We start from the raw sequence: 71,464 nt of genomic DNA, 5'->3' as shown, positions 1-71,464 counted from the left end.
TTCTTTGTTAAGTTTCACGGTTCTGCTGTTTGCTAAGAAAAATGGGTTCCAAGGCTTTTCTTTTGCTAGCTCTTTTGTTGGCCATTGTTCTTCTCATCTCTTCGGAGGTGGCAGCGAGGGACCTGGCCGAGACTGCTTCCTCTGACCAGAAAACGGGTGCGATATGATGGGATCTACATTGTGCTGCCTTAAGATTTATTTTGATTTGTGATTTCAAAACGTATGATTTTTAAAATAGCGATTCGAAAATACGAATTTATAAAACGCATTTATAAACGTTTGGTAAAATCACAGTCTAGCTTTTAAATTTGTATGTTTTTAAAAAATGCAACCCCTTCCCTTCTTTTTCCACATTTTTAAATCGCAATTTTTTATAAACGAACTTTGAAACGATAATTTTTTTGTGATTTGAATTAAAATTGTAGTTTTGGTTTACTAAATCGCAAATGTCAAAAGTAGGAGTGTACATGCTCACGGATATTAAATGCCTGCATCCGCTATCGATCCGCACCTATCCGCTACATGCTATCCGTTATCTGCACATGCGGATGTGAATAACGAAAACCATTATCCGCAAGTGCGGATGCGGATAGCAGTTTTAGGGTATGTGGATGTGAATAATAACTGCATCCGTATACCCTTTATATCTAATATTTTTTTATTTTTTCTATATATATTCCACTTATGAATGTGTAATATTTAGACAGTTTATGCTTTTTAGGTTATGAATTTGTAATTTCTTTTTTTTTTTTTTTATGTTGGATTTGTAATTTATGTTTTTTTATGTATGCCGGCTTAATTGTTATGCTCGTTGAATCATAGATAAAAAAAAATATATAAGGGTATTTCTTGTAAGCACTGATTACCACGAATACTTTTAGGTCATATCCATCATCCCATTTTTTTCTCGGTTTTACATATTTTTTGTATTGTATTATATTTTTAAAACAAGCCCAAAAGACTAAAAGTCAGTCAAAATTATTTTTAAGAGCGTTTAAAATAGGCCAATTATCTATTTGTGGATGCAGATGCGGATATCTAAAAGTGATATCCACATTTTTGCAAGTGCGGGTATCGCAAATAACTGCACAGATATCCACATGTATATCCCTAGCTAGTCAAAATGTTCGGTACGTGCTACATTTCACGCATGCAGTTTTTGTTTTGAATGAATTTAATTTTGCTGTGTCACAATGATCAGTGGTGTCATTGTTCCTGAGCTTAAAATAACTGCGTTTGCTTACACATAGAATAGGTATATTTTTTTAGGACTTCGGAAACATGTTTTTCATTACGTGTGTAAATAATTGTCATGCAATATTATTGTCACGATAAATTACATCATATTAACATGTTTTATTACTTGCACGTGCAGTGGAGGCCACCAAAGAGGCCAATGGAGTAGATGATGCCAAATACGGTGGATATGGAGGAAACCCTGGTGGGGGATACCCAGGTGGCGGATATGGGGGGAACCCTGGCCAGGGAGGTTACAATGGCGGTCGAGGTGGATATGGAGGAAACCCTGGAGGTGGCTATGGGGGGAACCCAGGTCATGGCGGCAATGGCCATGGAGGTTACAATGGGGGCCGAGGTGGATATGGCGGCAGCCGAGGGCGCTGCTACTATGGATGTTGTAGGGTGGGTTACAATGGAAGGGGCTGCAGTAGATGCTGCTCTTATGCTGGTGAAGCTGTTGATGCAGAGACCGAAGCCAAGCCTCAAAACTAAAGCAACATAATTATCTAAATTATATATCGTGCTCAATTCCGTTGTAATGTTATAAATAAAGCTAAAATGAGATGTAGAAATAAAATCACGAGTCGATGTCTATGACATCCTCAATCCCTCATGCTTTATTGTAATGCACATGTTTTGTACCAATTAATGAATAATTTTTCAGGTCTGTACCAGTTCAGAATGTTGCATGTCACATAACATATTCATTCTTATTATTTGAGTATTGCGTTTTAGTAGACCGGCCTATACGACTTAATAATATGACAGTGAAAATTAATCATTAATGAATTAATACTTGTAAAAAAAATTAAAAATCATTGGTTAATTTTCATTGCAATTTCATCTCAATTGAGATTGAAAATTAGTTAAAGTATATCCAGGCAAGATTTGTGAGGTTATGAAACTAGACTACAGTTACGGTAATTAAATAATACAAAACAATTACATTCAATCTAACCGTGCAAAATTTGATATCATCAACCAACAAACAAAAGCAAAGCAAAAAACAAAGAAACCAAAGATCAATTAAAAATCTCCAAATTTACTCTACAGTTGGCAGTACCTCAACCCATGCTGAGCTCAACCTATACACGTCTTTTTGCAGTCCCTATGTCTGTCAGATTAGAAAGTTGAAAATGCATGCTGAGACAAAATCTTCGACGACCAGCAAAGCTCTGGGTCGCTCATAATTCAACTTTAATGGCTAGTTGCCACTACCTCATCTCTCCAAATGTCTGTCGATTGGAGCTATTGAGAAGTTCAAACAGCCAACTAAGCTTTATCCTCAACAGTCACCAACAACAGATGGGGTGGCTGCGCGGCTGCTCTGCCATAATAGATATGGTGGGCATGAGTTGGCCGCGTGGTCATCTCCTCTTATATATAACAAATAGAAGTGGCTAGACGACTACCATTTTCACAATAAACAAAGTGGCCAACCCTTCCTATAGTATGGAGTGCACGGCCGCACAGCCACCCCCTCTCACAGTTGGACAATATTTAGAATGCCAACTCAAATCAACATGATCATCACAAAAGAAACAGAATCATCTCATAATCAAAAGAACACGCATGGAAAATTCAATCTTGTCATACAAGCAGCCAAGTCATTGAAGTCAATAATAAATAACTCTCTTTACTTATGTATTGCGATTTGTGTTAGAATATATATTAAGAATGGATGCTAAATGTATTAAGAATGTATTCTAAATATATTCAGAATATAATATTATTGATTTATATTTCCTAGTCCAGATTGATTTATGTTTCCTTGTATAAGTCGATTTAGGTTTACTTATATTGGTCAACTTATTTAACTATAAATGGAAACCTATGTATTGTAAACAATCAAGTTATTGAGTATAATGTAGCCATTTGAGCTTTACCATGTGGACGTAAGTCATAGACCGAATCACGTAAATTCTCTATTTCTTTTCTCTCTCTTGCTTCTGCTATTATTCCGCTTTTATTCTATTTTTGATTTTACACAAGTTTTAACATGGTATCAAAGCCATCTTTCCTTGGCCTAAACAATCTAGTCATGCTTCCATGCTCTGTCAAGAGTTTTTTGCATTTGAAACTCCACCCCTCCAAATTCGTCCAAAAAAAAAAAAAGGTGGTGCTGAGTTCAAAGTCATCGCTGCTTTCTACGAGTCCTAGCCGCCGTTGCTTTTGCTTAACTAGTTCAATCACAATTGAGTGTGTCACAGTATAGATGTTCTTGGTCTTTTGTGTTTCATTTAGGGATGTGCATAAAGTTTCCATTAGAGAATATATATTTTTGTGAAGGCCATGCCTCACATTCAAGTTAAGTTGGGTAAGGAGTTATCCAGACTATATGTACTTTATAAAAAAATAAAAATAAAAAAAAAAATAGAAGAAGAAGAAGAATCTCTGGATCACATCATGTGCGCCAAGCGCAATTCGGATTCAGTACGCCAACTTGACAACAGCCCAAGTGGGGTCACTCATTTTTTTTTTCTACTTTGACTTCACGTGTGTCCAATTCGAGTAAGTCGACTCGATAACCGCCCAAGTGGGCTCATCTTTTTTTCTTTTTTTCTTTTTCTTCACCCGCAGTCATCCCCTAATTGGTTCTTTGCCCACAACACCTACTGATAACTGCTCAATTGGGCTGATCTTTTTTTTTTTCTTCTTGGCCCCTAATCGGTTCTTGGCCTACAACGCCTACTGAAAACTACCCAAGCAGGCTCATCAAATTTTTTTTTTTCAAAAAAAAAAAATTAAAGAAAGAAAGAGAAGAAGAAAAAGTGGATCATTCATTTTTTTTAGGCTCAAGTCAACATTCGTCAATTTTCACCACCGACTGTCAAAATTAGAAGAAGAAGAAGAAGAAAAGTGGATCATTCATTTTTTTCAAGCCCATGTCAGCATTCATCAGTTTTCACCACTGACTGTCACCTGCTGCCCGCCAACCTATTGTCTCCTTCAACAGCGTCCGTCAGTCTTCACCCCAACATCCGTTTTCTATTTTCAAACTCAAGCTTCCAAAATTTTCTATCTTGAGTTTGAGAGGGGATGTTAGAATATATTATAAATATATTCACAATATAATATTATTTATTTATATTTTCTAGTCTAGATCGATTTGTATTTTCTTGTATAAGTCGATTTAGGTTTGCTTGTATAGGTCGACTTATTCAACTATAAATAGAGACATATACATTGTAAACAATCAAGTTATTGAACACAATGTAGCCTTTAGGCTTTACGTTGTTGACGTAGGTCATAGACCGAACCACGTAACTTTTTTATTTCTTTTCTCTCTTACTTCCGCTTTTATTTTATTTTAAATTTATACACAAATCTCAACAATATAAATTCCTAAAATCATGGAAACATATATATATATATATATATATGTCTCTTACATCTTGTATACATAGACATCTCATGCATGTATATGCTATTTATATAGTTAAAATCACTTCTTCTTTTCTTTTCTTTTTTCACTCATGGCAAAGAGGTCGACTCCTCCAACAGCATAAGGTTTTTCTTTTTCTTTTTCTTATAAAGTTCTAACTGATGTATCTATTTTTTAAGTTAAACAAATTATGAATTGACGTGTCAAATATATTATGCGTCTAGTGTGACATGTACTTGCCTAATATAAGCTAGCTGACTAGATTGTCTATACAACTGTCTTTTTTTTCTTTTCTTTTTTTTATTTTGAACAGTCTTTCTTTTTATTAAGTGGACATGAATCATTGGGGAAAAAAAAAGTTGTCGAACGTATGCCTGTGACGTCTTTGTTCTTTAATTAGTCAAAATAATGGGATTGCGTCCTTCTGCATGAATATCCACGTGTTCGAAACCATGTAGCCAGATCGCCACGTAGTCAAAACCCTGACAGCATTTAGATGAGTGTAAAAAAGTGATCAACATGAGTACCCCAATTTCATCGCTTGGCGACATAATTTCAGACTACTTGGGATCGACATGAATACCCCAATTTCTTCACTTGGCGACATAATTTCGGCCTAACAAGTCTTGCTCATTTGGGCTTTCATTACCGCCCCCTTCTTTGACGCCTGAATTGGACTCATGATTTGAATGCCTCTTCTTCTTTTTTTCTTTCTTTTTTCTTTTTTTTTTTTGTGATTTTTTATCAAGTATTCTAATTCATTTATAACCAAACAGTAATTTGGGCTAACTCATGACTGGATAATTACCGAACATAGAGGTCCAGTCAGGATCTGCAGATTAATCCATGACCCCATCACCAACCCAACGTCACTTTAAGAATTGAGCATTGAAACGAGAGTTATGCTTGAATGGTTGGCCCCAAAAGAAAGGTACGTAGCACCCAATAAGTCTCGAAATTGAGACCTCAAGAGATAATATCCCTAAAAGTTTCAAGCCTTAACCACTAGGCCACTCTCTTAGGGTTGAATGCCTCTTTTTTCACATTACTTAATCCTAAATTGTTTTTTCTTTTTTTCTTTTTCTAATCGGATGCATGTTATGTTTGATAAATAAGTTGCTAATTAAACAACACCAAAAGGTTAGGTTGAGGACAACAGTTGGAGACGTATAAAGTTTGTCCAATTGAGAAATTGAAAAAATAAAAGGATAATTTCATAAAAAGGTATCGAGTTATACACTATTTTGAAATGTTTTACTTAAGGATATTCTGTTAGGATTTGCTGTTAAATCCTAACGGAATACCAGAAATATCCTTTTTTTTTTAAGAAAAAAAAAAAGTGCGAAGATTTAGGTGTTGGTCAAAATTTAACGGAATTTACAAAAATAATTATGCTCGAATTTTTGAAAATTTTTTTTTAAAAAAAAAAAGATATTTTGTATATTTTGGCAGGATTTAACAGCAAATCCTAACGGGGTACCTTTAAGTGAGACATCTGGAAACGTGGATACCCAGTTTGAGACGTTTTCTAGTTCAGTATCCTTATCTTAAAATGACGTATAATTCAATACCCTTTTATGAAGTTATTCCACAAATAAATAAATAAAAAATGAAAACATGAACTAATTCATTGCATGGATTTGGACAGAGTGCAAATAGCCAACTCTAGTAATTGTATACAATACGATAAGTTAATATGAAAGAGCAAGTGAGTCCCACATCTGTTAATTAGGGATCAAGATCTTCTTAAATTATTTATCTGAATTTTAGAGAATTTAAGCAGGTAATTGTAAGAGATCACTTATGAGACCCACTTAACCAAATAAAAATTGGTTTGCTCAACCACTTATCCGGTCAGTGTGTCTCATAAGTGGTCTCTCACAATCATCTGCTCAAATTTTCCTAAATTCGGGCAAATTATTTGAGAGCATCCTAATCTGTTAATTAGACACCAATGAAGTAAAAAAGTAGGTGAACCTCACACCTTGCTATCAGTGCCAATTAAGAACCTCGACAATTTCAAAAATAAATAAATAAATAAATTCTCAAATTACATGAATTCATGCCCTTTTTTATATCGAACAACATGAAAAATGCTACATACTAAAGATATGACATTTTATTGAAGCAACCAACAAAAAAAATAAAAATCATTTCAAAAAGGTTTTTTCTTCACTTTTAAAGAGACGCTTCTTCTTTATTAAACCAAAATATAATTTTTTGTTCAAAACCTTTATACGACAAAAAGTGTAAGAATCTGATAAAAATATATTCAATTCTCATTATTAACATGTCACATTTTTTAATATGTAACATTTATCATGTTGTTCGATATATAAAACGACATAAATTTAAGTAATTTAAAAATATGCGATTTTAAAAAAATTATATGAAATCCTCGACAAACTAATTGCACCCGATTCCGTTCCCATTGCATATCATAATTAATGTTAATTAGTACGTGCCGAACTCTCAACTTGACTTGCAAGTTGCCACCACTTCATCCCTAAATGGGTACAGATGTCCTCTCTGGTCAATCTACACGTATATCGAAGCTCTAGATCCCTTGGATAAACAAAAAGCTCTAGATATATCGTAATAAACGACACCACAGTTGTGTACGTAGTGTTATCCATCTTTTAGTGCCCCTCCAGGGCTATATAAGTGACCATGCATGGAGAGCTTTCCTATTCACCCAGAAAAATGAATTCCAGAATTTTGATTTTCTTAGGACTTCTCTTTGCAGTCGTTCTTCTTGTCTCTTCAGCTCTAGTAGAAGCAGAGACATCCAACGATGAGAACAAACGTACGTTAGAATAACACTCCCATTACTGTTTAAAGTTTTCTCCTCTTTTTTTTTTTTTTCTATTTACTTTCCTCATAACGAAGCTATTTCTTTCCATGAGACACTTCGTTCTTTACGAATTTCACATTTATTTATAATTTGTTCCCCTTTTTACTGTGATATTACAAATGGATTTCTTGTTTACAATTTTTTTTCCTTCTTAATTACTATGAGAAGGTTGCAAGTGGATTTTTTTTTTTTAAATTAAATTTTTTCTGCATGTGTGATCTCAAAAAAGTACCCTTTAATTCGATTTTCAAAATCAAAAGATAATACTCTTATATTTTAAAAAATGTACAGTATTCTTGTTAATGATAATTTAGTTGTTTCATATGTTTTTTCTGTCGAGGCTTAAAATTAATTTGGAAATTAAGAAGAAGCAAATTCACACACAAACTTAAAATATGTCCGAGATGAGTTATAAAGCTAGCTAATTTATGAGGCATACGTACATGTGATCCTGACGTCTAGGGGGGGATAAATTGTAGTGTTTTTCTTTACTTTTTACTATGATATACGGTTGCAAATGGATTTAAGGTTTACATGTTTAATTACATTATGGTTGAACCCTTTTTTTTTTTCAACTTGTGTACATGTAATCTAAATTACAATCACGTCATTCCTGTACAATTACTTGATACTACATGCAGAAGAACCGAGCCAAGTACTAGATGCGATAAAGGATGGTGTAAGTGGAGGCAGTAAAGGTGGAGGTAGCGGTAGCGGTGGAGGCAAGGGGGGAGGCGGCAAAGGCGGTGGTTATGAAGAAGACAGTGTTGGAGTAAATCACCACGGTGGCGGTGGTGGTGGAGGTCACCACGGTGGCGGTGGAAAAGGTGGTGGCAAGGGGGGAGGCGGCAAAGGCGGTGGTTATGAAGAAGAAAGTGTTGGAGTAAATCACCATGGTGGCGGTGGTGGTGGAGGTCACCACGGTGGCGGTGGCAAAGGTGGAGGTGGAGGTGGAGGTTATGAAGAAGACAGTGTTGGAGTAAATCACCACGGTGGCGGTGGCGGTTATGGTGGTGGTGGAGGTCACCACGGTGGCGGTGGTGGTGGAGGCCGAGGTGGCAGTGGTTATGGCGGTGGTTATGGAGGTGGAGGCGGGTACTGCAAGTATCGAAGATGCTGTGGTGGTTATGGCGGTTATGGAGGTTGCCAAAAGTGGTGCTGCTATGCAAGTGAGCCTCATGATCAGAAGGAAACTGAAGTCAAGCTCTAGAACTAAAGCTCAGAAATATGTACCTAGGCACCTAGCTAGGGCTTGAGAAAACACATATGTTAACTAAAGCTCAGGAATAATATGTAATATATAATGAATAAATTGCAGGCAGGCATGCAGGCAGCCGGCAGGGGTCCTATATTCCAATATATATGTGCATGCCTTAGCTATGGAGATCATCCAAATTAAGTTGAACCTCTAGGGACACTAGTCCTTGTAGCTTTTGTATCATGTACTTGCGGCCATATGCCATGATTGTATATGAATGAGATAATAACTTTTGTGCCTTAAGCAAGTTTCTCCATTCTCTTATGATCAGTTTACAAAGCACAACATAAACTACTAGTACTATAGTATCATATATTTTATTCTACTCGGCTTTCTCGAACTTCAAAGCTAAGTCGTCACAAAAATTTGGGTATTAATTACTCTAATGATCAGGTTTTTTTTTTCAAAGATAATGATCAGTTTTTAAGGAGTACTTGAATTGGAATTCGCTTTTTTCTTTTCTTGTATAATGCATGTGTTTCGAATTTATGAAAATTTAGAAATGTACATAATTTTGAAAATTTAGAAATGTACATAATTTTGAAAGATTAGTTGTAAGACTTAGCTATCTGATCAAATAAGTGATTAGATAACTCAATTTTTATTTGATTAGGTGTAAGGACGGAACCAAAAACTCTAATGGGCAAGAGCCAAGGGTAAAAAAAATTTGTTGGTATGGATAATAGGCTAAATTTTTTATTTTTTTTTTCTTTATTGGAATTGAGGGAGGCCACGGCCTATACCTTAAATTTGTCCTTGAGGACATGTTATCAAGGCAACAAAAAAAAAATCAATCCAAAATGAATTTTCTTCACTTTTGAAGAGAAATTTTTTCTTTACTAAACTAAAAGACAATTTTTTTGCTTAAAGCTTTTTATACAACCTAAAGTGTAAGAACCTGATAAAAATATACTCAAATTGTTAACATGTCACATTTTTAATATATAAAATTTCAACAACTAACTGTAAGCACGAGTTTTCTTCAAAACCTAATAATTTTTTCAGACCCTTCGAGTGTCCCTCATTTTTCATTCAGCATCAACTACTACAGTACTCAAATTAGTCTGGGTTCAGCAACCAGAACCAGTAACAAAGATACTATACCCAGCGCTGCTTCCTCTGCCTCCTCAAATACCACTTCAGCTGCATGCCTTCAACTCCACATCTTCCTTAAAACCAGAGCTTCAGAACAAAAACCCATCTCTACAAACCTTCATGCAAGCTGAATAACCCTCCTCTTGTTGCCTCCTCATATACCCAGGTTCAAAATGTCACAATTTCAACAATTTACAGAGGCCTTTTCTTTTCTTTGTTCTGTTTTTTACCCCTTTATTTGCTTCCTGTACTTTGGAAGTGCAAAGTATGGTTTATGGTTTATAGAATTTTTTGTTCTTTAACCTTAATATTTTTTTTCTCCAAGAAATTTAGTGGGGGCCATGCCCCTGCTGGCTCCCCCCCTTCCTCCGTCTATGATTAGGTGGCCGGGTCTTAAAAGTAGTCTCTTACAAACACTTGTTCGATCAAATCTCACCAAATCATATAAATAAAGAATCAAATAAAAAACGAAGAAAAATATCGCTTATGAATGAGAAATGAACTAAGGGGGCCAAAAACACTAGTTTTTTTTTCTAAGTCTTTTGTTCGTATCTCTCATCAAAAAGTATTATTTGCTAATGTCTACCTCGTAGATGTCTCATAGGGCGACTGAGAATAAGTCCCAGATCAGGAATTGGTAGATATATATCTCCTATCAGACAGATCAACGGCACTGAACATGGGATACACAGGCAGATGGGTCGATTTGACCAGACAAACCCGATGAACGAAATTGATTTAAAGCTAAAAAAAAAAAAAAAAAATTAGTAAGTTAAATATATAATTAAGTTTGTCATATTAAAATTAAGTTTAGCATCTCATTCATAGTTTGTCCAACCTACACCTGGATAGAGACTGGGCCTAGCTTTAGTAGCCTCAATTAATTTGCTATGGTTGGGCTCCCTCCATAGGAGGGAGGGATGTCTCGTCTTTTTTCTTGACCCAAAAGGTTGGTTTTTGTTGTTACTTTTATACGGTGGTTTTTGTCTTTTTGTTAGGTGATTTGATGGGAGGCAAACGTAGTTTTGAATGTTTTTTTGTTATGACTTATGAGTTATTGTTTCTTATTATATGTTTATTTTAAAAAGAGGAAAGGAAAGAGAAAAGAGCCTCTAACCACTCTCTCTAGGGTGGTCTAGCCGGCGAATTAATGCCCTAGACAAGGACAAGATTCCCTCCAACCACTCTCTCTCTATGTTTTCAATTCAAAAGGTTGGGGGGATTCCAAATTTGCACCTACCCATACAAAATTCAAAGGAGGGGACGACAAATTTTACCCCATTAACAGGTCAAATAACGTACGTTGTTTCCATTGTTTAGGATTCATGTCGAAGCGGCAGCTTCTCGGCTCAGCCTTGTCATGTTCCATTGTTGTCGTGCATGCACTGAGATCAGTGTCACACACATGCACACGTACACAACAGAATGACATCTTTGTGTTGAATATATATTACTCTTTCGAGAAGAAAAAAGAAAAATAAAAAGGTACGTCTCTATCCATATAGACTATATAGTATACATAGGTTTTGAGATGTGCGGGAGTCAACATTAATGGCATCATGATTATGTAATGCTCAACTTAGGTGTGTTAGTTGAAAATGTGTTAGGTGGTTCATAATTTAGGGGTGTATATGCGGTGGATATTAATCGTCTTCACTCGTTATCCGTAATTATTTGTTATCTGCTAACAAAAACCATTATCTGTATGCGCGGATATATATAGATAGTGGTTTTAAGGTATACGGATAATGAGTTTATGGTATGCAGATGAGGTTCTTAACCGCATCCACATATATACTCTTTTTTTTTGTATATTTTATATGTATTATATTTAATAAATCCACTATTTCGTTTTTAATACAAAAAAAAAAAAAAAAAAAAAAAAAAAAAAAAAATGACGTCATTTTGAATTGGACATAGTTTATATTTACATTGGTTGGGTTGGGTGTGTTGCTTTATCGTGTAACACTTGGATAAAAAGTCAAAAGTAATGTGAAATTAATATATTTTCAAAAGATTATAGCTTAAAAAAAACAAATTAAAACAAGCCCAATAACACTAAAAGCCGAACTATATTATTTTCAAAATCCTTTTAAAAATGCCATAATAGAGACTCAAATAAGCTCAAAAGACTAAAAAATAGGCCAAAAATGCTCATTACCTAATATGTAAATAGTAGATAATAACCGTAAAACCGTGCACGCGGATGCGGTTAGCTAGTAAAAATATGTTGTGAATGTAAATATCTAAAAGTAATATCCGCATTTTGTAGATACGGATGCAGCTGCAGATTTTACAAATAACCGCATCCGCATATACATGCTTTGTTGATATATACAAGTGAGTTGTGTCTGGTATCATTCTCTTGCATATCTCTTTTACAAATTTATCATTGAACATGTGAAAAACATTATATATATATATAGGGATAAAATTTTGATTTTAAAAGAATCATATGGGCATTAAAAAAAATTGAGGCTTGGGAGCTTCTTAGTAATTCTGCCTCCAACATTTATGGAACATTGGATATGTGGAATAATTATTCTATTTGAAAAATGAATAGCTATTATTAGAAATGAAAGAAGAAGGAATTGATCGAATAACTATTTATATTTTTTAGTTTTGTGACAACACATGCATATGCTCTCACTGGAATTGTATCAAAATTACTAAAATATCTAAAATACTAATAATAGTAGTAATAATAATTTATTACATGCATGACATCATCTACACTGTTAGATACATCCTCTCGATCCTTGAAAAAAAAAATCTCCATATTTCTCTCTCCAACACAAAATCATTGACTTAAGTACTAGAGGCTTCCCGCTAGCCCAAGGTTGGTGCCACTCTTGTTGTTCTCTTTTTATTTTGCAGGTACACACCAATATGTGTTTTAATTTATTAATGATATGCTTTATTTTTCAACTCGTTGCGTGCGTTGCATTATTCAAGAGGGCATGCCGGCCTCTAATCTTTATAATAGCATTGCTTCTTTTTCTTTTTTTCTTTTTCTTTTTCTTTTTCTTTTTTTATTTCTCTCTAGGTCTCCCTCTACCTCTTTGAAAAGTGTAACTATCAAAAAGTTTGCTGCACCCACCTAATTAAATTCGTCGTCCACATCATTCGGAAAGCACAACCCGTTTTGGTGACAATTTATTCCTTCATTATTATTTCTACCATTGCCATCAAACTTCAATACAACTAATTAATTGACTCTTTTTTGTTGGAAATTAAAGCAAGTTGATGGACGTTTTGCCAAGACAATTGCTGGTGAAGGCATCTCGTTGTAAATAAAGTCTCAAATAATTTTATTAAGATTTGAGGTTACCTTTTTTAGGTTTGGCAATTCGGGTTTCCGTGTCAACCCATTTGATTAGCGTGTCAACCCGTTTAACTAATTTGATAAAAAATATGTCATTAACTCGTCATAAACGTGTCATAAACAGATTGTCAGATCATAAACGAGCCATTAACGGGTCATTAACGTGTCATAAACGGGTTGACGGGTCATAAATGGGTTATAGCCTAAACTCAAACCCTATATATTCGTGTCGTGTTCGTGTCGGATTCGTGGGTCGTGTCAAAATTACCAAGCCTAACCTTTTTGTCCGAATTTTATTTCTCCTCAACTCCTAATTACTTAAAAGTAATGCTACATACTCAACGTTCATCACACTTTTATCTTACTGAAATGATGTGGCAGTGCCTATCAACTCTTGGATCAGCATTTAATATAAAAACGAAAAAAAATTCAAGGATCGATGGACACATCAGCCCAATAAAATAAGAATAGGTTGGGATTGAGTTGAGTATTTACAATGAAAAATTATAGAAATCATTCAGTCGCCCATCTCTATACAATAAATTTGAAAAAGGGATGGACCTGGGAGGTACCGGAAAATGATGTCTAACATATCTTATTTAGAATTACTAAATTATTAAAGGATTGAACCAGCAATGCTCAGATTCTTTGGATTGAAATACTGTGCAATGTGAAATGCTTTTTATCTAGCCCGTTTATTTTAAATAAACAGCACAAATCATAACAACAAATTTTAAAAAATAAATAAAGGTGTCGATCTGAACCAATCCCTTGGCCGTGGTGGTAGTTCAACTACCCGAATGGCCGATCTGGGGGAATTAGATCTGCTGCATTTCATTTGAAATGGAGAACAACCATTAACTTATGGTTTAGATTAAGTTTTACAGCATCTAACGGTATATATGATGCTACATCTTTTACAAATTTAAATGACGTGACAATGTAAGTAACACATATATAGGGTTTGATGTTATGAAATCTAATATAGACCATAAAATAGTTTCTCTCCATTTTAATTAAAATGTAAAAGATCTTGTTCCAATTTGGGGTGGGATTTCCACCTCTCTCAATAGCCTGATCAAGTGGTTGGGCCACTTCAACGAACACGTCAAACCCCCCCCCCCCCCCCCCCCCTTTTTTTAATTATCATGATCTGAACCGATCATTCAAAGTGAACGGCCTAGATAAAAGGCATTGCACGTTTGGGACACCCTCATTCCAGATTCTTTATATATATTTTATATGCCAAATTTTTTTCAATGATTAGGACCGCACATTGTGCTATAAGTATGTTTTCTTTACTCATTAATCCATCACTACCTCAACTTTGACTTTTTCCAGCATCGTGACAGTAAATATATTTTTTCCAATGGTCCACACGAATTATTTTAACAGTTTAACTTGAATCTTCAAGTTAAATTGCTGGTGATTGATTGTTGCCATCGACTTTGGTCCACGTGTGTGATCAATACAAATGAATTAAGAAGCACAAAATCTATAATTTGGATAAATTGATCATGTGAAGCTTTTTTAATTTTCATTTGTCAGAGAGTGTTAAGAAACGTCTCAATTCTCAAATATGAAAAAGACGTTGATGTGGTACATAATTCTATATTATATATATACATGGTTGAACCGTGACAAAAAAATAAGAAATATTGTGATAAGATAAATGGAAGTGTGCAAGTCATCATATTTGTGCCATGCATCAAGTCATATTTGTGCAAGTCATATTTGTGTCACATGCATCATCCTCGTTACAAATAAATATTTTATTTGGTGGGTCTCATCTAATAAGGGTCGCGAGTTTAAGCCCACGTGTGAAAAAGAGTATTAGAATATAAATTAAATGACTAAATTCATCTCTACGTACCTATCAGCTTAAACTTTTAAAATAAGTTGCGATTTAATTAACATGGTATAATTAGAATCAATGTCCTAAGTTCGAACTATATCTCTATCATTCACCTAACATAATTTGACGGTATATATTTACAACATGTCGATAAAAGAATGCCACTATTAATTTAACATAATTTTTTTAGTTGTCTACTGGCGGCTGACTTTAGTGTCGACGAAGGATTTATTAGCACTTACGTGCGTCCGTAATTTATAAAACTATGCGCTAATAATTATAAAAATTTACCCGTGTTGAGCTTTTGTCAAAACTTTTTTTTCCCAACATGTCATATGCAAGCGCCTGTATGTGCTGAAAAATATGCACTGATTTCTTTATTTTTATCGGCCCCTTCTGGGCAATAAAATAGGGTTTTTTTTTTTTTTTTTTTTGGTAGTGTCGGTTGATTGTTAACCTTTCAGCCTATCAATTTACCATACATTTTTTCACTTTATCCACTTTAATCTAATGTCAATGATAAAGCACCAATATTGAGAAATCGATGCCTAAGTTTGGCATCTTGGTAAAAAAAAATAATTGATCACCACCGCGGCCGGACCACACCCATAATCTTCTTCCTATTTTTCCATTTGACATTTCGTTTCTCTATCAACTCAGCTTTGAGCTCCACCACTACAACTATGGAAGAGGATGAGATTTGGCTGCAGTCGCATAAATATAATAATTTTTATACAATATTAATTAAGATGCTCACTATTATTATCACATCACATGCATCAAGTAAGCACACAATACTGTTCATCAATAAACAACCTAAATTATAGGGCCTCTGCAATCATTGATAGTACCAATCTACAGTCGTTTCACATTATATCATCAATTATTTCCACAACTTTAATTCGACACTGGAGGACAGATCAGACCAAGTTAATGAAACTTCATAGATAGGTATCACAATTTGTCCAATAATATATAATATATTCCAACATCTAACATCCAAGAATTATTGTTATCATATATCTATATATATTGTCTTTGTTTTATCTCATAACTTTTTTCTTGGACAATTATTTGAACAAAGTCTCCTCTGAACGGGTCAGAGAAATTTTGATCAAAATGCATATAATTTTCATTGCCATTTTTAAATATGCATATAAAAATTACGTGCATTTTGAATACATATCAATTTAATAGATTGATTTAAAAAAAAATTAAAAAATTCTTGAATCCAATTTAGAAAAAAACTTTGTCCGGCCTAATTATTTTATCTCAAAACTTGGCTTTACATTGTTTAGTAAATGAGTAAAGCTATACATCCTCGCTTTACTAATATAACACTGTCAATTAACCTTTGAATTTTTCTTTTTCTTTTTCTTTGTTTAAGCAAGGTTGATCCGATGTGCTTTATATATTAGCAAAATGGAATAAAAGTGAAATAGAAATTATTTCTTTTCCTAAATTAGGGTCCATTTGGGTTTGCTATTTAAAATAACGATTTTAAAATGTACGATTTGAAGAAAAAAAAAATGATTTTTAAAAACGCAGTTAAGCGTTTGGCAAAATCGCAGTTTAGCTTTTAAAATTGCAAATTAGCTTTTAAAATTCTGTGTTTTCAAAAAAAACCATCTCACCTGCAATTTGAAAAGGCAGATTTTTGCGTTTCAAATCTCAATTTTTAAAAATGCAGTTCCGAAACGATTTATGTTTTGCGATTTTGTTTTAAATCGTAATTATTGTTTACGAAATCGCAATTCAAAACGAACCCTAAGAATAATATTAATATGTTTAGGGAGAAAGAAAATTACTGAAACGTACACAAAAGTCATTTAGGTCAAGTCATTGGGCCCTAAAATCATTGACTGTTGTTGGGGAGGAAGACAAAGAGAACACCCCAACGTGTGAAACAAAAAGCCCCGTGTTCTTGGCCCACCGTCGAGAAATTAAACCCTCTTTAAAAACAAACATCAACGGGAAATGCTCGTCATCTTCTTGGGAACACCTTTCGTCTTCCTACTCTCTCTCTCTTTCTCACCCTTTTTATATTCTTCTCCTTTCCATTGAATCCTGCACACTCTTTCTATTCTTTCAGTTGTGTTTCTTCTTTTTTTCTTCCGTTTTGGTAGCAACGAGGAGCAGAGAAGTTATGAAGAAGAAGAAGAAACATGACACATGTCCATGTTACAACATCTTCGGAGTTTCCTAGATATTTTTTGGAACTCGTTTGTTGGTCTCTCTCGTCAACAGACTTGCTTATCATGAGGAACTTGTTTCTGCCGGTGAAGAATTCATCGGGCAAAATTTCGGCGGCGTACATGGGAAAGCCAGGCATTTTGTTCTTCTTCTTGTTTTCTTGTTATTTCTTTATCAACAATATGTATCTTTTTTGGTTTTATATATGGAAATGGGGATAGTGAGAAAAAGGTTATTAAAAAAAAAAAATATCTGTAAACTGTTCTTAGAACTCTTTGATGGAGTTAATGAAACAAGATTTGGCTGGTTTTTCCAGGTATATTGATCTTGGCATGTTTCTCAACTCTTTTCTCTAGTTAGCATCTTAAAGTTCATGAATGTTTACTGCAAATTATGGGGTTTACAATAGTCTCCTGCTTATATGAGATCTAAGATCTTCACTACTACGAGGTGCAAGAAAATTTATTACCATTTTTTAATTTATATAATCATGTCATGGTAGCTAGTCATGTAAACTAAGAATTGGTTTGGTCCCGTGATTTCGAAAGTTATAAAAAGTGCGTTTTAAAAAGTTACGGTTTAAAAAATGTAAAAAAAAATCTTTAATTTTAAGCAAGAAAAAATTGCATTTTTATATAATATATTAAGCATGTCATAATGGTCATGTAAACTAAACAAAAGAAAAATGGTTTTGAACAAAGTTTTTCTCTAAACTAAATTGAGAAATATATTGTCAAGCATTAACAATTATGAAATGGTATGTGCTGGTCTAGCTAGGATTAGATTAGGGTCTGGTTAATACCAAATTGTCTTAAGATTTGGCTTAGGTCATGATGTAGTTTTTTCAATGGTTAAGATTTAATTTTAAGTATTTTATTAGAAAGAGAGAAGATTATGTTAGATCTTGACCATTGAAAAATCATCATTTTCGTTTTCTTCTCTTTCTTTTTTTGGGCTAAGAATTCATCTAAATTAATACATTTTATGTAAAATGTTATTTTACCATATTTAGTCCAAAATATTTGTCGTACACTATTGTTTGGTAAAGTGGCAAATCAATGGGCAAATTTAAACATATTTTGTTGCATTTCATCAGCAACGTCACATTCATTGCGCTTAGAATAATTAACCTTTACCCACTACCGTACCAGATTTATTTTATGGCCGGTCTAAATTAAATTTTGTTGTATATATATATATATATATATATATATATATATATATATATATATATATATATATATATGGTGTCACGTTATTTAACATTAAATTTGTAAATTTTAGCCTGAAACATAAAATGAATCATGATCCATTCCACGATTTTAGATAATTCCGTGGTTTTAGATAATATATATATATATATATATATATATATATATATATAGCTTTCCTCTCTTTATTTTTCTTTCTCCAGCTGATTTTTAATCTTCTCAGTTGAAGGTAGGTGGGAGCCCGTGAATGTGAGTCAATCGAAATCACATATAAATAAGTTTAATTAAAAATGTACGTTGCATATTAATGCATATATTCAGACAACTTCCAATATATTTGGTGAACTCATTCTATCGAAGCCATAATTATAATTAATTCTTGCTAGGGGAGCTGTATCCATCCAAATTTTGGAACTGATATTAATATTATTATTATTATGCTTTAATTGCAACAACATCTATCTGTGGCCATTAGCTAGACTCATGAATTATAATTGTACATATAATATATTGTGTGTGTGTATACATACATACACAGAGAGAGAGAGAGAGAGAGAGAGAGAGAGATCTTAAATGTATCTTCTTCATTGGTTGCACTTACTATATATAGATTTCCAGCCATTTGTTCTTAAATATTCTAAATTGCTATTCTTTATGGAAACTGCTCTTGTTATAAGTTCTTACTTTTATATTTCTTTGAGAGGAACTACGTTAATGTTAAGAAATAATTAAGGGTAGTTATGTATACCCCTTCATGCTCATTTACAATACAAGAAAACACAGAACATGATACTTCGTGGTCAAAATTTTATTATGTTTCATTTAGTGGTGCATATAATGTTAATTTGTGAATATGTTGACATGTCATTTAAAATTTTAAAATTATGTGGTATTATATACACTGTTAGATTAAATACAAAAAATAAAAAATCTTAACCATGAAATGACTTATCTCCATTCTAATTGAAATTGAGAAGATTCTCGTTCAAGAAACACTGACGCTACTCGGGTTCATTAACATATATGAATGTTAAAGCTTAATTTTTTTAGAATAAACAATAATTTTATGGAGACCCAACCAATTTCACCAATATATATGAATGCATGATGAGTAGGTAAATTAACACTAACCATATGTGATATGTTGTTGGAAACCTCTAACATATATGTATATGGTTGAATCAAATGTGAACAAGGCCATCTAAACCCAGGAATCCGTCAAAATGTAGTAGCTAGGTTAGTTAATGTAGACCCAAATAGTCAAAAATTCCATTAAAATTGATGTTGTCATGCTGTGAAGATATATCATGATTTGACTCACAAAATTTGAGGTTGCTTTGTGTTCTGCGTGTAATATACGCCCCCTGTGGCTCTAATAAAATTTTTCTTTTTTACGAAACTCATTAAATAATTAGGATAGGTAGATTAGGTTCGGGAATACACACACGATTTGTTTTGTAAACCGTGTCGGAGGGAAGACCTTTCAAAATTATACGGCTTGCATTGCGCCCGAGGGTGAGTTGTTGACTTTCTTCTTTACCCTTTTTCTTTTTTCTTTTTTTTTTTCCTTATTTTTTACTCTTTTTTAATGCATGTAAATTTTAGTTTTATTTTTACTTTTTTACTCTCGCTTAATTTTTTTGTAATATTACTATCAAATGATTATGTGAACGTGGGTTACATGACCAAAAGCTATTGGTTCCTATTATAAAGGTTTTATCATCACTTGGTTAGGTAAATTAGAGGATAATGTACATTAAGTTTTTCGTCGATACGTGATACTTTAAAAACAAATGTTAGTTTATATTAAAAGTATTTATAAGAATTATTTACTCTAAGAACATTTGTAATAGACCGAATGAAAAGAAAATTTTGTCTGCTAATAGGCACTTTTTTTTAATTATTATTAAGAGCTTTAATTTACTTGTCAAATATAATTTTACGTCTTCAGTTGGGAAATAAAGCACGTACCAAAGCAATTGAGAAAATTTAGTATTGCTTCTCTATGTCCATGGTTTAATGCATTAATTGAATAATTAAATTCACATTCTTCAATTAGTTAGTTTTAGTTTTTAAATAATTAAGCTAAGTGATGATTAAATGAAAGTCGTTCAAATGTGGCTTCACAACTTACACTTCAGTTAGAGAAGAATATGATTAAATCAATTCTTTTTTTTTTCTTTTTTCTTTTTTATCATTGTTGGTATAAATTAATAATGATATCTCTAACATCCAACCGTTTAAATGATCATGACTCTGCCACAAAAAATTAATTGCTGCTCTTATCTTTGTTTATAAGTCTTGGTTGAGACCCACAGCTAGAGAAGGTTACGTCCATGCGATCGATCGATCGATGAACATATATATTATGCGAATGTGATTGTGACTCTCAAGCATTGAAAAAAAAAAGAAGTTACGTACATGAACGAGTAGCAAAAAAGGATCCAAACGTACGTACGTACGTAAAAGCTTTGTAGATATATAATTAAACAAAAGTACATGCACGAGTCATGAACCTACGAAAAGGCTAGGAAATGTTTCAAAAAGCTCAAGCTCTAGCGCTGCTGTAGATAAATAATGTATGTTCTCTAGCTAGCTGGAGTACTTGAATTATTTTTGTTCTCTTCTGGCTTTGTTTAGGAGTACTGAGGGTACGTACTTTTTTGTAGTAACTCGATCGATGATCTGTGCCAGTTTTTACTGGTTTGTTTGTAATGGGTTGTTACTTGTTGGTTTGGCTTTATAAAATGATTCTTAATTATTCATATTTTTTTAAAAAAATAATAATAATAATTAAAAAGAAAGAAAAGGATAATGGTTTGATTGTACGTTCCCATCTGTACTGTCCTAATTAACCTTGCTCTTCATGACTAGAAATAAGGGCTTGTTTGCTAACAGTTTCTATTTCTTTCTTTTTTTTGAAAAAACAAAAAATAAAAAGTTGAAACATTAACCAACAACTTTTTTCAAAGAAAACTCGAAACTACTTTCACATTTACATCACATTAAAACACAAAAAGCATTTCCTAAAAAGCATTATCAAACGTGCACCACTATTTGCTTTTGTTCCACTTTAACGTGTTAATACTAATCAGTCCTTAGATCATACTCTATTAATAAAATTTATTGAAACTGTTACATTGATAGGGTGGGATAAAATAATGGTTTAATATTGCATTACTTTTTATTTTTAAGAGTAATGTTATATATACTATACTAATATCTCACAAGTATTCTACTATATATACTAATGTGGTCGGGGATGGATCCATGTATAAACCAAGGGGAGCGCCCCCCTTGGTTTTAAAATTTTCTTCAAAATTTCTTTTTATTAAGTTAAATATATATGTACTTTTAGGCTTAAAAACTAGGTTTGGCCCGTACTAAAAATAAATTTAACCCCTCATTCATACTTTGGCCCCTCAATATAGAACATCCTTGTTCTATCCCTAAACATGGCAGGGTATAGTAGCCATTAAATCAACCCTAACTTGTTTGAAGAAAAAAACAAAAAAAAGCCAATAAATATTAGACCCTGCCCCATCAACATAGTGCGATACTTGTTGGATATTGGTATACGTGTTATATAGCATTGCACTTTTAAATGTAATAAACAACGAATAATACTATAAATTACACTTTTATTCTATCACTATCTCAATATGTTGATGTGACAGTATTAATTAAATCATCTGTTAGACTTTTGTTATTAAAATCAAAAATTGATTAGCGCTACTATATATATACAATAACAAGATGAATAAATAAGATAAAAATGTAATTTTTAACATTACTTGATATACAATTATAAGAATCATTTATTATTGTATACTTGATAGATATCTTTTGATCTAAGAAAGTAGCCCGGCTCCTTTAACCTATTGTTAATTATTTATTTTCATATATCTTGTCTCTATCTTGAAAAGTGCGTGAGTCCAACACTTGTGCCGATTGGTAGCCGTTGATGTAAAAGTAATTAATTTTTTGGTTGAACCATGTTTACGCAACAATATTAAATATGGGAAATTCGATTAACCTTTGAATGTTCAACGATAAGAATGCCTTGGAATTTTGCACTTGATTCACACTTGTTAAATACAATATTTTTATACTTGTTATTTTATAACATCTCCTCACACACGTGAAGGATAAGACTTTTATTTTAAGAAAAATGTTGGGACTTATAATTAGGGTAGTTATTGAATAGAGTCGCTCACAAACAAATTTGACTCGAAATTGATTTATTCATTAAACAAATAAAGTTTAAATATATTTAATAAATAAGCTGAAAATGCCAAAGTTTGGCTAGGCTCAAAGTAGACTCGAGATCGAACAAAATTCGGATAAACTTGACTCGACTTAATTGTTAGACTCATTTATATATATACATTAATACGCAATATGTCAATATATATATATATATATATATATATATATATATATATATATATATATTGTATTGAATGAACATTTTCACTTTTTGAAAATGAAAAGCGAAAATGGAGGCCAAAATGTGAAAGCTTATGCTTTTTCTTTTTTCTTTTTTCTTTTTCTTTTTCTTTTTTTTAAAAAAAATAATTCTAAAAAATGAAAGCCTACAAATCTAGCTCCCGCTCGTTTATTATCCAAATTTGTTTGAAGTTCAAGCCAATCAAGCTCGAACCGAGTTCGAGCCGAGCTTAAACTCCTAAAATTACTTGTCGGTTTGGCTAGACTACAATTCTACCTATAATTGTTTTTTATATAATTTATTGACACATGTTTGTAATTGAAGAGTGTTAATTTTTTGTTAGTGGCTAATGTAAGTGCTTGTAATTGGAGGGTGTTAAATTATTTTTAATGGCCGACGTAAAATCCAAAACCCGAGAGCATGCAGACTATTAAATTGGGCCTGGAACTAATCGAAGGCCATGACTACAAGGTTGACAGTGGACACAGCAATCTGAAAAGCCCATAGTACTACTAACTTGGGCCCTTATGAGATGGGCTGCATAATTGGGCCTTTTGATATTCCATTTCACAGCCCAAATTCTAACGTAGAAAATGTCAAACCATATTTAAGCTTGGTCTGACGGCCAAGGCATCCAATGCGACTGGACCAACAAGTAATCATATATTACTTCTCTATTGTTTGAAACTCATTATTATGTCAGTTTAGATTTGGGTCATGTATAAAATTATATAGGTTAATTTTAAATTGACTATTTTTATTGAATGGGTAGATCCATAAATTCTAATCCGTTAATTTCATATTGGGTTCGTATTAAATTCTCAGATTGTATTAAAAATTGTGAGCCCTAACTAAACTTCTTTATAGCTTAAAGTAAAATGAAAATTATTATTTACTTGTATATTAGGTTTGGGTCGTGTCGAGTCATGTATATAGAACTATATAGGTTAATCTTAAGTCGACCCATTTAATTAAACGGGTAAACCCATCAATCCTAACTCGTTAATTTCATATTGAGTTCGCAAATTTTGTAAAAAATTATTAGCCATAAGTAAACTTATTTATAGCTTAAAGTAAAATGAAAATAATTATTGACTTGTTTGATAATGATTTTGAAAACACTTTTCCCCAAAATTATTAATAAACAATTCAAAAGCCAAAAAAACAAAAAAAAAAAAAAAAAAAAAAAAAAACTTTTGGAATATAAACCAAAATACTTTTTCAAACTTAAAAAAAAAAAAAAAAAAAATCATCATCTTTATATTATATCAAAATACTTTTTCAAACCAAAAAAAAAAATATATATATATATTAAAACCATTATTAAACATAGAATTGGTCTAATACATCTTCCATAAAAACTCTTTATCTCATCAAATGTGTGTCATATGAAAAACGAAATTTAGTCTAAGAGCATCCCTATTAAGCTCTTTAATTTTTTAGTTAAAATTTATTAAAAAAATTCACCTTTTTTAGTTTAATTAGCAACTTTAATAAAGCACTACACAATAAACTCTCTAAATCTCACTCTATGCTATTTAAATATAAGTTTTATTCTAGCTTTATTCTTTTTTTTTTATTCTCAAAATCACCCCCACAAACCAAGAAAGAGTGAGACAATGAGAGAGAGTGAGAAAATAAATATAAAAAAATATGAAAATGAGATAAAGCATAAGATTGTTTCTCCAAATATGGAGTACAAATCTGACAAGTATTATAATAGATAATGAAAAGAGAGCTTCATAAATTATGGTTTTAGTGAATTTAAATCAAAATTTGGCTAAACATTATTTTTGGAGAGCTCACTGGGAATGCTCAGAAATTCAGAATGCGCTAAAACAAAGATGTTCTATTTTCAAATTCAAGAATAGAATTGGTCTAGCTAATGCATCATCTCCCATAAAACCTAAAAAGCCATATTGAAGGTCATCCGAAGGCTAAATTTCATATATATTTTAAGCAAGAAGAGTGCATCAGACAGAATTGGTCAATTGAAACAAAAATATAATGATTTCATTTTACTGTTAATCACAAGAAGATTAGTTATAATTTACACCTTTATTTGGTGAAAGTAATCTATGATTTACCCGAAGTTTTACCAAAAGTACTTTTTGCAACTTTTCTTGAAATGAAATCACGAGCAGTTGAACCACTCTGATTTGTTTGATGTGGAAAAGAAAACCTAGGGGTTTAGGTTTATTCACAATAATACACTCAAGAAGTTTTGACCATGCCAAGAATGCTAGTCTGGAAATCATTAAATCTAGCATCACGAAGGCGCATTAACACAGAAGCATTAATACCAAGTCTTGTCAATGGTTTAACAGAGACTTGAACAGATCCGATATGCAAAAACTTAAAACCTTTAGCAAGGGAATTGTTAACAAATCTCTTACTAAATAATTCAAAATTCTTGAAAATTACAGTTTTTATTATAACTCTCTTATAAAACATTTCACGCTACTTTTAAAATCATTATTAAATTTAGATGAATCACAATTAAATTTTGATCAAATGGTAATCGTTAAGAATAATTCAATTCCAAGTCGAATTGGGGTAATTCCGGTCCAATAAAGACTCTTTGAAGAATCTAGTCAACAGTTTAACTTTCAGTTGAATGGATATAGGACTCCAGATATAAACGACAAACTGAATATTTGATGCATCAGCTATAATTTTAAAAATCACAAACATTTTAAAAGAAAAAAAAAATTAAATAAATAAATCATACCTATAACATGACTAGGAAAGAAAACTGTCTTTGCAACATGTCTTCACGTGGCGGTAGCTTAGAGTACTAGTTGCTACTTGAGGTTATGGGGTCGTGGGCTCACGTACCTTAAAAGGAAGAGAAAAATAAAAGTAAAAAATCAATTTGGTTTTTTATTTTATTATATATATATATATATATATATATATATATATTTGGTCTGGATCATCTTGGAAATAGTTGGCTGGCTTCTGGCATACACTTGGTCACGTTTGGTTGCCATATCTAAATTAGAAATTGTCAAGTCATGATGATTAGGTATTGTAGCAAAGTCAAGAACAGTGATATAACTGAGATATCCCTCAAAAAAAAAAATATATATATATATTGAGATAGTCTACTGCATGAATCTTCTATTTTTATGTTAATTCACAGATTATATCAAATCAATATAAAATTGTTTCAAATTTAAAAAGTGGGAAATTCACAAATTGTTTTTTTTTTTAATAAGATGAGATTTTATTAAAATAATATATATATACACAAAGAAAGAAAAGATAGGAAGTCCCAATAATCATCTCACTACAACCTATATAGTACTAAATAAAAACATTAAAGACTATTGAGACTAGTTATAAAAATTTAAAAGATAAGAGTTACAAGTATTCAAGAGATAAGAATTTTATACTCGTGATCTTTGATCAATGAAATACTCAGATATTTCGTTCAAAAAAAACTAGAGTCTTGTATATAATCAAATAAATCAAGAAAAAATGTAGCCAAAAAAAGGGTTTGACGTGTGAACGTAGGCCATAGACCGAACTACCTTATAAAATCTGTGTTTCTTCTATTTCTTTTCTCTCTTTTTAAATTATTATTAGTTCTTACATGGGATCAAAGCTATAGGCTAATGCCAATATTCGATCCTGTGTCAATTTCTTTTTTTTTTTTTTGTTTACTCACCTTTTGCATATTCAATCATGATAATATATATAAACATATAAAAAGTAACAAAAAAAAAAAAAAAAAAAAGAAGCTCTCTTTTGATTTAAATTTGATTCTCTTTTCAAATTTAAATCAAAAGAGAATTTAAATCAAAAGAGAAATTTAAATCTAATAGTTTTTAGTGACCAAGGAAAAAATTGAAAAAAAAAATGACAAAATTATTGTTCTACAAATAAATTAGACAATGCACCATTTTTAAGAAATGTGGAAAATATGGATTCAGATCTTTTGAAACTGCCTGCCCAAATTTCAAAGAATTTGGACAGAGAAACCAATCTGGAAACTTGCTTAAACACCTCAAATTCTCTGATTCTGCCTGAATTCTTTAGAATTCGAACAAAAATGCAGACGATCGGAAAATCTTTACTATATTTTTTGTATAACAAAGATGAATAATATTATAAATTATCTTTAAAATTAAATGTGATGCGGCTTTAGACAAAAAAAAAATGGTAAGATGGGTATTGGTTTGTTGATAAGAGATTCAAACGGTAAGGTTTATGCAGCTGTTAGTCAGGTGGTGGATTTTTTAGTTGATCCAATTGTTGGGGAGTTCATAGCGGCTTTGAAAGGTGTTGAATTTTGTAAGAATAGGGGGCTAAACATAATCATAGTAGGAGGAGATTCCCTTCAATTCGTAAATTCTATCAATAAACTGGGATTAAATTGGGGGAAGTATGGACACATTGTGGCTGATATTCACGAAGTCCTCCGGTTTTTTTGAACTTGGAAGTTTTGTCATACATCAAGGGAAGCGAACTTAGCGGCACATATGCTTGCAAAAGAGAGGATTCATTTTGTCGCAGATCGAGTTTGGCTTGATTGTTATCCGGATAGTATTAGAGAGATTGTAATTTTAGAGTTACCTACTCCGAATCTTTAAGAGTTTTTATGCTCTTGTTGTTTACCCGATTATGAATGAAATCAGTACGAATATTTAAAGTTAAACATAAAAAAATAAAATATTATGAACTATTTTTTCATTCTTTTAAAGTTAATTTAATTTTTAAAATTATTATTAAATTAAAATTTAATAATAATTTATCACAAATTTAATGATAATTTTTAAAACCTCGTTAATATAAGACATTAAAATCATTCATTGCGTTACTCAACAAATATTAACATTACATGATCACTTTTAGGTAAGAAATAGTGATCTGTTACATCACTTTCCTAAATGTCAAAAGGATTGAAGTTGTTGGTGACAACAATGTTCTTTTACTGTTTGAAATTTATGGAGCAACAAAAATGTGTGTTTTTTTTATAAAAAAAAAAAAATCGAATTGATTTTCTGTCTACATTTTTTGAAATTCGAACAAACAACTTAAGAGGATCCCTATCTTAAGGTGTTGTTTTCAAGGTTCATATTTAATTTACTCTATTTTTTCAAGAAAAAAAAATTAAAACTAAATTTATACAGTTAAAAAAATAACATGAATCCCCTCTAATATTTTAAAGCACCTAAGCCAAATAAAAAATAAAATAAAATCCATAAATCTTTACAACATTCAATGTATGGCAATGATTGATGTTACGTGACCACTTTAAAGAAAAAAAACAGTGACAAGTTACATCACTTACCTGAATGTCAAAAGGATTTACCTGAATGTCAAAAGGATTTAAGTTATTGTCGGAGACAACATTTTTTTTTTACTGTTTGAATTTTACATAGTTACAATAATATATATATATATATATATATATATATATATATATATTTTAACCATTTGAATTATGAGTAATGCTTGGACTAATAACAAATTCTTTTTAAATGAGTGGAGGAGGGACAACACATTCTCTCAATTTTTTTTTTTTAAAATTTATATTCATTCAGTTGAAGAGATAGTTTCTAACATTACTCTTAAATTATATATATAAATTGAAAATCCGTTCCTATCAAACACACCCATATCGGACTGGGATTGTCTATCTTTTTTTTTTTTTTTTTGTCCGAATTCAATGTAGTTCAGACAAAGAATGAAAAAATAGGTTTGTGCCGGGTCTACCTATTCTCTCAGTTTGGCTTGACTTATTGGAATTAGAGAGGAAATTCTTAAGGATCGAGTCCAGAATCTGATTTTCAACAATTTTGTTTGAATTGATAGTGAGATGGTCCAGATTCAGATTGTCTATATATATATATATATATATATATATATATATATTTTTGTCCGAATTCAAAGTAGTTCAGACGAAGAATGGGAGAATAGGTAGTGCGGGGTCTACCTATTCTCTCATTTCTTGCTCGACTTATTGGAATTAGAGATGAAATTCTATAGGATCGAGGTCTAGATTCAAATTTTCAACAATTTACTGTCTAAATTGAGAGTGAGATGGTCCAAATTCACATTATCAATTTTTTATTATTATTATTATTATTATTTTTTTTTTTGTTCGAATTCAAAGTAGTTCAGACAAAGAATGGGAGAATAGGTAGTGCGGGGTCTACCTATTCTCTCATTTATTGCTTGACTTATTGGAATTAGAGAGGAAATTCTAAAAGACGGGGTTCAGATTCAGATTTTCAACAATTTGTTTGAATTGATAGTAAGATAGCTTCTATAAGATTCACCTATCTAAACTGGTGAGTGAGCTGTTCAAGACATGTTCGAACATATGAGCCTTATAAAAATTCTCTTATATTTATTGTACAAATTATTAATTGATGGTCTTTATACTTGAAATCCCACCCATGCATATGAGTTTGTTGAAGCAAAAAATGTGGGTGTGGAGAGAAACAAGTAATACAATTGGATTGTGTAAAAGTGTAGTAGCTCCCACACCAATTGTGAATTGTGGCCTACTTCAATGAATTCTCTGTGATGATTGTAGCACTACACACTCGACACTGAGATGGTGATCGCTTTGCTTGAGTTGTACAGTTGTTCTGAATTTATGGTCTCGATCTATGTCTTTGTACCAAAGGAAACAATTTGGTGAAAGCACGTGTACATTGTGATATATCATTGAGAATGGAGGATGATGACCCTCATTTAAGAGTGTTGGGGGCTAAATCTCTCTCTCCCTCTCTCCCTCTCTCTCTCTTATATGGCTTGAATGGGGTACTAGGTTTAACAAAGCTCGAGAATATCTTCACTGTGATTATTTATTTATTTATTTGTTTAACGTGACATAAATGTGATAGTTTTGAGTGTTTTGTGTTTTAGGTTGTTTGTTAATGTTTTTGTTTTTTTAACAAAAGAGGAAAAAGTTTTCTCAAACAAAAATATCACGGGATCCAAATTCATTACCTTCATATGTAGATTTTAGAGCATTTCTATCAGCTACCGAAGACTAATAAGGTTGGCATACGCACAACTAACTATAGGATTATACTATAGTAACATACGGATAAATCCAAAACATTTGAGTTTGTCCCTCCTCCAAACACTAAATCAGTTAGAGAATTTGAACGTCGGTCAATAATATAGAGAATATTACCTACTTGTCAATTGAGACGACCCATAGCACATTTATAGAGTTGGATATTTGTATTACAACACCACTTTAAAACAAGTTGCCTGAAATAAGGTAAAAAAGATACATATACACTTATATATATAATAATGCTATAAATCATATTTTTTCTTACAATTATTCTATTTTTTCTATATAGCAATATCAATCAAATTTATTTTTAATTTTTTTAATTTTTAACAATGACTAATCACAAATATGATTGACATTGTCACATCAACAAGTGAAATAAGGATGATATAAAACGATTTTAAGATATAATTTCACTAAAGTTATCGATCTCCACCATTAACTCACTTTTTTCTTTTTCTTTATCTTTTTTTTTTTTTTTTTTTTTTGACTCAAAAATTGTTGATTTGAAGTGATGCAAGACCAATTTGATTAGATATAGAAATTAGAAATGTGACCCCCGACTTGAATGGGATTTTTTTTTTTTTGAAGCATACCCTAAAACCATTATACATAATAAAAAAAAAGGGCGATTCTTAGCCGTCCATTGAGCAGAACCAATTCAACGGTCTTGATCAGCTTGACTTCTTACATAAATGGGGACCACCTTTAGCCGGCCCAGTTTCTTGTTCCGACTTCCTTGGATCGAGGCCGGCCCATTGCACAATGTCCACCTTCAGACAAAATTGAAATTAAGCCGCCGCTACATGATACGATTTTTTTATAATTTTAAAATAACTTAAATCGTACGATTTATAAATTTTAATTAAAATTTAGTTTTATAATATGAATAAATTATACTTTACCCTCAAATTATCTTCTTCTCGAAGAACTCACCAAACTTTATCCTCATTCTCATTTAGTTTGTCCTTCAACATTAAATTTGAATTTTCAGAGATTTTGTTGTCCAAATTATTAGTATTTTGGACAGTATCCAAACAAATGACGGTACATAATTGATCAGTTAGGTTTTATAAGAAATTTTCTCAAATTTAATCGTCGAATTACTAGAAATTTGGATAACAAAATTGTTGAAAATATCTATTATTTTACAATAAATTGAGTCATTAACTATGTCAGGTGTCAATTGATAAATGACTGTAATAATGGGCTTGTTTGACAAAGAAATGTACAGAACAGAAGAGAATAGTGGGTTATTATAATTGGAATTAGTAAAAAGTGATAATGTGATATAAAAAAAAAATTGTATAAAAAAGTGAAAAAGTTTTGGATTGTAGTGAAGTTTTTTATTTGAATAGTAATAAAAAATTATTGATGTGATATAAAAAGTGAAAAAAGTAAGAATGTTTTAATGTTGATTAGTATTAAAAAATATAAAAAGTGAAAAAAAGTAATACATGAACAGTAACCCCATTATCCGGTACTGCTCTGTCACTTGGCAAACGACCTCAATAATTCACATGTGTGCATTTAATAGTTTTTGCCAAACAGCTTAAGAAAGAGATCATTTAAACAAATAACTTGTCTCAATTATCAATTTGATACTTTAGATATCTTAGGAATTAATTTGGTACAACTGTGAACCCTAAAGAGTAAATAGTTCATTTTTATTACTTATTCCAAATAGAAAAGCATATAAGAAAAACAAAAATATCCCTAACTTTGAAAGTAATATCAAACCGTATATGTCCTCAAATGGTAGCTCAATCGACTGGAGACCACGCCTCATGAAGCGGAAGTTACTAGTTCAAACTCCCTCTCCTTTTTAAATCATTATATGTTACTAAATTATATAGAAAACAATAATTAAAAGGGTTAAATACATATTTGCCCCTATGCTTTACGACCTTTATTTTTTGCCTCCTCAGTTTCACTTTTTATCAAATTTGATACTTATAGTATATGAAAAGACGGAAATGGTACCTCCGTCTGATTTCCCTTCTAAAACTAACGTCCACTCACGTTATTGGGTACCTAAAAATTTGAAACTCAGAACCTAATTCTTTACACATCGTTTTCAACAACATCCAGACAACATGACAAAAAATGACGTGGGTGGACGTTAGTTTTGGACGGAAAATCAGACGAAGGTACCATTTTCGTCTTTTCATATACCACAGGTATCAAAATTGATCAAAAGTGAAACTGAGGGAGCAAAAAATAAATGTCGTTTTTAACCCTAATTAAAATTTTAAAAGAAGATAATATAATTATGCTAAAATATGACAGTAAGAGTAACTGAGTAAAAAAAAAGTAACTGACAACTGAGTAAGATTGATCTCTTTAATTAGATCCAGACATCCAGTGCCACTCTTGCGCTCACACGTGATCACCTGCCCTTTTGGCGCGCTAAAGAGGATGACCCACGGTGGGGGCCACAATTGTTGCCAGCTCACCACAACTTCAGGCAATCATGTCGTGGGCCCAAGACTCAAGAGAGTATTCCATATCTTTTGTTGATTAATTCCTAAAATGTCCTTCCCCCGGTGTCAGCTAAGACGCGTCAAGGTCATTCTAAATGACAATATTGTCCTTTTCGAATGAAATTAAGAGTAAGGATTAATTACCACATTTTTATATAATTTTTTACCACTTTGCTATATAAATAGTGAAAAATTATATAAAAAAATGATAATAAATTATTACTCTGAAATTAATGGAGCATATTAGTGCTAGTGATATACGCTTCGATGGTAAGCCTAAAATAGGGATGATTTATTTTAAGCTTAATTTTTGTTTTATTATATTTAATGGTACATATGATATCGGTTATTTAAAATTTTAAATAATGTGGCAATATATTTGTTATGTGATAACTTATATACCATCAAATTTTATATTGTTCATGAAATAAATCATCTCTATTTGCAGTGATTAGGGGTGTTAGCTAAGCTTGGCTGCTTGTGAACTCGGTTTGACTCAGCTTGCTTAAACTTAATTTAATTTCGGTTCGAAAAATAAATGAGCCGTTCGTGAACACAATAATCCGGTCGTATATTAAATGAGATAGATTTGTATAAATTCGACTCGGACAAAGCTCGTGAGCTCGACTTGACTCGTTCAACTTGAATCGTTAGCTCGCTTGTGTGTGTGTATATATATAGTGTTCATATTTATTAATATATATGTATAAAAATAAGTTTATATAAATATAAAATTATATAATTATAGTGTATAAATATTAACATAATATAAGTAATATTACAATCATTCCATTTAGAATGTGAAATATAGATTAAGATTAAATTTGTATTGAATGCTATTTTATTTTTTTGAAATAAAAATAATTATTAAACTCAAATTGAGTTCGAGCTTGATTAGAGGCTTGGTTTATTAAGCTAGCCGAGTTTGAGCCGAGTTCGAACTTGGCGACGGCTAGATTCTTAACAAGTCGAATTCGTACAATCATTCAAAACTCAGCTCGAGCCCCTATTCTATGTATTCAAGTTGAATCCAACAACCCCAAGCTCGACTCGAATACTGCCTTGCCAGTTATTCAACGCAACAAGGGCCAGCATTAATGTATTGAAGCCTATCAATCATAACAACACATATTTTAGGACAAAAATTTCCTATAAATTAAGTTATAAAAATTCTACAATTAAACCTCTAAAATAGTAACATGTGTCACTTAGCATAGGAGAAATACATTTTTTTTAATAGCATTAATAAAAAAAATATGCGCTTCCCACATGCTTAAAAACAACGAGTCATTTTTTAGAGGCCAAATTATAGGAATTCCTAAAATTCAATTTGTAGAATATATATATACCGAAATTTCTTATCAAGTCAAACCCAAATAAGTTCCGGCTCTTTTCTTTACGTCATTGAAAGTCAACGAAAGAATAGAAAGTCAACTGCAAAGGGCAAGTATGACCATCCCAAAAATAACCCCACTCCATATAAAAGGGTAATTTAGTGACTTCGAATGCCCAGGATTTTACCATCAATCATGCAATGTTAACCTACCCAAGCAGCCTCTGCTGTCACCAACACCCATCTTTCTCAATTCTCACTCTCTCCCCAAATATCATCATCATCGGCTCTCTGTAAGGTCCACAATAACGTTCCAAAAAAAAAAAATAAAAAAATAATCAACGGAAAATTTTCAAAAAAACAACAAAAATTTCAAAACCACCCCAAAAAGTAAAATAATTTTACAATTGGGCCCTTCTTCTTCTACACCTATATTTTTAAAAATCCCAAGACTAGCCCACCTCACTACCTCAGACATTTTTCCGTTAAGTTTCTCCAATTTTACAAACCTTAAGTCCACCCCCCAAAAGTTCGGATTTATCTTGATGCTCCTAACCCTGTATCCATTTATCCACCCCATATTATCCCAATTCTTTTATTAGCTAGTGTGGTTTTATGTGTTCCTGAGCCAGAGCCCCATTTCAGGTTCCCACTTTTTTCTCTATTATTGTAGGATCTGTTCTGAGTTTTGTTTTTTCGGTTTCCTCACCATTTTCCTCACTTTCCCTTTTCTGGGTCTCTGTTGTTTTTGAATATCCATATCCAACCTTCTTTTATTCAAGAGCCTACTTGTGAACGAAAAGAAAAGTCTCTCTCTTTTTATTTATTTTTCCTTACAGTGGAAACTTTCAAGCCTTTTTAATGGCACCAAGGGGACTTTCATGGCCGTGACAAATGTAAAGTTTTGGTGACAATTTCTTCTGCCGGACTCTTTATTTCATCAAAATCTGAAACACCCATTTGAAGAAAACCCAAGATTTTCATCCTCTCCTTATCAAATTTCGACCTCTCACTCTCAGGCTCAAAAAATAGACCATTTCTGGTTTCATACTTGTGGGTTTTCTCATTTGACAAGGTCCTCTCATTTCTCTAATCAAAGACACCACCTTGTTTTTTTTCTCATTCTCTCGCTCCCTCTTTCTTTCTTTCTTTCTTGATCTGTCACTGCAAACCCAAGAAATGTATGGAACACAAAGCAAGAGGGACCTTGCCTTAGAATTCCAATCTCAAATACCAATCTTGAGGCCCAGCATCCATGCCAGGAGGGCAAACCTCACTGTGAAGTTCCAAGACCTTTATGGTTTCACAGTAGAAGGGAATGTGGATGATGTCAATGTGCTGAATGAGGTGAGGGAGAAGGTGAGGCAGCAGGGCAGGGTTTGGTGGGCATTGGAGGCCAGCAAAGGAGCCAATTGGTACTTGCAGCCTTCTATCTTCGAAGGCCAATCCTTTAAGGCCTCGCTTAAGCTATCAGCTTTGGCAAACGCCATAACTTTGAAGAGGCTCATTAGGAAGGGAATTCCGCCGGTTCTCCGCCCCAAGGTGTGGTTTTCGCTGTCCGGGGCGGCGAAGAAGAAGTCCACGGTGCCGGAGAGCTATTACAATGACTTGACCAAGGCAGTCGAGGGGAAGGTCACCCCTGCCACGAGGCAGATTGATCATGTGAGTGAGTGAATTGGGTTTTTATGCATTGCAATGACGATTGTGGCAGTGTAAGATTGGTATATTGGAATTTTTTATTATTGATTGTAGATTGCAGATTGCAGATTTGATATACATATTGGTTTGCCATCTTTGGGGTTTGATTCCTTTTGAAAGATAAGTAGTTTGCAGCAGTGGATTTAGTTTGCAGCACTTTGTTGAAACAAATGTATTGCAAATTTTTTTTATTATCCTCTGCTGTAATGCTGTGCATCACTTCTTTTATGATAAAATCTGTTGTTAGGTCATTTGATTGTGTGTGAACCATTCAATTACAAGGCTATTGTTGCTGCAATAAATAATCTTTCTATTGTTATTTAGAAACTTTGATGTCATTTGATTTATTAAAGTCGAGATCTCTAAGTTTTGTTGTACTGTAACTGAAAGGTAGCATAGCAATGTCCGTTAACTCTACTTATCCTAATGTGCAGCTTAAATTGGTGTATTTGATGGTAAGACTTAGGAAGATTGACACAGATTTGAACAATTTGGGTATTTGATTTTTGTGTTCTCAAGATCAAGAAGTCTTATCTCTAGAAAAGAAAAGATTAATTTTCTCAAAGATGAAGTGTGTGGATGGGGTTGAAGAGAAGCAATTTCTAAATAGATGCAACAATTTTATTATTTTTATTTTTGTTATTATTCTTGGGGATAATTAGAGTTTTTATGGATGAATATAAAATTTATTGTGGTTTGTTCTTGGTGATTTAAAGCCTTACTTTTATACTAACTTTATAATGTCATTTAATATCTTTTGCTATTTTCATACTTCTTATATACATGCAGGACCTACCACGCACCTTCCCTGGTCACCCGTGGTTGGACACTCCAGAGGGTCATGCTGCTCTCCGACGTGTTCTTGTTGGGTATTCTTTCCGTGATTCTGATGTTGGTTATTGTCAGGTGGGTTTGCTCCCTTGTAGACCTGTACAGAAATATCTTTGTGTCAGTATGGAGTTTGTTTAATTATAAAGACATGATGCATCAAGCTCCTGTTACTGAAGTGTTTGGGTGAAACGCGATATGTAACAAACTAATACATTCAAAAGTATCTCCCATGTTGTGTATTTCACAGCCCCAAATCTTGTTCCAGATTATAGCATATATAAGATTATACTTTCGAATAAACTTGTTCCTGAATCATTTTGTGTCTACAAGATACAAGTTGATCTAGGTTTTTTAGTATATAAAATAATTGGAGTGCTAATGCCGTTATGATTCTTGCTTTGATTCTATCCCCCTTCTAGTTTTCCCTCGTAATGGCACCTTCAATTTGCACCAATTAAATTTGTTCAATCATGATTGCGATTATTTATTTATCACATGCATTAATGAATGAGCTATATTTTACATTGAACTGTTCCATCAATTGTATTAATCGTGTTGGTTGGAAGCAACCAACACCTCATCTCACCAATTCTACTTTTGACCACATTGTAAAGCGTGATTGTTTCATCCCATCTTGTAAATATGCGATTGAGTCTACTGAAGATATAACAATCACAAAATACCTCATGGAACCGTCTCTGCTTTGATCTGGTTGCATCTGCTAGTATTTGTTATGTATTGCATCTTTTCTTCTAGATAATTGATCTGAAGCAGCAAAACTGGTTTCTCTTACATGTCTACTAGTAATCAACTTTGAAACCAAGACCAATTTAAGTCCTTCTAGATAATTGTTGATGTATAATACCTAATCTGGGATATACATTTTATTTAATATTTTGAGTTATTCTTGGTGCAGGGCTTGAATTATGTTGCAGCATTGTTGTTGCTTGTGATGAAAACAGAGGAAGATGCATTTTGGATGCTGGCAGTCCTTTTGGAAAATGTATTAGTTAATGACTGCTACACAACTAACTTATCAGGATGCCATGTTGAACAAAGGGTGTTCCAAGATCTACTTGTTAAAAAGTGTCCAAGGTGCCTTGCTTTTTGATGACTTAGCAGATGTGTCCTTTATTTTCTGGTGAATACATTTTAAAATTGGGAAAATAAAAAATGCAGGATAGCCTCTCATTTGGAAGCATTGGATTTTGATGTCTCCCTTGTTGCCACTGAGTGGTTTCTATGCCTCTTTTCTAAGAGCTTGCCTTCAGAGGTTAGAACAGTGTTGAGACTCTCTCTCTCTCACTATCTCTGCTATTGTACAAAAACAGTTAGTTAAGATTGTTTCCATTACAAACAAGTAACAATTCTTCTGTTTGTCTCTTTTTCCAGACAACTCTGCGGGTGTGGGATGTCCTTTTCTATGAGGGGGCAAAGGTTCTGTTTCATGTAGCTTTGGCAATCTTTATGGTATGAGTGCTTTAGCCTGTAGGCTCTTTGCATTGCTTGTGTTGCCTAGTTAAGCTTTATCTGCTACTTGACTATTGATTCTTAGGGCTGACTATAACTCAAACATCAGATATTACTATGGGATTAGGTTGTTGAAGTTGTGATTTGCAAATGCAGATGAAAGAAGAGCAGTTGCTTCTAACCCATCATGTTGGTGATGTAATTAACATATTGCAGAGAACCTCGCATCACCTATTTGATCCTGATGAATTACTAACGGTAAATTAATTCTCTTACTACTCCCTCATTTCAGTTATAATGCTTTCTAAGTCCCCCCAAGACCCCCCCCAACACACACACACACACACACACACACATTTTTCCTCAGAGAGGTGGAAGGGAAACTTGAAAGCACATGTATGTGATTAAGTTGGAAAAAATAATTACTCTTTATTAGTGATCAAAACAAAACAGAATAAACACTAATAATGAAGATTTGATCTGGCATCACTTAACTTAGGGGAGTTACTATAGAGAATAGGGAAAAAAAAAATCGAAGTGCAAACTTCTGTGCCCTTCATGTGGCAAACTGGGCTGCAACTATAATTTATTCTAACTGCATTCACATCATTTCTCCTTTATCTGGTTATTTTCCTACCTGTATTGGGAAAGACTCCCCCTCCTCCTCCTATGTTCCCTAGCTTTGTTTTCTTCTTCTTCTTTTTTTTTTTTTAATTTTTTTTTTAAAAGAAAAAGGAAAAAAAAAACTAAACTATACTTAACTTCACTATAGAAAAACTTTCCTTTGCTATTTGGCCAAAACTTTCTCCCATCATCTTGGTTATGTTGATTTGTGCCTTTGTGGTATCAATCACCTACTTCTCCCGTGTTTTTGGCTTATTGCTTTGAAACATTTCTCAATGACTAAAAACTGTTAATAAAGCTTGTAATGATTTGACCTTGCAGGTGGCATTTGATAAGATTGGTTCTATGACAACCAACACTATATCTAAGCAAAGGAAAAAGCAAGAACCAGCAGTTATGGCAGAGCTTGATCAAAGATTTAGACGGCTAAATTCCATCAAAGTTGATGATAAATAGCATTTGCTGTTGATCAAAGTGTAATATGTCAGTCATCCTAGTAGGGGCTTGTTGCCCCTCTGGAGAAGAACATTTGAGTTATGCTTTTTCTTTTTCCCCACTCTTAAGGGAAGGACCGAGTGAAGAGAGCACCTGTTGATTTTCCGGTGTTTGTAGGGGACAAAATGTAAATTTCAAAATGTTACATTACATTATACACTTAATTACATCACAATTCAGGGCGTTGTCTAATTTTCTCCTGCCCTGTAAGTTTTGGTTTGATGTTTGGTTGTGCTTGTAATTGTTGCTTGAATTAAATTTAGTATCCTCTGAGAAGTTGTTTGATAGTCCTTCACACCTTAGAGGCAATTCGGTTGCCCCATCCATAACGAAATTGTATATCACTCTTGAATCTTGATACTCTGTACAATCTTGTGATAAATATTTGAAGTCTTCATGCTAAAAGGCAAAACTCCCACATCTAGAACACGAAAGCAATGGCAAATGGCCATTTTTGGCTTAATGGCATTTTCACTACATTATAAGGTATGGAGTGATTGATGGGTAGGAGCCTAAAGTTCAAATCTTACTGGATGGGTAAGTTGATGAGTGAAAGGAAAAAGGAAAAAAAAGAAAAGAAAAGAAAAGAAAAGGAAAGGAAGAAAACGCCATAGGAATAGGATGACCGTTGGAATGGATTAGGATTGGCTGGGCTGTTCGACTGCAATTGTGAGAGGCTTTTTGATGAGGTTCACTTGCCCACTAAACCCCACTAAACCCACGTACAGAGCCCAAAGCTCACATTTCCCACAATGCCTTCCTGGAGCGTCAGCACGGACCTGGACGACATCGACCTCGACCCCTCGGACTTCGGCTCCTCAATACCCCTCAAGAAGGTCCCGAACGGCGACGTGTTCTCTGCCTCTCGCGCCGGCGATGTGGAGCGCCTGAGGTACCTCCTCGACTCCGGTGTCAATGTCAACGCGCGCGACCAGTGGGACTCGGTGGCGCTCTACTACGCGTGCCTGGCGGGCCACCTCGACGCCGCGAGGATGCTGCTCGAGAGTGGCGCGATTTGCTCGGAGCACACGTTTGATGGGGACAGGTGCCACTACGCGGCGCTGAACCTGAAGGTGAGGAAACTGTTGAAGGCGTTCGAGGCGAGGCCGCCGCCGCTTGGGCCCTTGCAGGCCGCGATGAGAGAGACTTTCTTGGGTTGTGCGGGGAATAGAGCCTACTTGGAGCAGGCTGATAGTCAGTTTCAGATTTCAGGTGCATTGGGTTCTCTCTCTCTCTCTCTCTCTCTCTCCTGTGAATTTTTGTTGGTGAAAATGTTGAATTTCTTGGATTGGTAATGTAAGTTTTGTTGTAATGGGGAGTGGGGATAATGGGTTAGTTTCAATTTCAGGGACATGGGGTTTTTATTTTCGATTTGTGTGCCAATTTTGTTGGTGAAAATGTTTAATTTCTTGGATTGGTGATATGGGTTTTGTTGTGTAGGTAAATGGGTCAGTTTTATTTTCTTGTAAATAGAGTTCTTTCTTTTCGTTTTGTGTGAATTTTGTTAGGTGAAAAGATCAAAATTAGTTGCATGCTTATGTGGGTTTTGTTGTATAGGTTAGTGGGGATAATGGGTTAGTTTCAATTTCAGGTACATTGGGGGCTGTTTTGTGTGAAATTTTGTAGGTGAAATGTTACATTTCTGAATTGGTGATGTGAATTTCATATGGGGGTACAGAATCTGGGTTATTGTTTCCTGTGTAATTATGTTGTGAATGGTTTAAAGTTCTGTCAGTAGAGGTAGTTGTGGAAAGTAAGTTTATTTTGGGTTGAATGCCTGTGTTGGCCGAGCATCTGGGAATGAAAATGTGAAGGATGTTATCTACTTTGATTTATGGGTCAATTTTGTATAAACTTATCTTGTGGATGAATGATTCAGATGGATATATTGGTGTATTGGGGTGTGGATATGATGGTGCTAGTTTTAAATTTTGGGACTAGCTCTTTGGGGCGTTTCTTATTTCCATAGATTATGGAGGGCCCCTTTCATGTGGGTGTTAAATTTTTATCTTTGATTTGTTGGTTTTGAATAAGTAGATGGGTTTTAAAAAATTTGAAAGTTGGGATGAATAAGACAAAATTAGTTGTCGGATTTATTGGTAATTGGTGTAAATATGGCAATATTGGGGAAATGGTTCTATTCTGTAGCTTAAAGTAAATTTGCGGCTTTAGTTGCTTCATAAGTGATGATGCCTATCAGCTCATTTGGTCTTACGTATTTTTCTTCTGCAAATACTATGCATATCAGTCTGACACTCAACGTATGATATGATTGGCTAGCTCTTTCATCCAGTGGGGGTTTCAATTCATACCACTTCCCTCCAGATGTGGTATTTTTTGCACAAGGTAGACCTATTGAAGCTCACAGAGTTATCTTAAGTGCCCGGTCACCATTTTTTAAGAGGAAGTTTGAAACTGATTGGAAAGACCGCAAAGAAGTGAGATTTGGAAAGGAAAAATTGTCTTATCATGCTCTTTACAGCCTCATCCACTTCTTCTATTCTGACAGACTAGATATTGCAGTAGATGACATGGAGGATCTTGTGAGAATATGCAAAGTATGCAAATGTGAATCATTGCAAAAGATTCTTGAGAAAGAACGTATTCACCAGAAATATGCACAACACAAAGCACTGAGGGACGCAGATAATTCTCAGAAACGCTTCATTTTACAGGGCCTGTCTCTTCCTGAAGAAGATCGACTTCCGGCTGCCTTGCGTCAAATCCTTCAAATTTCCCTTGCCAACTCCAACCGGGAACACAACCAAGACAATAGTGTTGAGAGATTATCATATTATGTTGGTGCAATGCAGATCAGTAATTTTGTAGATGATCTTGCAGATGTTTGTGTAAGAGTTGATAAAAAGATTTTCCGTTGCCATCAAGTGGTTTTAGCATCAAGGTCAGAATACTTTAGAGCAAGATTATCTCGTATGAAGGATTTTCATGAAGGAAAAGATGCATTACCTGTTGATGGCCTTCCATTTCTTGAAGAACAAGATTTGACCACGGAAGCATTTGAGAAAATGATTGAGTATATGTAAGTTTATTCTGATTACACTAGAATACTGAGCTTAGAATATTTGGAGGAAAATATGCTGGAAAGATTATGTTGTTACAATAACCATAGATGTCTGCCCTAGTCAGGATTTTCTTGCACTTCTTGTCAATTTCTTATGCGATCAAACATACTGGGAAAGAAAGAGTTCGATCAACCATTTAACATGATTGCATGCATCAGAACCAGACTTAATTAGCATGTAACTTATTTTTAATGAGATTGGTTTTAACTTTCTTGCTCGCTTTTCTCATCCTAACTAGGTGTTTCCTTTGTATACTCCCAGTGTACTAAGGGGCGCCTTACGGTTTTATTGAGATTGGTTGGTTTCAAAGCATGTAACTTATTTTGATTTCTTTGGCTGATTCAGGTACACTGATGGTTTGAAGAATATAGACCCAGATCAGGTATAAATCAAAACTGCTTGTAGCAGGAATTTTTTCTTTTGGGGGTTCTAACATGTGTTAATTGATCAGGCTGAGGAAATGTTTGATGCTGCTTCTAGATACTTGTTATTTTCTCTTAAGCGTGCTGCGGCTGATGCACTGTTGCCGCACCTGGAAATGGTCTCACCTGCAGAGTTGTGCCATTGGCTGATATTATCAGACATGTACATCTTATCTCTTTATCTATTTGCTCTTCCTAATATATCTTGATCAGTTGCTATAGTAAAGGTGAACTACTTACTTACCAAAAAAAAGAGGTGAACTGATGATCTATTAGATCTATATGTGGGGCTTGGGAAGGTAGTACGTATCTGACTTATTATATTCTTACCAAGTGCCACATATGTGGCCCTGGCCCATAATACAGCTATCTGACAGTTTCTGAGCTCTTGAATAAGGCACTTTGTAAGTGAACTGTTCAGGCACTTACCAGTATGTGGCCTACAAGGGTTCAGCTCTTGATCTGCTTCTAGGATACTCATCTAATTCTGACATTATCAAGAAGCAGTTTTTCAGCTTCCACAGTGGATTTGTTGCTTATGAGAATCCTTAGTAGGCTATCCATGTGAGGCATAATAAGTACCTGGGAACACTTCATAGCTTTAAACCTCTTCCACCTGTTCTTAATATAATCATCATGGGAACCCCTAAAAAAAATTTGACTTCGACATGTTTTGACATGAAAGAACTTCCAGGTTCACCACAGTTTGACTTGCTGAATATGCCATGCTCTATCATGCTTATCATCCCATCTCATTGTCTTCATAGCCCCCCGCCATTTGGTGATGTAACCATGTACAATCTGGAGTATGGTCATAGGAAGCCCAATAATTTGACAATAAGCTGGAACCCTTATGAATGATGGCTTTATAGAGGGTCAGAAATGAAATTGAATGAATCATTGATGAGTAAATCATTGAATAGCTTATTAGCCTTGAACATAATTTGTGGTTACATTGGACTTGTAGGTATGGTGTTGCGAAGATACGGGAGTACTGTCTAGACACAATTGCATGTAATTTTGAGACATTTGCTGATACACGGGAATTCCGAGCAATGCTGTTGACGCTCCCGCCACCATCTGGAGATTCCTCACTTCGCACAACCGTTCCAAGTGCTCCAGGAGCTGTAGTCAATACAGACCAAGCAAATCTTCTTGATGATTTACGAGAGAAGTGGCTTGAAGCTGAAGCTGCTGAGCTTGACGAGAGAGATGAGAGTGCATTTCTCTTTGACAAGCGCCTTGAGATGCTTGTGCTTGTTGCTGAACAAGAAAAATCTGATGGGGCTCCTGCTGATGATATTCATGTTTGGCCCAGATCACCTGCATCTCCTCCTGCCTCTGTCCCCATGCCAAGCGAACAAGAATAGAAAATATAGGTTTATATACAAATTTTTTCCTGATGTATAAATAAAACATTCTTTTGTTGTAGTTTTAACAAATGGGACAATAAAATTGCAATGCATAAGAGTGCTTTAGTTGGGTTTTTTGTAACTTCAGTTACTCGTGCATTCGTGATCTTCTTGGATAATTTTATCTTGAAATTGTAGTGTAATTGATTACTGGATTACTATGCAGTAATATACTTCTTAACCACGGAACCGAGCAGTTTTATCTTTGTAAGTGAGTGCTAGACAGCAAGAACCGGATTTGGGTTCGGTGCGATTTTGGGTGGTTCGGCCATCCAAAATCGGCCATCAGGGCTATCATACTCAGCATCAACTTGAAATGCTATACAACTAATACCAAGAAGGATGAACAAATAATGCTTCAAGCCCAACTTACATTATTCCTCAAAATCAATGTAATTTGAATCAAAAGAATATGCCTAAGAACAGTAACCTTTAGTTAAAGAAAGAAAATTTACAGGACCCTTTTTTCTTCTGTGGTTTACATGCACATAGTAGAATGAGTGCTCTCTCTTAAATATAGAGCAACAGAACATTTGCTAACTACAGCCAAATTTACTTTTTTTTTCCTGTTATCTTAGAATAAAAACAATAAATAAAGAGGAGAAAGAGGGAAAAATATTCTTGAGTTGTATTTCAGGTCATTCTCTATCAGGACTTTCCTTTCCTTCGACCTTATCAGAGGATTCCTCATTTTCAACCTTTGGGGAGAGGGCACTATCTGAAGCATCATCGTTGATGGCCATATTCGAGACCTCGGAAGCCAAAGCTGTTTCCCTTTCACCATCCACTGAAGCTGCAGGGGATGATGCATCAGGAGTTTTACAGTCTTCAGCAGGGTTTGACTCCAACTCCGATTCCTCTGCCGGTTGTTGTAGGCTCCAATACATGATGCTAGCCGTCAAAATAAGGATCATCTTCTGGTTTACCTGTAGTTAGGCACACAAGGCAATAGAAAGTAGAAATTACTACGGAGTGTTGTATTTTTACATTTGAAAATATCAATTGCAGTCTCACGAACCGAGTTCACCTATAAACATAAAAAGTCAACTCGATAACATCAACTCATGAACTTCTTCACCCTTCTTTCAAAAGGGATAATTATTTTTTGATAAGTAAAAAATAATAGTTATCCCTTTTGAACTAGCGCGCTCGTCCATTGCGCGTTAATGAAGAAAGTTCAAAAGGGATAATTATTAAACTTAATTAGGATCATCAATTAAGAAACATAAACACTGTAACACCAATACAAGTCGCTTTGTCATATTAATATACTTTTGGATTGAGCAAACCTGGAGAGGTGAAGCAAAAGCGGGTTAAACTGGCCAGGCTGATTAGTATTTCAATGTATAATCCTCACTAATAAAAAGAAGACAAACTTCTAGGAGTTGAACAAGCATACAGGCTCAGAATCATAATCTCCACAAAATGGACTATCAAAATAGAACGTTCCCGAATTCCTTATCTGGATTTTGGCATTCTCTTTTAAACATTCAAATAGTGATAATTTAAAGTGACTAGTCAAGCCCAAAAATTGAGTAGAAGATGAAGTGTTGTTTCATCACAAAATAGTGGCAAATGTGAAGAGAATATATGCATCCAATTTTACAATGACAACTTTACCTCTATAATATCCTCAGGTAACAAGAAAATGGAGCACCCCAGCTTTCGTGCGACACTTATTATATATGTTGCATTCAACTTCTTATCTTCCTCTGCAATATAAATAACAGGGAAGTGAGACATTTTTTTTCCCCCTTTTATGCTTGTACATTCTTCTCATGGTCTGTAGTAAGCCAAAAAGGTGCGAGCTTGGCAAATTTCTCATTTTTTCCCACACCTTAAGTATAAGAAAGTTGACATACCAGTTTCTCCCTTTGTAACAACACTCCAATTGACCACCCTTGGCTCTACAGCACTAAGAAGCTCGAGGAAGAAAATCCCATTTGAAAGGTTTTTATCCTAAAACAAAAAGTTAATTCAGACGCAAAAACCATAAATCAAGGGTTATAATCGGATTGTAAAACAATACCATTGTTTACAGCATTACCTTGAAGCTCTCCATTTGGGAGGTTCTACCCGCCTTCTTCACTTTGTCGTTTGCCCAGTTTAGAATGTCAGCATCTTTTATCTCTTTACCCTTTTTACCTTGGGAGTGCGATCTCAAGTTTTTTAGGAGTTGGAGCATAGTGAACCTCATGAGTTGCCACAAAAAAGCTGCAAATGGGAGGCAAGGAGATGAGTGTTTTCCAATGGTTTACAGCAATCTCTACAAATTACACTTTCTTAACGAGAAAATGTCATGAAAGGAAAATAATTAAACTAATATAGATATGTGCTGAAACCATTTCAAAGAAAGAAGATTAATTGAAAGGTTAGCCAGTTAGAGCAGTTCCCCAATTACTGATGAACATTTAGTTTCAACGAGTAAGAGACTAGCCACATCCTAGGACTCGAACCCATAATAATCAGATCAGCAACAAGCCTAGTACTTGAACCCATAATAATCCAATCAGCAACAAGCCAAAAACCAATCAAACAAAAGGCCCAATACTCTGGTATTAGCACCCCATGGCCTTGACATAAGGCCTATGGCCTCGCCCCTTTTGTGCATCCTGTTGATTTCTTATAAGCGAGGCAGCTATCAGATCGGTGTACATTTTCTCACACTAGCAATAGTTACTAGCTTTTTCCAACCTTTAAACTACTTGATCAATATGTACAAGTTTCTACCTCGAAGATTTGGGTTCATATAGTCCAAATTAGATTTGAATACCTACAAAGCCTGGAAACTATGAATTATAATTGGTAAGGACTATACGTATTTGTGTCATATGTTCAAATGCCCCACTCCACCCCTTTTTCGTGATTCAGTTTCTACTGTTCATATCAGAGAAAATATAAATGAAAGCACCTATCTGTCCTAAATTATTTTCTTGAGTTGGCTACAAGAATAACTTGAGACAAAAAACATAGACTTCATTTTGTTCCTATCATACAAAATGCTATATTACCGGAATAGTGTAACTTTACACCAGATATCCAACAAATAAAAAACAAAACACCACAACTTCCAATTATATAGCAACAAATCTCACACGGTCATATGGATAAACTGAATGGAGCAGAAGTAATAAGCAAGGTAACAACAGTTTAGGGGTAAAATTTTAAAACTTACCTAGTATGAGCTTTTTATTTCCTTGCACGATATCATTCCCAGCTACATTCACAAGGGAGAAGTTTAATTGCTTTCCAATCTTTATAACTTGGTTGCAGTTCTCAACTTTTCTAAATGGCATCTTTATAGGAGGCTTTGTTGCCTGCTTCCAGTTAACTGATTCTGGTGAAACTTTGTCAAGAACTTCTAAAAGAACCCATCTGCAAACCCAAGGAAGCTATCGTCAATCAAGATTCATATGGGCTTGACAATACTGGGTGGAAAACAAAAACCTCACCCATTTCTGACATCCTCAAAAACATTATTGACATAGGTAGCAACTCCAAGACTGTTAATCCACAATCGGAAGCATCTCTCCTCACGAGAAGTTTGTGCATCATCTGTCATCATCTCAGCAAAAGACATCTTTTTGCTGTCGACTGTCAAGCCATTCCTGCATAGAAAGTTGCAAATCATTAACATTGAACAATCACAAAAGCTAGGGTTTGCACATCCTAGGAAAATAATGAAAATACGGCATTGTTGTTGTACCATCATAAACTACCAGAAAAATGGTTAACTTTCAGGAAAGGCACCATTTGGAAATTACTGTGCAATTTGAGGGATGGAAAATACAAGCGTGAGTGTGAATAAAGAGGAAGAAGTAATAATACGAGCTATATTTACAATGTTGCACATACTTTTGAAATTGAGGACCAACAGTCACCATTAATTCTTCTACAGTAAAAAGAGACTTCGTAGATCACCATTTTCACAATGTCTTTCTTCATACTTTGTCCAAGTCTACATGGCTAATTGTGGTAAACAGCAAGCACACATGCAAAAAATCTAGGAGCGAATTTCAAGAACGGATTCAAAAAAAGTTCTACATGAAGACCAAGCGAAATAAAATATTTATAAATTTCTAGTTAATACTACTACTAGTAGTAGTACTAGTCTAACATATAATTATCATCATTATCATTGTTATTGTTATTGTTGTTGTTAATGTTGCTATTATTCCTATAGATTTTATTTATTTTATAAGTAATCACATATTATTGAAAAGCGCAAAAGGCACAACCTAAGTACACACAAAGTATACAAGGGACATACCTAGCTAGAAGAAGAAAAAAATCAATAAAAACAAGAAAGCTAGAAATATTTAAATCAAATGCATGTCCAATTTATCATCATATTCATTCTGAACGCTTATAAGATTAGAATAGAATGAACAGATTTAACCGATGAATCATGGCAACATATTTCCAAAGGGGCACATAAGGGATCTCAGAATGTAATCTTGTGCAAAAGTAAGAGAAGTTCCGCTCCTGCAACAGATCCTTACAGAAAGCAGAAGATAGATCACTAAAAATAGCGACAGACATATCTACTTACAATAACTAGCAAGTTTATGTACAACGGATAATGAATAGATCCTATCATATAAATAAGGTGACAAACTTAGAATCAGTTCATATAAGAGGTGAAAACATCAACAACCTAAAAGGCATGGTTTCCGATTTTAGGTGGCTTTTTTCTTTTTTTGGAGGGGGGGGGGGGGGGGGGGGGGGGGGGGGGGTTGGGGGTTACGTTGTTCCTCACCTGTGCTGGAATATTTGTGCAACAAATGCAAGATTAAGATTTGGTGAACCCTCAACAATGTCCTTAGGAGTGAGGTATCTTTTGCAATCCAATTTTTCTGCATGCGCAAGAACCATGTTTGCTCTTTCTGTAGGATCTTTTGTATCCAGCTCACCGGGCCCTGAGTGTTCAGGTGCAAGAGCGTTAAGCAGGTAAGTATATGCCTCTCCATCCTGAAAATGCACAAGGTTAAAACAACATCAGAGACATTATACACGACACATCTGAAACATCATATAAACATTTCTACATATAAGTGTTGCAACATTACTATTTTCCTTAATAGTAAATATAAGTCCAATTGTAGCTATGTGGTGACTTACATTAAATGCATGATCAAACAAAAAACTTTTCCTTAATGCTTACATCTTGCTACTTCCCAGGAAGTTGAGGGGACATTGATAATGCAATGATAAAACCATGTTTCCACAATTTATTTGCCATTTTCCTCTTCTTCTTTTTTTTTTTTAAGACGATAGACTTTTGTTAAAATAGCTGAAAGGGTGTAGCCCAAGTACACAAGTGTACCTGAGATACGAAAACCCAGACTAGCTATTCTCATCACTAAGACATGTCAACTTAAAATTACATGCTCTGTTTTTAGATTCAAGCATAAAGTGTTTAGTCATTGACAAACTGGTGAGCGTTCTTTACCTTAACGTCAGACGAGAAGTTTGTAACTTGTTTCTCGTACCCAGCTTTCTTCAGATGAAAATTCATCCATTTCAGTAAAACCTTGTCAGGCGGTAAGCCCAAAAGCTCCTCCACATCCTGCAGATTGGATTCCATTAGCAAAATAATATGTTAATCATTGTTTCCAGCATATATAGCAAAATGCAAAAAGAAATTATAGCCTTTGCATATTATCAAAACATTGATCAAATAGAAGGAAAAAAAATACATTGCTGTCATCCACCAATTCCACCAGTTGAGGAGTTTTCTTCAGATTGAGATCAGCTAATAGTTGAATCTGAACTTGCCACCACAGAAAACACAACACAATCAATAGTGTAAACATTGACAACCCATCTCTTTGAGTCTTATATGCTGAAATAAGATAATGGCCCTCATTAAGGTGTCTAAGTCCTTAGAGCTTATATGCAATGCATAAAGGAAGAAGTTCAAGTTTCATACCTTGATTATTTGAGAAATCAAGCCAAGTAGCAGATGTGGCTACAAAATCAACAGATAGGAAAAAGAAAAAAAAGAAAAAAACATTACAAGTTTTAAACCACATAGAAAAATATTATAAGAAGATTAAAATGGTAGTGGGTAGCAGCTCAACTTACTCTTCCTTCGATTAAGTCCTGCTCGCCAATATTAACCACTGTGCAGCCAATAGCTTTCGCAGAATTGAGGCAAAGGGTATGATTCTCATTCCTCTCCCATGGATTGAGGACCTTTTTAGTGTTAATAGCTCGCTCATCTATGGTGCCAGGAACAGCTATATTTATAAGCTTACTATACATGAAGCAATTAAAACAGGAGTACCATTAGCAAACATGAAAACATCTACCAAGAGTAATCAGAATAAAATAACCAAGTGGGTCTGGCACATCTACCAGAGAAGAACTCCATCCTTTACAAGATCAAATAAAGCATTTTTAGATGGATCTATGGGAAGATATTTCTTCAAAAATGGATCATCCGCCAGGTAGCTGTTAATGTGGGCGACATAAGAAGCCTTCTCGGATTCGTTAATTGAGTGGTGAACAGTTGTTGTTGTGGCCTTTAGAAATGAAGAAGAACTCTTTGAACCACCTGATCTTGTTGTAGCTCGGGATTGCAAATTTAAATATGCCTGCCAATTAACAACACTCGCCAACTAAATCATCCCTATTCATTTCATCACAGTTACCGTTCATGCAGCAAAAAGAAAAGAGAGGGAAAAAGATACATGGAAAACAAAAATAGGAAAAACTAAGTAGAAGAGGCAATGCAAATCAAGCAAGGTCTGTGCATGCCTAATATGCCACTAATTGATTTTATATATCAAATTTAGCAAAACCATAGTTCATTCGCGAAATACCAATTGCACGGTAAGCACGCAATAATAAATGAAAAAGAAGCATGAGACCCCCATACTTCAAAGACTCACCCGAAGGAAGGATTCAAAATCAATTTCTTCGTCCATGTCCTTGTATGACTCCCCCAAGATATCCTTAATCTCATCCTCAGTAAACATTCCCGTAAAAGCCTTCAATTTTACAAAAACGGCTGGCAAATCTCCCACCTTGACTTGACCAGATTGAGTCCTTACAGAAACATACTAAAACCAATGCAGCCCAGTTAACATCTCACCCCAAAATCGTCACTTAATCATAAAATATTATCAAACAAACGAATGTACAAAATTCAAGATTATTCAAAATGCACCTATCTGAGAACAAGGAAATGCTTACTTTGGATTTGAGGGTACGAAGCTCCACTTGGGTGAATTGACTCTGTAGCCATGTATCAGACACAAGAACACCCACAAAACTAGACATCTTGACCTTTGTTTGCGCAAATTCCCCAACACCAAGGAGAACACTGAACGCCCACAAAATATATTGTCACATATTACATATGTTATATTAGAATTGCAACAAGGTAGCTTGAAATTCAATAACCAAAGAATAAGAAGACACAAACTCAGATCCATATACGTCAAAAGAAACAAAATTCCGATCAAGAGACCATATTGTACATCTAAGTTAACGTGCATGCATATCCAATTAGGCGGTTTTTGATTGATCCAACAGTGGAATCCAACAAGGAGCGTAAGAACACCTCAATTTCAATCAAAATGAATCAAACTCAAACCATACAAAGAAAATAATCAATACCCATGTAGCAAAATGAAGATTTGAATCAACAAATTCAAATGAAAAGGAATCAAATTTGAAGAGACATAACAAAACCCACGTAGCAGAATTGAGTATTTAGAGTGATAAAAGAGGAGAAGTACCTTATTGACTATCAGAAACTGATGCTAAAATTGAAAGCTTTCTCATTTTATCATTCTTTTTTGCGCAGGTTTGGCTGTTCAAGAGAGAGAGAGACCCTTTTTTTTTTTTTTTTTTTTTGGGTTTTTTGGACGCACTAACGGAACAGAGGCTTAGGGGGTTGGGAGAGAAAAGCGTGTTGCCTATAGGACCCGCGAAGACCCAGGGGAAGCAAATGCCTCTTCAGCAAGCAGAGAGAGAAAGAGGCCAAAGCGCTGGCCGAAGGTGGTGCTTTTATTTATACCAAAAACTTCTCTTGCCTTCCCAAGTACTACTCCATTAAACACTCTTCATTCAATCTTTACGTGGAGCAAAACAATGAATGCCATATTTTTCTTTTTTTCTTTTTGAGATATATTAAAAAAAAATAATGCTAAAAATTACATTTTTTATTTTATGATGTAACCGTCTCAACTAATTATTGGATCAATCTTATTAAAGATATCGGTATTATAAGATAAAAATATAATTTCTAGCATTAGTGTTACAAAGACCGAGATTTTTTCTGTTTGGGCCAAAGCAATTAGTTTTCCGTTTTTCTAGTCGACCGAATATATCAATTTTTGTGGCTCATTTTAATTGCAAATGTGGAAGCTGTATTTTAAGGGACTAGGATTGAAATAGATGATCTATTTTATGGCTAGTATTAGATTTGATACATCTCATGGTGTATATGTTTTTACATTATTTAAAATTTTAAATGATATAACACTATATACACCATTAAATGAAACAAAACAAAATTTTAACTATGAAATGAATTTTCTCCATTTTAAGTAAAATGAAGAGGATCATATTCTTCTCAAAAAAAAGAAAAAGAAGAGGATCATGTTCCACTTGAAGGTACCATCTAAGTAGATGCCAATCTTGTTTGAGGGCATACAAGGATCCGTTTCATGGTCAATATTTTATTTTATTGCATATAATGAGAATCATATTATTTAAAATTTTAAATAATATGATAACATATTTACTACGGGGTATCATATACACCATTAAATCTGTAAAATAAAGTACCGACTATAAGCTTGCTCATTTTTATTTCATTTGAAATTGAGAAAATTCTATTTCGTCCGACTGCATAACTGAGTAAGTAAGTTTCCTTTCTGGCATCTTCTATTTAATGCACTATTGCATCCTACTTGACCTTCCATATCGTTAGTTATTAGTTTGAAGAACAAAGATTCTTGAACTAACCTTTGGTTATCTTTAAAGAGAGAAAAAAGTTTTCCCATCAAGGGTTTTTTTTTTTTTTTTTTTTTTTTTTTTTTTCAGTATTATCAACTCCTTCCCATTGATAAGGGAATACAAAATTTCTTTGGGATGATTGGAAGAGAAAATTTTCTATTCGGATATTCGGATATATACAAACACAGAACTAGTAAGTATTAAGAGGTTTAGGGGCCTCAAAATATTTCCCAATTTTATTTTTATTTTTAAAAAAATACCTTTATAATTGTTTTAAATTCAAATTTGTACCTCTTTAATTTTATTTTATTTTTAATTTCATTCCCCACGCCTAAAATTTGGTTCCGTCCCTGAATATACAGAAACAGAAGCAAGAAGGTTTGTGGGCTCTTTGGTTCCATTTCAAACTATAGGCAAATTTTTTTAAAATATAAATGAGTCATGACTTCCCGACCTCTTAGTTCCGTCTCTCTCTCTCTCTCTCTCTCTCTCTCTCTCTCTCTCTCTCTCTCTCTCTCTCTCTATATATATATATATATATATATATATATATAGTGAAATTAGATTTGGTTAATGAGAATTTGAAACAAATTAAAGCTCCCCTAATTCTTTTGGTTTGGGTGTTAATGTAAGAGCTTTTTCATTTATTTATTTGCAAAAGTGGTAGCACTGCCTATAGTTAATTCTGTTATATTTTGCATTTAATAATCTAATGAAGGTGACAAGAACATGATGCTCGAAAAGTTGCCCTACCGACCAAAAAGAAGTATGACTAAAAAACATATAAATCCCACGTTTGAATGACCTTTAATTTTGTCTCCAGGGTTTAACTTGAAAAAGTAGCACAATCGGATGTGCAATGCTCACCGACCACCGACCACCGACCGGCGACTAATAACAATTATCAACATTGAAAGTCGGCAAATTAACGTGACAAACATGAAGGGGCCGGGTGGCTCTAGTCCACTTTGCTGCCACCTCCCATGTATGTACGTGTTGCATCGCCATTGATAGTCTGACATGGATAAAAAAGTATACATTTAATTATTTAATTATTATTTTAATATATATATATATATATACAAGGACTTAAACCCTATTTAAATAAGTGAAAGTTAATACGTGAAATATTTATTTTATATAGGTGAATGACAGAGATAAGGATAAATTTAAATTTTACTTTGATATCATGTTAAATCACAACTTATCTAAAAAAATTTAAACTTACAAAAAAAAAAAAAAAATATATATATATATATATATATATATATATATATATATATATATATATATATATATATAAATTTAATTATTTAATTAATATTCTAACCATTTGAAGCACAAATAACAATTTCAAAGTTGACTGTAAATTGAAATTTTTAACAATTTTCTTTTGGGGTCTAAAAGTCTCTAACATTCTATGCACAACAATGTTTTTTTTTTTTGGGTGGGATTATTCATATTTTATTAAGTGTTTTTTTTTTTTTTTTAAGTTTAGTATTTTTTATTAAATTATTGTTTGAGGATATTTTTGTCTTTAAATAAAATTTAACGTCTAAAAATAATTTAACGTCTAAAAATAGAATATTCCGTCAAATTTAACGAGATTTCCTAACGGAATGGGGGTTTTAGCATGTAAATGGTAGTTCAATATTTTCTTTTGGTGAGAGCGTCAGTTCATGGTGGTATATTGACAATGACCAGTAATTCATGGAGAAAAGGTAATTACCCATTTTTTTTATCCTCCAAAAATTAACGTGGCTTTCAATGGTGATTTTAAAAATTACATAATTTCTTTTAAAAAAAATTATTTATAGCATTACTCGTAACATTACTCGTGATGCATATGCTCCATTCCCGGACTAAACGGAGTAACTTATTTTCACAAATCACACCCATAAGCGGACAAAGAATCCCGCCTAGTCAAGGTATGTCAAATTCTCATGTTATATAACTTATAAGCCCAAAGGCCTATAGTGGATTAAAAAAAAAAAAAAAAACAAATTTGATACAAGCCCAATTTTAAAATAGGCTAAATCAATTTTATTTGTTTCTCTATGAATGAACATGGACATGTTTTAGCCCATCTGTTCGACACTCGTGAACTCTTTCTTTGTTTGGGCCTAAAAACATCTTCTTTAGGCATCTTTCATACAATGGGCTATCCATCTAGCTAATCTCAATTCCACAGCCACACGACATGAGCATGGTGGATGTTAATGGTGCGTTTGGGTGTTGAATACGAATATTATTCGAATACACTGTGCGAATTACGAGGTTTGACTTTGTGAGATAAAATTTAAAAAAATTTGAAAAAGTTAAATAAAATATAATTTATTTTTTTAAAAAATTGAATATTATTCAACTTTTTATACGAACCAAACACACCATAAAGCTGCCATTGCCATGTCAATGACTTCCTCTCCTATGGGATAATCTAATTTAATTGACTATTATATAATTGCCATATGACTTATAATAATAAAAATTAGTTATTTGATTAGCACTTAAAAAAAAAAAGGTTTAATTTTTACTGTCATATTGTTCCAGTTGTATGACAGTCATATAGAAGTCTACTAAATAATGGGGTTGTTTGGCAAAGACATGTATATAACAGAGTAGTAAGTTGTTAATTTTGAAATTAATAAAAAGTGATGATGTGATATAAAGTGAAAAGAATTTATATGGAAAAGTAAAAAAGTTTTGTATTGTACTGAATTTTTTTATTTGAATAGTAATAAAAAAATTATTGATGTGATATAAAAAATGAAAAAAGTAGGAATGTTTTGATGTTAATTGTTATTAAAAAAAATGTAAAAAAGTGAGAAAAATAATGAGAATAGTGCTATGCACTACTCTGTACCGTTCCTGTCCTTGGCAAACAAGGCCAGTATTACTCTTTAAGATAAGCGGTAATTTAACATGGTATCAAAGTTGGTCATTTTCTATCGACCTAAGCTTTTGAGATAAGTAATGATTTATTTTCTATCGACCTAAGCTTTTGAGATAAGTAATGATTTAACACAATTTAATAGTAGTTGTCATGTTATAGTTATCTGGGCATTACTAGAACTCATAATTTCAAAAAGGACATTCAAAATGCATGTAAAAATGCATGCTATAAAGACAGATGTCAATTTAATAGACTGAATTAAAAAAAAGAAAAACTTTGTCCTTCCAAATTAAAGGTTAAAGGTAATATAAGTGTGTTTAACTATGATTAGAGTTGCTGCAGTTTTTTTAACTACAATGAGAGATCAGGCGATATAACTCATCAATTTTCTTTCTTCTTTTAAACCCCAAAATGAACAAAAGATCATCAATTAGGTGGAAAAAAAAAAAAGTTAGTTGCTACCTAATGTTGGTTAATGCTTAATGTGCCAACTAATTTTTTTGGCTTTAACTTGTCCTAATCCTTGAGAGGTCCACACAAGTTTGGCATCTACCTAGTAAAGGTACAGTAATTGTCGCACTGGGAATCATTTGTTTTGTTGGTGACCAACTTTACACAATCGGTGAAGATATTTGTTGTGGCATAATGGGGTGTAATAAATGAGCATTTAAAGACTAAATCTCAGCTTCTGTTGGCTGTGGGGCCTTCACATGAAATAATTAAGTTTGGCTTTTGGCTGGATTGTTTGAGAAGAGACTAGCCCTTTTGATGGAATCTCCCCTACAGGCAGGTGGATCTTATTTGATCTCTCACACTTACAAGAGATTTCATGCAATGAAGGTTAGGTCTGAGCTTGGGGCGGGGGGCGGGGATGGCTTTTTTTTGGCCCTGCACCCCGCCAAAAATGCCCTGCAACCAAGCGAGGCGGTTGGGGGTGGGGAGGGAATGCACAGGGTAGGGATCCGCGGGTATGCGGGGATCCCCACGGGTATTTCTTCCACATTTTCTTTTTCACAAATTTTCCTAGGAACCAGACAATAGATTAGTGTGAATAAAAATAAGTGGATCAGAAGAAGAGAAGAAGGAAAGAAGAAAAGAAGAGACCGAGAGAAAGTACCTTTCATGTGGGCGTGGGCGTGGGCGTGGGCGTGGAGCAAACGCAGCACGCAGGATTCGGCAGGAAATCTTGAAGAAGAAGATGCGCAGGGGTGCAACGCTAGAGTTTAGGAAGAAAATAAAGGAAAAAATGTGAAGAGGAGGGAGGGGGGCGGGGGTGGGGGCGGGGGGGCTGGGGACTGCAAGTCTACTAGGGTTTTTTGTTTTTTTTTTTTTGTTTTTTCTTTTTCTTTTTAATTGTGAGGAGCGGGGAGGGTCCTTGGGGTTTTTAAAAACCCCAACCTGCAACCCGCCCCGCCTCGCACGGGTATATCATTTTTGGACCCGTACCTGCAAAAAATCAACTAAAACCCGGGATTTTAGGAGTGGGGTGGGGCATGCGGGTTGGGGCGGGTTTGCGAATATTTGATCAGCCCTAATCAAGGTGATTGAATTGCATGAAATTCTTCGGATTTGTGAGAAGACCTTGATGAGACCCACCCGCCTAACAGGAGCTCTCGTTGTTTGGGCAGCCCGAGCCCTCGGACAGGAAGACTCCATCGAGAGCCTCTTACAATTTTTTGTTCCATTGCAGAGGACAAATAATTACATGGGATCTCGATCTGTAGCCCTTTAAGCTCTTGTGCTTAAAATGTCAATTCCTATAGCTAATATGGAAAGCAGGCTATTCAACCAATGTATTTAGGCATGGCATGTTACGTGCGTACGTAATGTAGGATGAGAAATTAACAAGAAATATAGATTTGTAGGATTTTCAAGAAATCTTAAATTTTTTATGAGCAATTAGAGGTGCTCTTAACTCAAAAAATGATACAAATTTTAGGTAGAACTCACATTTGAAAACCGACTTCTAAGAGAATGGTGTCTAAGAGCTTATATATACATGGTTAATATTAGATTTAACCCATCTATGACACAAGGATTGTAACATGGCATTAGCTAAAATAGAAGATCTTCCTGGTGATTAGTTACGTGAAGATGGGTTTTTTAAGATCCTTGGGAAGTAAATCCAGTTGTTTAATGTAAGATGCAACCAACTTTTCCACATTACATGTCCCAGCTGTTGGGAATTAGCTTCCTAACTACGCAACTTCAATTACATCTTCATCCACCCTGAGAATGCAATTACACAAGGAATATAGTACCTGCATATGTTAAAAATTGGTAACAAGAAAATTATTCAGATGCCAGAAATCCTTTTATTACAGGAAGATTCCATATACAACCCCAGCCTCTGCTTTAAAAGGGATTGGGATTGGCTGCAATTTCATATTCGAATTGTGGCCGGTCCAATTGCAATTGTGAGAGGCTCTCAATGGGACTCACTTGCCTAAACATGTGCTCGGGCTGAGCAGGTGGGGCAGGTAAACCCCATCGAGAGCTTCTCACAATTGTTTGCCTGATTACAAGGAGCAGACAATTGCAGAAAATTTCAATGGTAAGGAATTGAGATCCGCTCTCGAGGCCTTGTTGTGTCTTTTATTCCTTCCTTTTTCTCCAATTAAGTTCTTTGAGTAAGGGGTGTAATGACCAAACAACCCTTGTCAAAACTTGATTGGCCAGGGTGACCATATTGCTAAAAAAAATGTTTGCCACAATCAATTTGATTAAACTTGTAGCCTCAGAAAAAGGTGGAAAGTGACATACAGCATACTTTAACAAAAGAAATCATGAGTTTTGCTGCTTTTCTTGTTTTTCCTTTTCTCATTGGTCATATCACTTTTAGAGGAAGATTTTCCTGGAGTCTTGCTGAAGTAACAACGTGTTTAATTAACAGAAGTTTGAAAAGGCACCATTAAGTGATTATGTGACATCTTACAGCTCAATATTATGCCACTTTCACATTATAACACAAGAATTGAGTTTGATAGATTGAGTACAACCATTTTAGTATACAAATGAACGAAAGGCAATTTAAATGACAGATCTGACATTCTCATACATAAATTCGACAACATATATGTTCATAAAAAAATGGTTTCAGTGAAAGCAAATGAAAGATATCCAAATAACCCTCTCAACATAAATAAAAAAGATTCAACAAATTCTCCCTCACAAGAACAAGACCAGCACACCTGAAAGTGCCAAAACCATGCGACTCCAAATTCCCCAGCTGATCATCCTGTAAGAAGAATTTGGTGCAGATGTGGGGGATGACTCGCCTTGAGCAGTCCCTCCAGATGGAGAATCTGCAACAGGGGCAATATCTGGAGATGGAGCTGGAGCTGCGGTTGGAGGAATGTCGGTGCCAAAGATTGCCTCAGGAAGAAGAACCTTGTCGACTTGATAAATTGCAACAGGATCAGTGGAATGAACACTGCTGCTCACCTTGGTGTCTGTCCATCCTGAATCGATGTGGACTGTCCCAGACACATCAGTGAAGTTCAAAGTGTATTGCCCACCAGCAAAGGTAGGTATAGGGCCTGATTGGCTAAGGTTCTTGAAGTCAGCAAGGCTGTAGTAATGTGGCAAGCCATGGAAGAGCAAGAGTGACTTGAGCTGTGCTTGAGTGAGATTGGATAGAGAAGGCTTCTTAAGAGATGAGAAGGCAGTATCTTTTGGGACAAAGATGGTAATGCCTTCCTCAGTGTTGTTGGCTTGGCTTTGGAAGGTTTCTATGACTTTGGTGGACTCAAGGTAGCTGAGGAAGGTGTGGAATGGACCAGCTACAGTGAGCAAATCAGTGAGGTTGACATATGCTGGTGCTGGTGCTGGTGCTGGAGTTGGGCTTAGTGAGGGAGGACTAGCAGTTTGAGCATATGCTGATGAAGAACACAGAAAAAACAGTGTACTAAAAGCCATAAAAATCATGGGAAATCCCATGTTTTTCATAAATCTTATGTTGCTTCCTGATGTGACAAGGCTCTCCAAATTCCTGCAAGAACTAAAGCCAGTCAGCACAAATAGATCTCACTTCTCAGAATATTTAGCACAAATCATGGTCTATATATAATTAAACCACAATGTGGGTTGAAGTTCTTTCAAACTCCCTAGCTCCAAGTTCAAAACCTCATTTACAAAGCAGATCATAACCCCATTTCAAAAACCCAACTCAAAAATCCTCTGCAAGAACCAGATTAGAAAGAAAATTCTAGATCTTGATCCAGTTATCAAGAAATTAGTTAATACCAGAAAAGGAAAAATGGATCGAATGTCATAAAAAACATGGAAGGAAGCTCATAAGAAGTAGAGAAAGGTCAGAAGATCTCAGAAGATATATTGAACCAGATGGAAGAGATGCAATGCAACAGATGACATTGAAATGTAAAGAATACTTGTACCACTGTTTCTTGGTAAACCCAAGTCAACAAATTTTCTGTAAGACAAAAGCAGGCCAGTCACAGACAATGTACATATCACCAACAGGAAAGCAAAAGATCTAGATCAGTTCAAGATATCAGCCACAAAAACTAAACATATACACACCAAAGAAAAAGAAAAAAAATAACCCCAAAAGGAATAATAGACAACCAAGTTACAGAAAATAGGTGCAATGGGAGCAGAGATTGAAGGACACAGACCTCACAAACGAGGAACTCAGAGAGAGAGAGAGAGAGAGAGAGAGGTGGGGAATGATAATGCAATGGACACTGCAATGTGTCTGTGTCTATATAAAGAAGGATTGATTGGTAAAGATAAAAACTGTGGGGGTTTACCAGCTGGGGATGAGGATACAGATAAAAAACAAAAAGGTGTAGAGTAGGTAGAAATTACATGGGGGGGGCTGTTACTGAACCAGGGAAGGTTCTTCTTTGGAGATTAAGTAATGGTATAGTGGAAGAACTTTCCCAAGAAAAAAGAGTAATGTAGGATGGGCTTTCCAAATCATCTCAACTAACTCGTTTTTTATTTCGTGCGAACACCAAACTTTCACTCTACCCCATAATTACAATCTCTTTCAATTTCTCTGGAATTTCTCGTTGCATGATTATTCACACTTTACTTGCTAGCGTGGACATGTCGGGATTTGTTATAAACAAATACGCGAAACTTCCTTAATCATGACCACATTTTTATTTCGGATTAAAATTCTCTTAAATTATTTATCTTAATCGTGACGACATTTTTATTCGGATTAAGATTCTCTTAAATTATTTGTTTGAATCTGAGAGAATTCGAGCAAGTGACTTTAAGAAATCATTTATGAAACTCATCTAACCGAATAAGTGGTTGAACAATCCAAAAACCATATTATCTTTGCATGTCAAATTAGATACTCTGTTCAAAATTGGCATAAGAAAAAAAATAGGGCCCGTGACTATTTTTCAATTATTCTTACCAAAATGTGTAATGACCCACCCTCAATGACACAATATCGTCCGCTTTTGGCTCCCCAAACTAGACTTCCCAAGAGGTCACCCATTCTAGGATTGCTCTCGCATAAGCACGCTTAACTGCGGAGTTCTGATAGGTTCATAACCATCACGGCTTTAAAACGCATTGTGTAATAAAGGGTGCATTTATACATATAAGCACATCCTTATTTCCATGCGATGTGAGACGTCACAATCACCCCCTCTTTGGACCCAGCGCGTCCCTCATTGGCTTGTGCACGCTCCCACCATCTCAGGCTGGGCAATAGCTCTGATACTATTTGTAACGACCCACCCCCAATGACACAATATTGTCCGCTTTTAGCTCCCAAACCAGACTTCCCAGGAGGTCACCCATCCTGGGATTGCTCTCGCAGAAGCACGCTTAACTGCAGAGTTCTGATAGGTTCATAATTATCACGACTTTAAAATGCATTGTGTCATAAATGGTGCATTTATACATATAAGCACATCCTCATTCCCAGGCAATGTAAAACGTCACAAAATGTGCTAAATATTGTTACAAAAATAAAACATAAAAGCATGAAATATATTTTTAAAAAAACAAAAAATCGAGTAAAAAAAAAACAACTAAGTTGTGGTTTGATTACCCCAAAAATGAAAATGGAGGTGGCGTAGGCCATCCTCCAAAATGAAAAGGTAGACCGTAGAGGGTTAGAGGTAGTTCGGCCACTCCCAAAAAAGGCATAAACGAAAATGGGAGTGACTGAACCACTATTATAAAATGTGGCGAGTGGTTCAGCCACCCCTCTTTGGTACTCTTTAAGTTTTTTATTTTGTTTAATTTAATTTTTGTAATAACTTTAAAGATATTTTAGGGAGAAAAATGAAAAAGATATCACGTGCAGTGCATGTAACATCTTTTCCATCTATTCTTACCATAAATACTAACAGATCGAGTGTCTAATTTGACATGTATTGGTAGTGTAGGGGGTACCCAATCTCATTTTTTAAAGCTCGAAAGCGCAAATAAAAATATAGTTGTAGTTTAAGCGGTTAAAGTGTATTTGTCTTAGGGAATGACATGGGTGTGTGGTTGTAAGCTTTGAAGCAGTCTTAGACAATCTTCCTGAGTTTATGGATGTTAATTTCATTTAGATAACCCTATGAGTAACTGCTTCCAAAACATATATTTGTTTTTCTTATAGTTATAAATATACCATATAGTATATGCTATGATATGTACATTATATAAATATATTTTTCACACGAAAACTCTATTTTGGTAATAAGTGGACAAAGTTTTATTTAAAATTGGATCGAAGGAAATTCATCTAATTCAATTTATTAAATTAACATTTATCTTTAAAAAGCATGATTCTTATATGTATTTTTTAAAATGATTTGAGCAATTATGACAATAATGATGATAACCATGTATAATAATATAATAAATGCACAATCATCATTGTATCTATTAGACTATTATGGGTAAATATTGGACCAGGCTATCTTGAACCCCACCCATTAGGCTCATTTCATTTTAGGTCAAAGTAATTTGGCTTGTGTTAACTAAATAGAAGCAAGATAAATAGGGGGATGGAAAACCCTAATAAACTCTTCAGTACAGTTGATACAGTGTTAAATAAAATTTTAAAAAAATTGCCTAAATAAATTACTCAGCGATAAATACTAATATGACAAAATCTTAATAATTTAATTTGAAAACAATAATAAATATTTAAAGAATTATGCATATTTTTGAGAAAACTACACAATTGGTTCTTGTGATTGGCCTAAATTATAAATCATTTTATCTGGTATCAAAATTAATTCAGAAATCTATGGGGTTAGCTTAATTTATAAATCACTCCCTAAAGTCAAATTCCATTAAAAATTTTGATATATTTTGTTAGGTGCCAAGTCAGCCACATTAAGATTACAATATATGTCGATCATAACAAAAAAATAAAAATAAATAAAACTTAAAAATTATTTTAAAAAATAATAAAATTTGAAAAGAGAAAATGGGTGGCTGCCGGTTGGCGTTGACGTGACGCCTAACGGAATCTGTCAAGTTTTTTTAATGGAATTTAATTCTAAGGAAAGGAGCGATTTATAAATGAAGTCAACCAAAAAAATTTTTGAATTAATTTTAATATTAGATAAAGCGATTTATAATTTATGTTAATCACATACACCAATATTGAGATTTTACCAATAAAATACTAAAGAAATTTTAGTGTATCCTTGTCCCATCTCAGGTAGGAATTGATCAAAATATCGTGGGTTGAACTTGAAAGAACAGAGAAGGTTCTTAACTGGGGCCCACCATGAGATTTGGACCAACCAGCATTGGCTGTCGCGTTGTTATTCCCACCGCCACCACCACCACCAGGAGGCCCGATGCCAACTGTGCTCAATGATTTCGCTAACATGCGCACCCCTCCACACGACATGTAGCATACACGTGTCTTCCTAACAGATACTCTCAACAACTTTGTCGTTTAAATTGCTATTAATTTGGGACATCAAATATGAAGTTCTTATCAAATTTATTTGTTCAAATAAATATCGGGCAATTGGTCCTCTACTCGGATAATTAAATAAATCCCATAAAAATTCTCTACATAATTATTCAGACAACAAATAGTTAAAAATTCGAATGTCCTCCTGGCTCATGTTAGCCAATGCAGCTCTCTTTACTAGGAAAACGACGCCGTCTTTTCATGCGTCCCTTGGAGTTTTGGACCTGCCGACACACCAATGACACCAACCATTTGATCAATTAACCCATCTTTGTCGCATTGTATGGGCAATATGAAAATATTTGACAATTTGGAAAATGGAAATATTGGGATTTGCATGCCAACTTAAAATATATATTAGAAAATATTTGTTATCCCGTACGTTATTATTGGGAGTAATTGGAAGTTAATACAATTATTTGGTATAATTAGGCATGAATAATATTGAACATGATATACTTAGCGCATATATATATATATATATATATATATATATATATATATATAATTTTTCCATTTTTTTTTTTATGTATTTATAGAACGAGGGAGGTACCTCGGTTTTAGAATAAGATTGGATTATGAATGTATTTGATTGGTACATGCAAAGACGAAATTAGGGGCGGAGGCTTTGATGTCACAAATAAGGTCTTTAGGTTTTAACTAAGTTTCAAATTGATCCATCTATTACTTTACCGTCAAAGTTAACAATTTTCATTTGTCACATGTGTTTCATTTGACATTCTTGGGTTCATGTTACTACCAACAATGTTAATGTTCATGTCAACATCAAATTTAATGGTTTTTTATCTAATGTTCCAAATTTAGAACATTAAGATGACGAAGAAGATTTTTGTTTCTAGAGTTTGGTCTTCTTATTCTTGTTCTTCCTCTTTCTTTCTTTCTTTCTTTTTTTTTTTTTTTTTTTAACTATGGATGACTTGGCGCTTAATGATGTGACATTGATATTATGTGCTGATATGAATGTTGATGTGTCAGTTGAGACACACATGAAATATTACAAATAATTAATTTTAAGGAAAAAAGTGACAGAGAGGCCTATTTAAAATTTGTACAAAACTTAAAAATTATATTCTTAAAATTAGAAACTCAAAAATTAAATTCAAATAAGATAAAAATCTAACAACTAAATATGATTTTTCGCTTCAAAAAAAAGCATTGAAGACTTTCTCTTTGGAAGAGCAAACCGGAGAGGAGGCATGTGATCGAAGTTTCATTGGACTTCGTGGTCAAATCAAGTTAGGTATTTTAACTAATCATTAGACTCCTTAAAAAAAAAAAAATAATAATAATAAAAAATCATTGGGCTGAGTGAGAAATAATAAAAACACATTTTTTTTTTCTATCACTGTTTCATCTTATTAGCAACTTAGAGAGAGTAATACTAAATAGTAGGGGTGAAAATGTAAACAGGTAATAATCGTTTTCATCCGTTATTCGCATATGCGGTCCCTTTATATATAATATATATTATATATATTTAATTAAATTTATTAAAATTGGGTCGTTTTGAATTTGGTAGTTCATAACTTTTTGGTTATGTTAAGTTTTTTTCACTATCATCTCAAAGTCATACATTATTACATTTATTGTTTTTCTTTTCTTTGGGTAATCCAAATCTCGATTACTCTATGAAACAATGATCCTCTATGATTGATAGTCGTAAATTGTGTAATAAATGAAACCTTAATTTATTTAAACTTGCATATAAATTTAGATAGTAATCCAAAACATCAATTACTTCATATGCGGATTGCAGATAATAACCGCGCGGATACGGATAATAATCGCATGGCACGAATGCGGAAACCTAAAAGTAATAATTGCACAATGGCTAACCAATACTATCACGTCATTATAATAAAATAGTACTAAGATAAAAATATGATTTTTAGCATTATTCTCAGATAAAAGAGACGGAACGGTATCCTCATATTCCTTTAAAAAGAAGGGCAAAATTGTCCAATCGAATCCAGAAGAGACTATATGGAAGAACGGCATTCAAGATTTTCAAGGAGGAGGAAATTAGTGCTAGTGTTACGGGGAGGCATGTGAAGTTGCATTGGAATTTGCAGCAAAATCAAGTCAAGTGTTTTAATTAATTAATATTAACTTGGGAGTTGTATAGAGATTAGAGATTTCTATGGCAGCTTGCGGGGAAGGTGTGGTTTCACACGTGATCCTCGTTTAAATTGAATTATTATATTTAATTAATTAATAATTTTTTACTCTAATGATATGTTTTACCTTTCATGTAGAAAGGAAGTTCAAGGTTAACCCATCATGCTTGAAAATTTTGTTTTGAGATAAAAGCTCTTCCTTCACTTATAGATAAAGTACAGTGTCATTATCTACCTGCTTAATTGTTAGTTAGATTTAATCTTTCATCATTCAAGTTAATGCGTGTGGTCCATGCGCCGCCCTCTAAGACCAAATCTTTTTGCGACCATGCACAATCCTACCTGTTTCCGGCTTCTCTTTTGCCTCTTACTCCCGGTGACTTTCCACCATAGAGGCATCCGTGTCAGCTACTATCTAGTATTCACTTTCAACCGAGGCTTCTCTCTTCTCAGTCATGATCGAATTTTTGGTTATGCATGAGCCAATCTTTATTGTATCTAGGTCGACTTCGATTACATACCGTAAGTTTCACGCCACGGCCCCTTTCTTTGGCCGTTGGGCTGATGTTGTTGTACTGGGCTTTAGGCCCACTTATCTTATCCATGGGTACGTATGGTTTGTCCCATTGTTTGGATCTAACCTTGTATTTTGTATCTCTGCTTTTGTTTTAGTTATATATCATAAAAAGTTCTTTTGTTACAACAATGCTAACTATGAGTTAGCAAATAGATGAAAAATAAAAAAAATAAAAAAAAAAATAAAAAAGAAAAAAAGAAGAAGAAGAAGAGAGAGAGGTGAGAAGGTGGGGGGTTATTTTCAGGTATGGCTAGAAGGTAGCAAAGCCCTGTCAAGCTGATTCTGTACCCATTTCAATTTGGTGCGTCTTGACTCATCAACCTAGCTTGTTCATTTCCCCATCAAACGACAGCAAGACTGGTGTCAAGGAAGATAGCTTTCTTGGGCCCTATCATCTTCTTCATGCTACAAAATTGCGGTTGCTCAATTGGAAAGGGTACCCTCTTGTTCGAAAGTGGACTCAACTTAAATTTGAATCTTAAATTTTAAAAATTCATGCAATTCATGCAATTTCATGAAAAAAAGACGAAGAAGAAGAAGAAAAAATTTGCTTTCTAAATCCTAAATCCTTATTGACTCAATGCTTAGTTGTACCTAATATTTGTAAATGACATATGCTAAACATGATGGAAGTAGCTTTCTATTATTTGGTCCGGTAATTTTTGTAGAGAAATTTTTTTTCAAATTAAGTTGAAGGAAAATTCTTTTAACCCGGTCTATTAAATTGACATGTATCCTTAAAACATGTAATTCTCATGTAAATTTTTCACTCTCACATACTTTAATGACACATGTCAGTTTAATAAACTGGGTTGAATGAATTCTTCCAACCCAATTTGAAGGAAAATGTTGTCATTTCCCTAGCATTTGAAACAATTTCCTCAGACCTTAATGTTAAGCCTTAGCTCAGCTGGTGGATGAATGGGGTGGGTAGGGGTGACCCATATTTGTAGTTTAAATATTATCAAATCGAACAAAAAAAAAAAAGAAAAATATTGTTTTTGAACAATTGAACTCAAACCCAACTAAAGTAATTATTGCTTATGCATAACTTTTCAATGAAAATTCAATTTCTTGGCATTTATGAGCTTGATATAGGCTTTTGTTGTCATATTGGCTTTTAGAGCAGAAACAGAACATGCTTGATTACAAAGGATATGTTGCACCAACATTGTGGCATTAATTGACCTTGAATTAGAAACTTGGTCACATGCTCTGGTGCTATTTTTATTTGAAAATCACACATGTAATACATTTGTTAAATCACCATTTATTTAAAAGTTCAAGTTGATACTATATTAAATATTTAATTAAAATTAGAAGTGAATTACGGAGACGTGATTTGAAATCAGACCCACTATTCAAATACCATATTAAATTACAATTTTTCTTAAGCGCTTGAGCTAATAAAAAATGGTAAACTTAATCGTTTAATTAATATTTTAACAATATTTACATTTTGACTACTTGCAATCCCTCTGCCAAGACTGAACTAAAAATTTATTGCATCAACCCTTCAATAATGATTAAAGCAACATCAACAACAATAATGATTGGAGTGCTGGATGTTTGGTTGGATGTTTGATAATAGATAGAGTTGGACCCATGTTGGCTGGAGCTGCTCTTGTGGACATTCATGTCCACAACTTTTGCTAAAGAACAGGTGGTGTTGTTCTTGATCATTCAGGCAAAAGAGAGTATGCCATAATACATCCCATCCTAATTCCCATGTTGGAGCCCTTGATTTTGACATCTCCTTTGGGTAAATGACAAGCTTATTCTAAACATGTATAGTGCATTCTAATTCCAATTTTCAGACCCTCTTCTTTAATGTTTTAGCATTGACCACCAATATTATTCTCATTGGTACAACTGAGGTGAGAATAATTAAGTTATCGTTTTGTAACTTTTCTCAATTTAATATCGGTGTACATTTTGTTAGCGGTGTACATGCGGATGCGGATGCGAATATTGTATGTTTTTACTAACCGCATCCGTGTGGTTATTAAATGCAATTATTATCAGCTATTCTCATATTAAATAATGGGCCTTTTGAGCCTTATTTGGATCTCTATTAGAGCCTATTTTAAACAATTTTAAAAATAATTTAGGCCATTTTTAGTGTTTTTTGTTTGTTTTAATTTTTTTTAAAGCCTTAATTTTTTAAAAATATATTGATTTTATATTACTTTAGCATTTTTGCTCAAGTACTACACGAGAAAGCAACACAGCCAATCAAACCAATGTAAATGTAACTGGATCGGTATACAAAAAAACCGCTATTCGCATCAGCATATAAGGATAATAATTTTTTGCTAATTGCGGGAATAGTAGATGGTTGCGGATAGCGGATAGCGGATGCGGACGATTAATATCTGCCTACATGTACACCCGTACCTTTTGTGGAATTAGCTTCAACCAGCAGCAGAAGAACATAAAAGGTAACCATGAGAGCATGAAACAAGAATTCAAGAAAAGGAACAAGAGAAGGATATTAATTTTGACAGTGAAAATGAAAGGTGTGTTTCATCTCACTATAGCAGTATCAGCAAAAGAATTTGAAAGGAAAGGCATTTTCTACTGCTTTACAACCCTTTTTTCTTTTTCTTTTTCTCTTTCTTTTCTTATTATATTGTTCTGCTGAGGCAAATGCTTTACAACCACTGATATGAAGATGAAACTCAGTGAGCTTATAAACAAAGGCAAATAATGGTAGTGCAGGAAGAGTATCAAAAAGGCAATCTAAATTCTCCTTTATAAAGGCAGACACCAAAGAATCACTTACACAGACACTCTCTCTCTCTTACAGTCAAATTTGAAGGAAATTGGCCACTGCAGGCAGAAAATTTTTAGTACTTAAGATTCCAGACAACTATGCAAGTAATGTTTAGATACATTCAGGGGGGGGGGGGGGGAATATAAAGCTGATTATGATTAAATAACATCAACTGAATAATGGGATTTGCTAGGGTTCGTCTGTAAAGTTTCTCAGTTAAGTAGCAGCCCATTCCTTTCGGATGCCAAAGGTATAGTTAATCTCCAAGTAGCACTTGTTATCATCATCAAGAAACTGCAAAGGAGAAGGATACATGAGACTAGATGGTGTTAACAATATTACTGCAACCATAAAGATAAATTTAGTAACAAAAAAGTACTGTTGAATAACCAAAAGAAAAAAAGGTAATAAAAAGTAATTGTTGCTCTCTAGGTCTTAGAGCTTGTTTGACCCTGCGATTTTGTTGGCTACAAGTGCGATTTTAAATCAAATAACGGAAAGTGTATTGTTTAGGATTGCATTTTAAAAAAAATGTAGGAAAAACTTCACTTATAATCCTTAATCTTTCATCATTTTGAAAAAATGTACCTAAACTTTAAAATGTGTCAACTCGGGGCATCGATCTTCCAATTTTTTTCAATTTCAACCATCTTTTAGAATTTTCCATTAAATCCTATTAAAATTTACAAAATGCCCATGTATTTATTTTTTTAAAAAAAAAAAATTATAAAATTTTTTAAAGATTCAGGCATGGGTTTTTTGTAAATTCCGTTAAATTCTGACCAACACCTAAATCCTAACAATTTTTTTTTTTTTTTCTTAAAAGAAAATGGTTGAAATTGAAAAAAATTGGAAGATGGATGCCCCAAATTTACACGTTTTAAAAGTTTACGTAACTTTTTTTTTTAAAAGTGATGAAATATCAAAGGTTATAAGTGAAGTTCTCCTAAAAATGTATGATTATAAAAGCTAAAATGCAATTTCAAAGGCCAAATCATGATTTTATTAAATGCTTAACTGCGTTTTAAAAAATTTCGTTTTCAAATTAAATTTGTAGAAATCGCTATTTTTTAAATCGTATGTTTTGAAACTACAAATCCAAATCCAAATCCAAACGAGCCCTTGGTTGGGCATGTGGTACCAAGACTTGGATTGAGACTTCTCATAGGTTGTTCATGACAATTTACAACAAGAAGCCAAAAAATAAAGGGCAGGCATATCAAGTCTACATCAAGGAATAAGTAAACAGTTCAGCATGGGCCATAACTGTTGCAAAGTTGGCCAAACAACAGCAAATTCATAGTGAATATGTTTACCAGATAAATTAATTAGAGAAGATAGACCATATCCTCTGTAAAGTGGGACAATTTGACTTCTTTCTTCATTATAATTTCATAGGCAGAACCTTGTACAGAGACAAGTTGAAAATGGAAATCTTAATGGGCTAAAGGAAATGAGGAGTTTAGTAATTGACTTGGAGGAGCATCTTTCCATTGGCAGAGAAAGAAACAATAAACACAAATCCAGGCCAATATAGAAAACTACATCCAATAATTCTTAAAGGAATAGACTAGAGGTTTCAAGAATGCAAGACAGGCAAAATATGTCAGAAATCAGGAATTGCTTGGAATGGATATATGAACATAGATCTTAACACACAGATTAGACTCCCTAACTGAAATGTTGCATATCAGGACTCATATATATTTGGATTTTTCTTCAGGCATATATAGCAGCTTCAACTGTCAAGTTGGATTCTATAGATCCTTCATAAAGTCTAAATAAATCTGAAATTTCTAGAACATGTTTTGGCAACTTCATTAGATTCTGCAAGCAATTGCTAAATCAAGTTGGAATTGAAATATTCACTAGGAAAGTATGGGCCATTTGGGAGGTTAAAAGAGACACATTTGATGGAAGTTACAAGTCCAAAGCACCTCAGTTCATTTCTGCATTTTCCCTAGATGGGAAGGCATTTCAAAGGGAGGGTACCTTTAAACAACAGAAGCAACAACATCAATGTATAGATTCAGTACCATTACTAAGCTTTTGGGTTGAGTGGGTGATTTAACATGGTATAAGAGCAAATATTCTTAGTTCAAACTCCGCCTTCTTCATTTACCTCCTATTTCAATTAAATATTTCACGTGTTGGGCCTCACCTATTAAAAAAGAGTTTGAACCCACACGTGAGGAGGGTGTTAAAGTATTAATTAAATGATTAAATTTACCTCTTCCTATAAGCTTTTACTTTTGGGTTGAGTGGAGATTTAACAGTGACCAGTCAACTAGATGGAAACTTTGTCCAGGATATCCACATAAATTTCATTAGTCTCACAGATGAGTAATTGAGTAAATAGTGTATTAGTTAAAGAGAACACTGATGGTTGGAAGTTACCTTTGATCTAGCAGAATATGATCCCCTGGCA

At 33.9% G+C, this 71,464-nt stretch overlaps 7 protein-coding genes across 9 annotated transcripts in view; 4 read left to right on the top strand and 3 right to left on the bottom strand.

Annotated features, from left to right (window-relative positions):
- The first annotated feature begins 5 nt into the window (after positions 1-5).
- On the top strand, positions 6-1,902 carry LOC133859261 (cold and drought-regulated protein CORA-like). Its single transcript, XM_062294595.1, has 2 exons — positions 6-156; positions 1,376-1,902. The coding sequence occupies exons 1-2, from the start codon at positions 42-44 to the stop codon at positions 1,729-1,731; spliced, it is 471 nt and encodes a 156-aa protein (XP_062150579.1). The 5' UTR covers positions 6-41; the 3' UTR covers positions 1,732-1,902.
- Positions 1,903-7,327: 5,425 nt separating this feature from the next.
- On the top strand, positions 7,328-8,688 carry LOC133862033 (uncharacterized). The gene is made up of 2 exons (XM_062297872.1): positions 7,328-7,430; positions 8,120-8,688. The coding sequence occupies exons 1-2, from the start codon at positions 7,328-7,330 to the stop codon at positions 8,686-8,688; spliced, it is 672 nt and encodes a 223-aa protein (XP_062153856.1).
- Positions 8,689-34,219: 25,531 nt separating this feature from the next.
- On the top strand, positions 34,220-39,066 carry LOC133860662 (uncharacterized). The gene is made up of 7 exons (XM_062296238.1): positions 34,220-35,388; positions 36,214-36,330; positions 37,172-37,350; positions 37,435-37,528; positions 37,648-37,725; positions 37,882-37,983; positions 38,671-39,066. The coding sequence occupies exons 1-7, from the start codon at positions 34,906-34,908 to the stop codon at positions 38,803-38,805; spliced, it is 1,188 nt and encodes a 395-aa protein (XP_062152222.1). The 5' UTR covers positions 34,220-34,905; the 3' UTR covers positions 38,806-39,066.
- A 356-nt stretch (positions 39,067-39,422) lies between these two features.
- On the top strand, positions 39,423-43,843 carry LOC133860661 (BTB/POZ domain-containing protein At2g04740). The gene is made up of 5 exons (XM_062296237.1): positions 39,423-40,056; positions 41,125-41,884; positions 42,273-42,309; positions 42,379-42,512; positions 43,317-43,843. Exons 1-5 carry the CDS (start codon positions 39,597-39,599, stop codon positions 43,717-43,719), a joined length of 1,794 nt encoding a protein of 597 aa, XP_062152221.1. The 5' UTR covers positions 39,423-39,596; the 3' UTR covers positions 43,720-43,843.
- Positions 43,844-44,089: 246 nt separating this feature from the next.
- Positions 44,090-51,783, bottom strand: LOC133861118 (fimbrin-5). 2 transcript variants are annotated; one of them, XM_062296831.1, is made up of 15 exons: positions 51,510-51,783; positions 50,962-51,091; positions 50,658-50,828; positions 50,122-50,360; positions 49,849-50,020; positions 49,694-49,732; positions 49,461-49,529; positions 49,214-49,330; positions 48,521-48,732; positions 47,214-47,369; positions 46,937-47,136; positions 45,809-45,975; positions 45,624-45,720; positions 45,382-45,473; positions 44,090-44,687 (listed from the first exon to the last, which is right to left on the bottom strand). In XM_062296831.1, the coding sequence occupies exons 2-15, from the start codon at positions 51,046-51,048 to the stop codon at positions 44,400-44,402; spliced, it is 2,106 nt and encodes a 701-aa protein (XP_062152815.1). In that variant the 5' UTR covers positions 51,049-51,091; positions 51,510-51,783; the 3' UTR covers positions 44,090-44,399. The 2 variants fall into 2 exon arrangements, with proteins under 2 accessions (XP_062152815.1, XP_062152817.1); XM_062296833.1 differs by lacking the exon at positions 51,510-51,783 and adding an exon at positions 51,388-51,488.
- A 6,865-nt stretch (positions 51,784-58,648) lies between these two features.
- LOC133861465 (fasciclin-like arabinogalactan protein 7) lies at positions 58,649-60,439 on the bottom strand. Its single transcript, XM_062297259.1, has 2 exons — positions 60,265-60,439; positions 58,649-59,618 (listed from the first exon to the last, which is right to left on the bottom strand). Exon 2 carries the CDS (start codon positions 59,573-59,575, stop codon positions 58,796-58,798), a length of 780 nt encoding a protein of 259 aa, XP_062153243.1. The 5' UTR covers positions 59,576-59,618; positions 60,265-60,439; the 3' UTR covers positions 58,649-58,795.
- An 8,541-nt stretch (positions 60,440-68,980) lies between these two features.
- LOC133859408 (rho GDP-dissociation inhibitor 1-like) overlaps positions 68,981-71,464 on the bottom strand; it is a 4,607-nt gene continuing 2,123 nt past the window's right edge. Inside the window, exons 4-6 of one of the 2 annotated variants that reach the window (XR_009898745.1) lie at positions 71,434-71,464; positions 69,181-69,330; positions 68,981-69,127 (exon numbers count right to left, since the gene is read on the bottom strand). The exon at positions 71,434-71,464 is cut by the window's right edge and continues 94 nt beyond it. Coding sequence is in view for 1 of the 2 variants with exons in the window: in XM_062294809.1 (XP_062150793.1) it covers positions 69,253-69,330; positions 71,434-71,464 (109 nt within the window). In the remaining variant the exon portion in view is untranslated. Of the gene's footprint in view, positions 69,331-71,433 lie in introns of both variants that reach the window. The other variant, XM_062294809.1, reaches the window with a different exon arrangement.

Source organism: Alnus glutinosa, chromosome 2 (genome assembly GCF_958979055.1).
Source record: "Alnus glutinosa chromosome 2, dhAlnGlut1.1, whole genome shotgun sequence".
Lineage (NCBI taxonomy): Eukaryota > Viridiplantae > Streptophyta > Magnoliopsida > Fagales > Betulaceae > Alnus > Alnus glutinosa.
The sequence above is the reverse complement of the archived record's forward strand: the minus strand, read 5'-3'. Positions and strand labels throughout refer to the sequence as shown.

Excerpts from the sequence above, each read along its gene's own strand:
- LOC133859261 (XM_062294595.1), top strand. The coding sequence starts at position 42 with ATGGGTTCCAAGGCTTTTCTTTTGCTAGCTCTTTTGTTGGCCATTGTT. Across the intron at positions 157-1,375 it reads TTCCTCTGACCAGAAAACGG|TGGAGGCCACCAAAGAGGCC; the intron begins GTGCGATATGAT and ends TTGCACGTGCAG.
- LOC133862033 (XM_062297872.1), top strand. The coding sequence starts at position 7,328 with ATGAATTCCAGAATTTTGATTTTCTTAGGACTTCTCTTTGCAGTCGTT. Across the intron at positions 7,431-8,119 it reads ATCCAACGATGAGAACAAAC|AAGAACCGAGCCAAGTACTA; the intron begins GTACGTTAGAAT and ends TACTACATGCAG.
- LOC133861118 (XM_062296831.1), bottom strand. The coding sequence starts at position 51,048 with ATGTCTAGTTTTGTGGGTGTTCTTGTGTCTGATACATGGCTACAGAGT. Across the intron at positions 50,021-50,121 it reads AAGGATGGAGTTCTTCTCTG|TAAGCTTATAAATATAGCTG; the intron begins GTAGATGTGCCA and ends CTTCATGTATAG. Across the intron at positions 47,370-48,520 it reads GCACAAATATTCCAGCACAG|GAATGGCTTGACAGTCGACA; the intron begins GTGAGGAACAAC and ends CTTTCTATGCAG.
- LOC133861465 (XM_062297259.1), bottom strand. The coding sequence starts at position 59,575 with ATGAAAAACATGGGATTTCCCATGATTTTTATGGCTTTTAGTACACTG.
- LOC133860662 (XM_062296238.1), top strand. The coding sequence starts at position 34,906 with ATGTATGGAACACAAAGCAAGAGGGACCTTGCCTTAGAATTCCAATCT. Across the intron at positions 35,389-36,213 it reads CCACGAGGCAGATTGATCAT|GACCTACCACGCACCTTCCC; the intron begins GTGAGTGAGTGA and ends ATATACATGCAG. Across the intron at positions 37,726-37,881 it reads TAGCTTTGGCAATCTTTATG|ATGAAAGAAGAGCAGTTGCT; the intron begins GTATGAGTGCTT and ends TTGCAAATGCAG.
- LOC133860661 (XM_062296237.1), top strand. The coding sequence starts at position 39,597 with ATGCCTTCCTGGAGCGTCAGCACGGACCTGGACGACATCGACCTCGAC. Across the intron at positions 40,057-41,124 it reads TAGTCAGTTTCAGATTTCAG|CTCTTTCATCCAGTGGGGGT; the intron begins GTGCATTGGGTT and ends ATGATTGGCTAG. Across the intron at positions 42,310-42,378 it reads AGAATATAGACCCAGATCAG|GCTGAGGAAATGTTTGATGC; the intron begins GTATAAATCAAA and ends TTAATTGATCAG.